Below are 72,089 nucleotides of genomic sequence, written 5' to 3' on the forward strand. Positions count from 1 at the left end.
GATTTTTTTCTCTTGAATTTGCATCACAATAATAAAGTCTTACTGAATAGAGTGAGGTTCAAACTTTCAGTATGAATACCAGATATTTGTTATTTGCCATTTTCAGAATTAAGTCAAATGATGGTTCGAAAAAAAAGTCAGAATTTGGAGGGTAACATTGCAAATGTTAAGAATAAATTGAAACTCTTTATTTTAGAGGAAAGTATAAGAAAAGAGATGTAAGAGTGTTCTGTATTTTTTGCATTTTTTTGGCAACTTTCTTCTTCATTCTCAATAAGGCATTTTAATTTTAAATTTCACTTTACTCTTAATAATCACTTACAAATGAAAAATGCAAGTTAAGAAAAAACAACTTTTCCCTCTGGTTTATGTTTTCTTCCCCCTTTAAGTCACCTGTATCGTACTTTTGTTCCTGACATTTTAGCTTTGTTCCTTTCAATGCAAAACTAAATAAATCTTCATCTTCTTATTTTTCCCTCGATCCCTCACCCTAATCTCCTGTAGTGGCCGGCCTGGTGATATAAAGTGTTTCCTCCTCTCCCACACAGACATGCCTGCTTTATTTCAGACATGTCCCTGTTTGAACTTTTCAGCTTCTCTGCAATTAGTTCATCTTTTTATTTTTTTTAATCAAAAACTACCTTTTCAAACTTTCCAGATGTTGACTTCTCTACCTCACCTAATATTTATTCTGTCTTCTCTCCACAGTGAATGTTCTCAGCTGTGTTTAAGGTGTTCATTGAGATTTCAGGTTTTGATCAAGGAAACTTTAAGATTTGAATATTCCTCCAGCTTCATATATTTCAAAGTCATCTTCCAGAAGTATTCAAGTTTATTTGATATTTCTAATCTCACATAAGTTGGAGTAAAACATAATGTTTGTTTGAAAGGTAGGCCTTTAATTGCTGGTGATAAGACATGAAACCACGGCCCACATTCTGCCTGTTTGTAGTGATTAATGTTTAACCCGCCTGCCCACTGAGGTGGGAGGAGGAAATCTTTGCTAGTCGAGCTGAGACTTACACTTTGCTCAGACTGAAGTGAAACCACATCTTGACTCAGACCTGTGAGGACTCCCTGGGATCTCAGATGATCGTCGAGAATGGATTAGACTCTGAATGAAAAACTGGACTTTCATACGCAAGAAACTGAAAACTTAGAAGAAGGGAAAAAGTTCTGAAGAGTTGCCATATTCTTGACCCTGGAGTGACATGAATTGATGCACCTCCTGTGATTTTGAGTTTCCTCTCCACTGGGACACTCTCACTGGAGAATTAGAAAACGTTCAGGACTAAGTAAGTCTTCATTGTGAGTCGTTATCTTGGGGGAAAAAAGCTCACCTCTGGCTCTCGGCTCTAATCAGGGACTCACCCTGCAGAACTGATAAGCTCAAAGAAAAAATCAATAGCAGAAAATCTGCACTCACCACTCTGTGACCATGAGTGAGGAAATGGAGATAGCAGAAGAGAAAGACTGGCACGAACTTGAACCCAACTACCCGGTCAAAATCTTCCTCACAGTCCTGTACAGCCTCATCCTGGTGACGGGGATTGTGGGTAATTCAGTCACCATCAGAGTGACACAAATACTGAATCGAAATGGTTACCTGCAGAAAAATGTGACCGACCACATGGTTAGCTTAGCATGCTCAGATATGTTGGTGCTCCTTATTGGCATGCCCGTTGAGCTCTACAGCGCCACCTGGTTCCCATTCACGTCGAATTCTGGCAACGCGTCCTGTAAAATCTACAACTTCCTGTTTGAAGCTTGCAGCTATGCCACCATCCTCAACGTAGCCACGCTAAGCTTTGAGCGATACACAGCGATCTGTCACCCGTTTCGATTTAAAGCTTTGGGTAGAAAACGGACCACCGGACTCATCACGTTCGCCTGGCTGGCGTCCGTGCTCGTCGCCCTGCCTTTGCTCATTGCCACAGGAACGCAGGGACACATCCCCTTCCTGGCGGACACACCTGTCCAGAATCTGACCTTCTGTACCAACCTGAGGGAGCACTGGGTGATGTACAGGGTGAGCGTCTTTCTGGCGTTCATCATCTACATGATCGTGTTGATCTGCGTGGCCTTCATGTGCCGGGCAATGATCCTCGTCCTCCGGAGACCTTTAGGATCCACGGATGGCGGCCTCGACGGAACTCAAAGAGCACCCAAACACGAAAGTCAAAAGATGAAGACGGCCCGTAAGCAGACCATCATTTTTCTTGGTAAGTTGTTTTCCTCTTACTTCATGCTCAAATGCCATTTCCTGTCTGCTCTGTTTCAGGCGCAGAGTCTTAGAAATTTAAGGAATCTGACAAATTGTGACATTTTTACCGACTTCTCCATTGGTGAGCAAGTACCAAGATAATCACATACAGCTAATATTAAGTAGACCAGCACTCCCTCGTGTGCCCTGTTGTTTAAAAACCAGAGGGAGGATGTAACCGTACAGCTTCTTTGTTCATGAAGTAAACTAGATTTTTAAGAAAAGGCATACGTCATCACTGGAGTATTGGTATTCCTGGAAACATTTGACTTTTGCCTCTTGTGAGCAAATCTTTTTGTACTTTCTACTCCTTACATTTCAAAAGTTGGTTTAGTTCTATTGCATGTGAGAGTAATTATTTATGTTTTGCATCACTGTGCACTGCCTTCCCAACATCAAGTGGTTAGCGCTGTTGCCTCACAGCGAGAAGGTTCCTGGTTTGGTTCCCTGAGGACAGGGACTTCCCTCAGGGTACGCCTTCCTCCCGCTGTTAAGTTAAATTGTGTCTCAAAAATCTTGCACGTAGGTGTGAATGTGAGTGTGGCTGGTTGTCTGTCTCTATATGTCAGCCCTGTAATTGACTGGAGAACATCAGGGTGTACCCCAATTCTCGCCCAATGACAGCCTGGTTCGGCTCCAGCCCCCCGCGACCCCAAACAGGACAAGTGGTCTAGATAATGTATGGATGGATACTGAACAGGAGTGACAGCATTCCAAATAAGATGTGAGGTCCAGTTTGCACAACAACAGTAAAAGAGGGCTACTTTAATACTGTGGGGACATTTTAGACTCTTCACATTTTCAATCATTGAGTCAAATAAAAAAAATCATTTAAAATCAAATATCTATACCTTTACTTGAGTAAGAGAGATGTTCTTCTGACACCCTCGTATACTGTGTTTTAATACCTCTTGCAATCTAAGTGTCCATTCAGAAGTGAAAATCTCTGTCAGACTGGCTCTTCCTCTGTTTACAACACTTGGAGTCTGAGTCCTGAGTGGAAGTTAAGAGAGACAAATCCAGGCTGAGTTTCCGATGTTGTGACTATTCAAATGATTGATTGTTACACCCTCAGATAAACACACACACTGCGGTTGTTTAGGGTGTGTTCCTGAACTGAGGGATAAATCCTCCTATGAGAGTAACTGTAGCTGTGTGCATAAAGACAATATCAGTCCTTCCACTGTCGAGCGTATATCCAGTTATAAACGTCCAAAATAAATAGAGCTGTATTTGGGATTTGGCTGTTCAGTATGAAGCTTGAATATTTGCTTCTTTTTTTCCGTCAGTTCAGCGTCACACCAAACTTCTATCAGCCTGTGTGAGTCTTGTGCTTTACCTGTAAGACTGACATTTATCTGAGTTTGCCACGAGTGCCTATATCAAAACCAGATCTAGGTAGCTAGAGATAAAATAAGCCCTAGCTCTGTTTGGCTAAAACAGCTTTCTTAAGGATTTTACCTGTTTTTAAATATCTGATATAGCAATTGAGTCCACTATAGTATACGTCACCTTAAAGAGAATATTTACCTTTATATCAATGCTATGTGTAGTTTTACAGAATCACAATATCAAAAGAGCGGAGAAGAGCATACTGTGGAGCCGAAAAAGGAATGCAGCAGATTAGTAACATACACAGAGATTGCACAGTACTGTGCATATCTACAGTCATATCTACAGCCCCCCCCCCCCCCCCCCCCCCCAGCGTCTCAATAAACAGGCTCTATTTGTTATGGAGAAGAAGAGACCTCTATGATTATCCAGTTTTCTGTAAAAAGAAAGCCTTACAAACGAAGAACGGAATTCTAACCCCCTCCAAAAGAAGCTAGCAGCAGCTCAGCTCACAGCCTCTGCTGATGTCCTCTCAGCTGAAGAGTGACTGAGAAACACTGACTTTGAAGGTGAAACTGCTTTATCAAAGGCTTTGCCAGTGTCATCATCCGATCCCTTTGTTTTGGACAGGAGGAGAAACCTGTAGATGATTAAGTTCCTGGTAAATAGAAACCATGTGAACAATTAATAAAAAACTACAAACAAGCTAGCAGCAGCTCGCGCCCTAGCTTTAGCCCTGTCAGCTGAAAAGTGTCAGTTTAATTTCTTCTCTGTTGAAAATTCAGCTCGCTGTAAAAAGAAACACCTGGTGAACAATAGAGAGTAAATGATCATGCTGACAGTCTTCAAACCAGTTATTTAAAAGTGGCTTAAAAAATATGACAGCATCCGTGATTATTGAGCACCCCTGAAACCACCTGAGAAAAAAAAGAGCCTTGTGTGATTCTGTACTCAGGGTTTTAAAATATGACCCAACAGTTATCTCACAGTTATTATTTTATTGTATTTTGAATAGTCTGTTGAAAAAGGAGGTAGTTATACGTACATCACGTAGGTGCAGGGCAGTGTGTTGTTTACAAATCTGTTCCCACATCTAATCAAACCTTGACCCATTGACTGAAAATCAGTGGGCCACAGGTTATCAATCTGTGGGCTTGGCTCTTTCTCTTGCCATGCAGCTGACACCAAGCGGGGCTTTTTGTAGGTGACATGTTTGTTGCCACTAAGAGGTCCATGTCAAAAGCACATGAAGCAGCAAAACTCAAGGAAAATGTGAAAAATGCTGCCATAAAGTTAACAAAAGAATAGAAATAAAAGAAGTGAAATTCAACAGAGACCTCATTGAGATGGAAGTTCTTTCCGATCAGTCAGGTGTGCAAACCGTGCCAAAGCTGCCAATAGTCTTCTACATGTAATGCATTTTAACAACAGAAGGTGCAGAGTGTGAGCACGGGGCTGAACATCCACAGGACATCCAAAGCATCCTGCTCCAGTGGACTTCATCCAGCTCTAGACACGAGGAGGGACTGGTTCAGAGATGTTATGGGATGCTGATTAGTCCCACAGCAGAGAGGCTGAAATGAAATGAGACAGGAGACACACAGAAACATGCGGCAGACAAACTCCCAGAATCCCCTCGGTCAGATAGCAGAGCGGTCACAGAGAACGAGCACATGAATAAACAGGACACTGACAACAAGCAGGACACACAGGAAATCAATAACACACGCTGGAGGAGGAAGCTTCACTCGCTGTTTTTCCCTGATATGTACTGGTTGAAACAGTTGCTTAGTAAAGGTTTGAAAAACAGCAGCAGGCAGAATGAGACGTTAAATGATGTTAGATGTTAAACCTCTGATGCAGACACTGATTAGATCCTGTGCAGCACTCTCAATCAATCACTTTTTAGGCTCGGCCATTTCCAAAAATGTAACTTAAACCTACTTTAAGTTTGTCAAATAGCAATAAATAACACTGCACCTGCTCTGAGTCGGTGTAATAAGAATAGGGGGACGAAGAAGAAAAGGTTAAATAAAATTGTTTGTGTAATTTCTAACTCCAAATAAAACGATAAAATGAAATGTCAATAAATATGCAATTGTGAATGTAGCGGCTACATCAAAATACATTTAAACTACTATTACTGGGGCGGCTGTGGCTCAGTTGGTAGAGTCGGTCGTCTCTCAACAGTAAGGTCGAGGGTTCGATCCCCGAGCTACATGTCTTATGTGTCCCTGGGCAAGACACTTAACCCCAAGTTGCCCCCGCTGCTTCTTCAGAGGCATATAAATGTGTGTGAATTGGATTAGATACTGGAAACCTGCAGCGTTGTGATAACCATCTTCTACATCCCAGCTGTTACCTGCAGCTGATGACCAGCCACCATGTTTTTTTTAAATAAGTGGGCACGTGGCAGTAAGCCTGGTGCACTGAGGTCTGCTGCATGGAGGGGGTCACAAGCAGATGTGATGTTTATATTCATATATTTAAAAAGCAAACGTAGTGATGGCAGCATACAAAAGTCAAATTTCTTCATTTTGTTGCTCAATTCACCTGTAAAGATACAGGTGAATTATTTTGATATTTGAAAAGATCTCAATGAGATTAATGAGATGCTTTCATTTACAATACTTTTCATTTTTGAATGAAGCATTAATGAATCTGTTGTAACTTTGCTACGTCGTAAACCTTCATCCCCTGAGCCATCATCAGCACACGTCCTCCCTCTCTGCAGTCAGCCATGATGTCATGTTGGATCAGTCTGAGTGTATAACAAACACAAACACACACGTCTGACTCACAACGATGGAATTCATTGTGCACTTACAGCTCAGTCTCACAGTTTCATGCTATTGATTTTGTTTCCTGAATGCATTTGTCATTAGATCTTTTGTTTTAGAGCTCAGAGCTTCTGTCTGTAGGTTTTCACAGCTGTGTGATCAGAAGAATACAAACTGTGCTCTTTTTTTATGTTGCAAGGAAAACGACTCAGAGTGATAACTTCCTATCAGAAGACACATTTCTAGATTTTCCCCCAAAAGATGCTTTCTTTTGATGCCCGTTAAGATGACCATGATTTAAATTGTAAACAGCTCCAGTTCTCAGCCTGTCATTAGGTCGACCTTATTGCGGCTGCTGCTGATGAGCCTCCGGAGCCCCCTGGCATAACAGATGGGTGATGTCACTCAGGCTTCATTTGTTAATATTTACTGTATAGAAATGAGCGCAGTCTCTCACCTCTTCACACTTTACTCATTCAACTTTACACTTGTCCGAGGGCCCAGAGAGTCAAAACTTTGAGAACTCTTGTCTTCAAGAAACCAAAAGTAATCTCTGGAAGTATAGGTTTAAATAGAACGAGTATCAGTAACTTATTTGATCGTTTAATCCTGTTAGCAGCTGGGAGAACTGGTTTGAAATGTGGCCTTAAACTAGAGCCCACAAGCGATTAAAAAAAGAAAAGATTTATGAATCGTTTTAGCTTCAACAAACCAATCTGAGCTTTTCCTTTAAATGTCAGATGGTTCAACTCTAAATAATGTATTTCACCATTAAAAATATAAAGTGTACCTCCTATACAGTGCTGCAGTTATTAACACTGTGACCATAGCTTAGTTTCAGTCTCAGGACCCACATGTATCAGCCTCTCTGAGACGTTTCATCAGCCTCACTGCTTCACTTAGGAGACACACTAACGATAGATAGGCTACACTCAGAGGCTCTGCAAACGTCTTTATCTTTCAATAAGATTTGGACATATTTACTTATCTACCATTACACAAAAGGTTATTTCTCTTTTTTTTTCTACTCAGTCCTTGCAGTGATTGTGATACCAGCCAGTCGTAAGTCCTCACCTACAATGATGAATTTAATATTTTCAACAGTGTGTAAATGTAGTTTCTGTGTTTTGAAGACCCCAGACAGATGTTGTATAATGAGTCAGATGTATTACAACCGTTCATAAAATACTTTTTTTTATCTATTAGGCACGATTTCTGCTGATAATTGTGATTTTGGATGTGATTGAAGCTGTTTGCACATCATTACATTGACAGTGGATACATGATGACGATGGTGATAACTGATAATCATGATGGAAATAAGGTCAAGTGAGGTTGTAGTAATGATGATGATGATTTAGGAACATGAGGATGGTGGCAGTGATGTGACGATGAGCAGGAAAAAAATATCCAAAAAAAGCTGACATTTGCTAAAACTATAGGCTTAGTCCACATGAAGGCGGGTATTTTTTAAAACAGAGGTTTTCCTCCCCCGTTTCAAGAAATGACCCCGTCCACACACGCTAAGTTCTCAAACACATCTTTGTCCACATGAAAATGAAAAACACACTGTTACAACTGTCATGAACATGCCAAGTCAAAACTATGTCCTTGACATGCTATAATGTTCTCGTCATTCCTCTGCAATGACCATTTCATTTTACAAAGTTGTCCATTCAGGCGTCTCTGCTCGCTAACATAGTGTGAGAGTTACTGTGTGTATGTGTGAGCATGTAAAAAGTCCAGTTAGCAACTTTAACGTTAACACCAGCACTAGTTTGGTTACGTCCGTTATCGTACTTATCTCATTTAAACAAAAGTGACAGCGTCGCACAGTGATGTCAAACCAGTGGCGGTTCTAGACCACTTTTACTGAGGGGGCCAAACTGGGACCAGTTGGTGTGTCAGAGGGGAACATTAAACCCAGGAGAAAAATAGACAAAGATGATCGCTTTAACAAATATATATTATGCCAAATAATAGCGCACATCATTAAATACCACAACATAAAATAAAATACCATGATTTATATTTGTTTCAGTAACAGTATTAAATACTAGATTGTGAGTCCGATTGGTTGAGACAAATACTGTATATATGTTGTTAGGGGGGCTCTTCCTTTTAGAGGGGTGGCCACAGGGGGGACCAAGCTCAGCCCCTGTTGGCCCCTGCCTAGAACCGCCCATGCGTCACACGGAGGAGAAACCGACTCACAGTGTGACGTAACATGCCCAAAACTAAACATCCACACATAAACACATGAAATGGAGTTTCCGAAAATCTTCACCCCGGATGGAGTTTTCCAAAATGTGTGTTTTCAGTGACTTAAAATGCAGTCTGTGTACGAAAGGTCAAATTGACAGAATAAACGTTTTTTAAAAATAACTGCCTACATGTGGACGAGGCCTGAGGGTTTGAAGTTCTTAGAGTAAATTACAGCACATAATGCTCAACACTTTCATAGTTGTTCACAGGCAGTTTCATAGAAAGCTGATGACTCTCTGCTGTCCCTCCTCAGTGTGTGATACTTGTTTAGAACTGTGTGGGACGTTCACAGCACACTCTCCACCTTCACACTTCTTTACACACTTTATTGCTCCTCTTCTCACAGACAGACTGGAATATTGATGTGTGTATAAATATTGATGAGCACATACAGTGTGGGTTGTGTGTTTCTTCTGGTTGATGTACAGCTCATGATATCATGATGTTGAAATCCTTATTTTCACAAGGTGGCGATAATAAAGTTGTTCTTATAAGACTAATAAAATAACTCAGCTCCTCAGAGCCATTTTAATATCACAGTTATCATATATATGTGATAATTAAGATAAGGACTTAAGATTCGAGCGCAACATTTTCTAAGTAGTTAAAAAATGTGTCAACCTTAGAAACCTTTAAGGCTGACTACATACTCGACGACGATTTAGGGCCCGATCAGCCAACAACCTTGGAGGCGTGGCCAGATTCGAGGCCTGTCGCAACTGATTATTTGTCCAAATATTCCTCAAGTGTGCGGTGTGAATACGATTATTTTACTGCTCCCGATCGAGTGGGAGCCTCCACATAAATATCAAACATGTTTTTGTTTTTTTTGAAGATTTATTTTTTGGCTTTTTGTGCCTTTATTGTAGAGATAGGACAGTGGATAGAGCGGGAAATCAGGGAGAGAGAGACTATGTAACGACATGCGGGAAAAGGGGGGTCACATGCTGGACTTGAACCCGTGACACCTGCTTGGAAGACCACCGCCTGCCCATGGGACGAGTGCACCGATCGGTGTAGTTGGAATGGCAATGGATTGTGGGATTTGTTGTTACTTCACTTCAGAAAAAAATTCTGTATACTTAGTTTTCCAATCGTTTTCGTTGGCACCAGATCAAATGTTTTTATAGTCTTGAATATTCGGGTAGCTGGTTGGTTTGGTTCCAGGATTTAAAAAAAGTCTTCTAAGGATTTTCTGAAATGTTTAAGGAGGATTTGAACGAGGAAATGTACTTCTGGAATCAGAGCCGTCAATAAAGGGCGGTCACTGCTGAGCTCAATGTTCATTCTTTCTTTTTTCATGCCTCAGTGCTTGTAATATTCTTATTGTCAGGCATGAGATGCATTTCTTCTATATATAAAAAAAGTTTTATTTTGACCTAAACTACTCCAAAATTCATACAAGCTAACATCTCATAAATAACTCAAGGAGTCGGACTTTAGTTTTTCATTTTGGAATATTACATTTGACTGAATATTACTGTGGGGGTCATGACACGTCTGGTGGCAGCAACAGTTCTCAGTCTCCTGCTCGCTGTCTGCCGTCTCACTCCGCTGCCAAATAATCACACTTTGAATTTAGATAGTTTTTGAGAGTTGGAGCGCTCAGGTTCCACTCTGATGCTCGGCTCCTGGTTGCCAGTTATCTTTCTCTCAGGTGGCGGCGTCTCTGTCACTGCTGCACTTTACCTTTATATAACTTTTAATCCTGGTCGGTCTCTGCGACATTGGAGAGTAATTAAAAGCACAGAGCATCCCTGTTAAGTTGCCCAAACATCACGTTCAGGACACAAGGTTAATTAGTTTAGATTTTTTCAAAGTAGCAGCGAGCTGGATGAATATTTATTTTCTGTCTTCAGCCTCTGGCCTGTTAGCTCCGACTTTCTGCACACCATATGTGATGGAGACAAAATAAAATAGGTCCATACACAAAAGGAGCGTAAGAATAATGAAATACAATCAAGGTCAGGAATGTTTGGCTCTTTATGTTTGGGCGGCTGTGGCTCAGTTGGTAGAGTCATTGTCTCTCGGAAGGTCGAGGGTTCAATCCCCAGCTCCTGCAGCCAAATGTCTGATGTGTTCTTGGGCAAGACACTTAATCCCGAATTGCTCCCACTGCTTCGTCGGCAGTGTATGAATGGGATTAGTTACTTCTGATGGTCTCTTTACACAGCAGCCTCTAGCATCAGGGTGTGAATGTGTAGGTGTGACCTGCTGTGTTAAAACACTTTGAGTGGTCAGAAGACTAGAAAAGAAATATACAAGCTCAAGTCCACTTACCATTTACCATTTACCATTCGTATGTTGTTGGGGTCCTGCAGTGTTGTTAGGTTTTTGATTATTTTGTTCTTTTGGGAGTTTTTGCTTTGCTGCATCAATTGCACTTTTGCAGACAATTTTCCAAAATCAAAATAAACCACAGAAGTGAACCTATGTTATATTTAGACCTGATTGCTCCCCTGAGGACAATTTTGGTTTGTAATGATTTTGTCCCGCAGGCAGACAAAAGTGGTACATCTTATCTCTTTGCTGATTTTTTCCTGAACCTCCTTCTAGTTGTTGTTTCTGACCAGAGATATCATCCTGCTTTCTTTCAAATAGCTAATGTGCAAAAACTGTTCTGAGCAGCATGCTGTGTATCGACTCATTTGGCCCAGAGGCAGCAGACTCAGGCATTAAAAACAACATATATATATATATAGAGAGAGAGAGTGTGTTCTTAAAGAGGCATCAGTTTCCATTTCAGTCTAAATATTAACCAGTGAAAAGCTTCAACAAGATAATTTAATGAAAATGTTCCAAATAAATGTAAACTTCAATGCATATCAGGAATCTAAATGTTTACTGGCCTCATGATTTGTAGATGATTTTGTGCTTTTTAAACCCATTTACTGTCTGATCCTTAATATAAACACAATATACACATTCATATACACAACATATATAAACACAACTGTGCCCATTTTGCAGCTAAAAAAACCAAGTCTTGATTATTTTTTGTAGATCCAAATCTCATACAATTTGAAACATGCTTTTATTTTGAAATTTATGAATGTTGGATATGTATTATTGCCAACTCTGAGTGCAGAGCCTTGCAGCTTTAACATGGACTCTACAGATGTTACAGATGTGACTAAATCTTCATATTTTGAATCTTAGGGCCACTGACGGAGCTGCTGACAAGATCTGAGATTTTATTTTTGCATTTAGTTGTTTTGTTTGGTCCATGAATTAAATAAAATTTAGAACATGTTTACAATGCATGTTTGATCTGAGCACAGACATGTAGGAAAACAAAAACATCCGTATAAGTTTAATGGTATACTATGGTCACAAATGTGTTCAAGAATATCTAAAGCAGTGGTTCTCAACTGGTGGGTCGGGACCCAGAGGTGTGTCGCAGAGCTATTTTCAGTTGGTCGCGAAGGTGTGCCTTCAGTTTCTTGCGTCTGTCACATGTTTTGTACCGACTGAGGTCCAAGCTGCACCATTTCTCAGTAAAAAATATCAGAAATTTGGGTCGCGATTTTTCACTAAGGAGTTGGTGGTTGGTCCAGAGGCGAGACGAGTTGATCACCACTGGTCTAAAAGATCTCAAGGTGGACTCTTTCTTTAAGAACATTCATAACTTTCTCTGCTTCTTTGTCTCCCCTTCTCCAATCATCCACCCTCCTCTGGCCTCACAGGACGGAGCCATAGCTCATGAACTGCAGCGGAAGCCCAATTGCCTCCCATGATCCTCTTCTCATTCTGATCGATGAGGTTTATTTATTGTGTTGAATTCAGATCCAGACTCCCCTTAGGCCTGTTTCTGCAGCCCGGGTGGCCTCCTTGGAGCCCTCTCACTATCAGATGGAAAATAAACCAGTGGGAGGATTTGTTGAGCCTCTCTGGGTAGGTCGATGAGTGTTTCTCACCGTTTCTCCTCCGCTCTGACTGACAGCTGCAGAGTTTGGTAATAAGCTCCTGAGCCCTGTGGCCCCTCGGCGGCTAACATCGCTAAAGGCAAGAGTTCCTGCGAGTGACAGGCGGCCCTCAGCGAGACGCCTGGGAGACGTTCCTGCAGATGGCTGAGGGGGCGACTGTGTGGCTCCTCGGTGTGTCAGCACTCAGAGGGGAAATCACAGATTATATACAGCGTAGGTGTGTGTTTGCTTATCTGTTTTACAACACCACACTCTGCTGCGCGCCACAACTCGACACACACTCCTGGGATTGAGTGGTGTTTGGATGATGGGAGGTGAGCGGCTCCAAATCTTATTCTGATACTTTTTTCCAACTTGTCACTTAGTTTCCAACTTTTTGGAGAAACATGAAATACATATGACGTTTTAAAAAAGGTAAGAAATGCTCCGACAAACTACAGGATTGACACAAATTGTAATTTTTCTAACAAAGGTGCCAGAATCATCTTTGTTTTGATAAAACAATTACTCACTAAGAAACTAGATCCTTAAAAATGACTAATTACTTGTTGACTGATGCGGGTCAGTTAAAAAAAAACTGTTTACATAGCATTCATTATTTAAGTCGTTCTGAGGAACCCTGAAGAAGCCTGAACCTGTTTTAGTCCTTGTTGGCGATTTAGCTTTTTGGTTGCGGCTCAGTGCTAAACTTTTTAGGTTTCTATTTTGGTCTGTTTGCAGTTTCGTGCTGAGCAGAACAGAAACAGTAAACCAGTGAGTGAGTCTATGAGAGATTTTTCCCTGCATGTCCTTGCTGGTAACTTTGTCTGTGATGTTGATGAGGCATGTTAATGTTTGCAGGATGTTAAATCAGGGATAATTCTCACTAGCACTTTTATTTTTTGCTTTAATGAATTAAGGTTCTTACACTTTTGTTATTTAACATTGAATCCACAACCTTGTATTATTGTTGACCTGGTGTGTGATTCCACATTGCAAACCGTTGTGATGGCATCTCAGAAGTAAGTAAATAGGTTAGTAAGTGAAGTTTATTTATATAGCACTTTTCAGACAAAGGTCACAAAGTTCTTTACATCAACAAAAAACAACAACAGCATACATACAATGAAAACAAGAACAAATGAGTACGTCATGGACGACATTATAGAATCTTGCTCTAACGGGGAACAATAATTGGCACAGTAAAACACAGATGAGTAGGTACATTGGGTGGACCTTTGTTACCCACAGGCCTGTTTAAACATCAATGTTTTTTAGCTGCTTTTCAAAAGACTCAACAGAGTCAGAAAGATGTAGCGAGATGGGCAGGGAATTCCAGAGGATTGGTGCAATGGCCTCAAAGAAGTGTAGAAGTATGACAGGCCTGAGAATAAGAATAAGCAGAACACCAGTCAAATTCATTAATCGGACCCTGCATGGCTTCTGTGATGTTATCAAACTAGTTCAGCAACTCACAGGGTAGCAAAGGATAAATGCCATTCAGAGAGTTCAACAAGAGCAGCAGAAGCATTTATAACAAACCAACTGGTTATTGCAGAAAAAAAAATGAATGCAACATAAAATAAACATAATTTAGTAAGAAATAAAAATCCTGGTTTGGAGTCATTTGAGCACTGCACAGCTCCGTCTCCCCAGGAAACTCTCACAGCCATGTTGAAGTTGTAAAAGTAGTAAAATTGCTTCCTCCTCTAATGAGAGACCTTTTGTTGTGTTGGATGTTGCTGAGGGTGAAGCTGCAGGCAGCAGCACACAGAGAGAGAGCAGGTGGAGATGGAGGAGGAGGAGGAGGAGGAGGAGTTTTTTTTAAATGTCCTGTGGGATGAAGCGCTTCAAGGAGCTCCAACTCAATCACAACAAAGCGGCCTGTTTTATCACATTCAGTCTGAAAAGTCATTAAAACACAGGCAATGAAAAGAGAGAATGTGCCCCGTAGTACTGCTGATAAATCACAGTCACATTTCACTCCGACTAAAAGACATTTGTTATGTTTGTTGTGTCGACATAATGAATAAAGCTGCTGCATACAGATATGTCCACAGTTTTGTTAAAGGAAGAATGTGCAACATTTTACATGTAAATGAAGCAGAAATCCAGTATATCCTCTGTAAATGTCTCTCTGAATCATGACTGTCTACAATGAGTGAGAAGTGTGAGTCCCACCAGCTGTACTGTTGTCTGAGCCGTGTTTACATGGACGGGACGGCCTTGTGTATGAATCTGTTTTAGTACAGGACCAGAGTAAAGAAGAAGAACATAGCCTACTCACTGCTTGTAAGTGTGCCTTTAGATCTTGATCGAACATTAACCTGCTAACACAACAATGCAGGACACAGGCAATTGCAGGTCAAGCAAAGAACAATTTTGTCCTCCTCTTGTGCTTAATGGTGCTTAATTATGGTGCGTTCTAACTGCTAACTCCTTTGTGTGAACGCGAGTGGAGAGGGATTGGAGGTGTGTCTCTGGAGGAGAGCGGAGGCTTCAGAATAGAGGAGGTGTGGCCAGACTGCAGTTTGTTTTGGTTTCATGCTGGTGCTCAAGGGCGACATCTACTGGATCAAAAAGTCGCACATTCTTCCTTTAATGACTTTAATTCCTGAGTCATAAGTTTTAGTGTGTAAACACAACCGGTTCCTCTGCTTCATATTTTACAATCGACAGAAACTTCACAAAGTAATTTCATTTTGGACATTTGTCTATTTTATGGTGACGAGGTCATGACCTTTACATTCACCTATGAAAGTGACTAAAAGCATGATTAGACATTTGGACATGAGATAGTTGATTTGGTTTTTGACTTTTCTATTAAAAAATGAAAATCAAGTAACCGCTCTTTTTTTAAATTTTGAATTTCTGTTTCAGATCCGCAAATCCAATGTCCTAAAGACCCTCAGACCCTCCTCCTCTTGACAAGATAAATTATCTGTCATACAGTGTTTCATAAAACAAACAAGAAGCACTTCTGCTGATATGATACATTTATGATTAAGAACTTAGGATCAGTATTAGAAAATCTTGGCACACAAGATTCGGCAATGACCATTATACATGTTCAACAGATGTCGTTACACAAGTACAAAGTACAAGTTTGATACCATTAACTTAAAATTTACAACATCGTTGATAAGAAGTCTGCCGTCCAACACCAACACCCTAACACAATATTGGTTTTATGATCACAACCAGGAAGGTAGAGCGCTCACAGTACAGTTTATCCACCATGTTATTATCATTGTATTACTTTAACATTCAATCTAATACCCGAGTTGGCACCATATTGAAGGTTTATGCACAGCAGATGTTGTGTAGCAGAAAATCATCACATCATTTGCAAACATGAAAAAATGAATTATTATGAGATTATAAAAGTAACACCAACAGATGTTAACGAGCTTTTAACTGCCTCAATAACTACAACATGATCAGAAATAATAACAAGCCACTGTTTTATAACCTCGTAACGTTGTCTGAACTGCCTGCACTGAAAGTCAAACCAAAGCGAAACTAATTTGCTTATCTCCATTGTAAAGAATTAAAGCTCTAAACAGGCCATATGTTGGAATTGTTGTCTCATTTTGTGAAATTCTGCATATATCTAAAGATTTTTTGGGGACAGGCTTTTTGCCTTTATTTGATAGGACTGTGGATAGAGTAGGAAATTGAGAGAGAGAAGGGAATGACATGTGGGAAAGGAGCCACAGGTTGGACTTGAACCCGGGCCGCCCGCTTTTAGGACCACAGCCTCCGTACATGGGGTGCGACCTAACCGCTAGGCCTGTACATTAAATTCTGCACACATCTTAAATAAGCTTAATTTTCGAGGCAAAATATCTGTCAAGTTTTTATTTTTTAATTGCTTTTATTGATTTAAATCTTAACAATCCAGGGAATGAGTCAATTACAGAGTACATACAACCACATAAATGCCCACAGCAGTCTCTACCATCAGCGTGTGAATGTGTAGGTGTGACCTGTGGTGTAAAAGAGCTTTGAGTAATCAGAAGACTAGAAAAGGGTTATACAAGCTCAAGCCCATTTAACATTTAATTAAAACGTTATTCCTAATAAAGCCATGAACATCAGGTCAGAGGTGTTTTCATGTCGAATTCAAAAGTGACATTACAACTTCTGATGTTTTGAATAATTACATTTAGATTTCTTTATGTTTATCATAATGACATGTTTGCTTAGTTTTAACCGTATGAAGTTATACAAACTGCACAATCAACCCCTTAAGCACGTTTTGTCAGTTTGTAGAGAAAGTGATCTGCATCCAAATAAAACCAAAGCTTTGCTTAAGAACATCTGCACTAATTCAACATCATCCTTTTAAAAAATAAGTTTCTGCAGAGAAAATGAAATCAGTGGAGCAGGATTATCTATCACCAGGCGTCGTGTCTCCATGAGAAAATCTCCTCTAAGATTATTAGATTACTGCCGTTATGAAAGATATTTCTCTGCTGTTTACTCTGGATATTTAAATGCTTTAATGACTGAGGATCTTCTGTTAGCCTTCACATTAATTCACTAACACTTCCTGGATTACAGCCCAACATTACTAACTCTTTATAATTGCAGAGAGGGGAGGGGGAAACCTCTCTATTTGTGCCCGGCAGACTCATGAATGACTTCAGATTTTCACAGTCTGAAAGGCTTTAGTGGATAAGATGTAAAACATTAAGACAATGTTTGCCACTTATAATTTAAGGATGTTTTTTGCTGTTTGAATTGTCCTGCCAGTTAAACTCACCCATCTGGCACCCTAAAAACTTGTTATTAGGTCATCAATATGCCAAAACTCAAGTCTACAATTCATAAAGCAGGCGGTATTATCCTAAGTGATGTACATCAGAGAGTAAGAACAACACAAGCAGGAGGAAACAACGTGAATGAACAGCTTTAAGCCTTCAGACACACAGGTGCTGACAGGCAGAGCACTTTTTTTTTCAACTTAACATATCGTCATCAACAACAACTTTGACAGCTGTCCTTAAGAGTTCTACTTAGCATCGAAACCACCCTAAATATCGTCATCTTCTTCATCAAGTCTCTGTAAGAACTTCCCTCAATCGATAAATCCTTATGCTTTTAAAGATATATAGTTCATCCATCCTCGAGGGGAAATTCTGGTTTACACACCAAAATTGAAACATGCACAAACAGCAGCGATGGACATTTGCGCAAGGGCGCCGCTGCAGTACTCGTGGAGTGACCTGGCACTTATCCAGCCACAAGGCCATCTTCCATACTTTGGTCCTTACCAGGAACTGAACAGGCAACCCTCTGGTTCCAGAGTCCCTATACAGACTGAGCTACTGCCGCCTTCTTTGGTCTGTGTGGGGTCGAGGTGTATTACTTTAACAGGACTGTAGGATGTTTGCCTTGATCACAGGTTGTTTATTACCAAAAGGAAAGAGTTAAAGTACAACTTTATTTTAAATGGCTGATAGATGACTTAACTCAGTGTGCTGCGTGGCTGACCTTCTCTCGGTTTCATTTCCTTCACCAGAACAGAGGCAGTGTGTTTGTATTGATGTTCTTCCACTTTATTCACTCATATCAATGTTGACAGATTAAACACACAGAAACACAGGAACATGGCAGCTGTTCGCTTGACCACACCTCATTTTAAAACAAACACATCCCTGCGTGCTAACAGGAGCGCAAGTTGATTTGATATTTAAACAACATAAGTGCTGGGCGTTAAAATGGCAACTGCATCAGGAGGAAAAATAAGAAAGGACACCTGCGCTGCACGCCGAGACACGTATGATAAGGCTCTGCCTCTGAAGAGAGATCTAAGTGTTGGATTTAACTTTTTTTTGGGTGTGTCAGTGATGAGCCTCTGCGGTGTGGATTTTTTGTTTACATCAGTGAAATACTCGTGCTTTTGGAAGGGCAGGAGTAAAAATAAAAAGGGCCCCAGCTGTATGCCATGGGGTACTAGCTGACAGAAAGTTGTGATGTGTATCAGGACATGTTGAAACCAAACCCTGAATTTAAAGGTTGCACAAGGGTATCGTTCACTTTATCTTTTCTGGGGCAGAGAAAGTTCTCGTAGTACCCAGCTTTCAGCAGTAACCAGATTTTGAATGACCGTTGCTTATGTAATGCTGACCGTCTTGAACAATGTAAATAAAATTTACTGCACATGATGCTTCACTCACCCCCGGTCTGTGTGAAGAACTGAAAGCCTATAAATCACACTCTCCAGTTACTGCAAAGACAGGCGATTAATTGTTAAAAAATCTGGGTTAATTACCCTCTAATTAGCAGAGTTATATGTTGCCTCATGGCAGAGAGACACTAGGTATGTATGTGTGTGTTAGTGTTTGTTCTTGGGGACATCACTGATGAGACAGTCAGCATGGATTGCAGTTTTAAGGCAGGCGCATTCAGCATGACGAGAGTTGAATTTCAATGATAATAATATAATGAATCAACCAAATGTGAGCGTCTCACACAAATCCCCGAGCGGAGTGAACCCAACACAACACACACACGTTCTCGACTTCAGCCGCATACACTCCTCTTCCTGATCTGTGCTGACTCAGTGGCAATTTTCCAGATGAGCGACTGGACTGTGATCAACGAGCTGACATTATGTGATAGGTAGAAAAAAAAATAAAAAAAATCTATCGAAAAGACAGATAGAGCCATTTCATGTAAGATCTGCTTACCAGCAATAATATAGGCCGCCCTGTTGGCCAATCAGCAACAAGCTGCATCATCCCTCTGAGAGACCGTCATGTTGATGATACAGTCCCTGAAAGAAGTAGCTATGTTGTGATTTCATTAAGTCCTGCAAATTCAACCAATCCACATCATCTCAGCCTAGCAATATTGTCAAATCTGATGCCTTTTGTTGTCAGAGAATTGAAATTAAAGAATATTTTTATTCATAAATTGACTTAAATCCCTTGAAAAAAATAGAAATCCTATCATGAAAGCTGTTTAGTAATACTTTTATCATATCATGAGTCAGTGTATCATCAATCCCAAAAGCTGACCAATCACCTTACTTCCACCTGCTGTGTTGTCATGTTCATCAGCAAACACATTTCAGTGAATCAGTGGTATGAGTCCGTAGATTATTCTTTGCACATTTGGATAAAATTCAAAATGGCATGCACAGTGCAAAATTACTGTTTCATGGCAGTTAATTTTTATTCAGTGTCACAACCTCTATGACAACTTGACAAGAAAGTCGATCAGAAGTGATGTCAGAAAAAGCCAATGGATGACTCTTAATAGAGAATTTGTACCAAACGCTAAAAGATACAATAAACGCAGAAAAATCCTGCAAAAAATGCCTAGAGGGGCAGATAATATATTAATTTGAGAATATTTTCATCTTTAAGGATTGCAGACAAAATGGCAGGGTTACAAAAACTTCCATAAAGTGTGAAAAAATAATGTAAAAACTTCTCTAAATGGGGGTCAGGCATGTGCACACTGGAGAGAACATTAACAACCATATTGGAAATCCTTCATATTACAGCAGAAATAATTAGCTGTTTAACAAGCTGTCGCAGTAGGAAATTAATTAGCAAAATGATTCAAATCAATTTCCAAGAAAATAATCTGAACACAACATTTTCCTCTTCAATTTTTTTTCACGAGAAGGGGATTTTCTGTGTTAATCTTTATGTCGTTGTCCATTAAATATCTTTGTGTTATTGACTGTTAAAGGTCAGCAACCTGTTGGAAGAAGTCATGTTGGCATCTGGATCCTGAAAGTTGTTAGTTTCTGGAGCCTGCTTCTTGAAGAGCTTATTGTCCCCAAACATAAAACATGGACATCAGTTGCCAAACTAATAATCATTAGGTTTCTCTTTTTTTGTGTCTGATCCTTGAGAGAAGCCGTCTGCAGATGATGGGCTCCGAGGGTCCTTTTTTAAAATTTATTGTGAAGTCCAAACTCAAGAGATGTGGTACATGATTCATCGTTCATAAGAGCTACCTCCAAAGAATAAAAGCTGTTCATACTGTATGTTATTATGTGTTAGCCCTGGATTGCTCTGGAAGGATTTAACCCTTGAATATAATAATAATAGTTATGTCAAATGTGCTCTGAAAAGTTTGGGCATGACAGTCCTTAAAAAATGCAGCGCAGTCAATCTCGCAGCAGGCGGTAATTTTTTCAATTGGCTGTTTGCATCGCTGATTGAGAATTACAGTCCCCAGTAAAAATTTGCTTGATGGAAATTCATGTGGCAAAAAGTTAAATAAGGCAGCATGTCACTTTTCTTCAGCATGTAGAGGTTTAACTGACGGAATGAGACAGGATAAATTCGACTTGATGTCTTTCACATTTTGGACTTTGTGTAAATTGCTTCATAACAGCCGCTTTACATTGATTCTTCATAAGTACAGACTTCTTCCTCCGACACACATGCTTTTGTAGTTAAAAGATGCATGTAATTGAACACTGAGAGTCAATTATACACTCAGCAGAACACGAATAGGTGATCAATCCATAATCACAGCAGTTGTTGAAATGCCATCACATTATAATATGTAATGCATAATCATGAATTATCCTCCTTTATTTGCAGGACTCCCAAATTAGTTTTTTCAAATTTGAAGTTTATATCTTTGATGCAACAAGAGAGCGTTGTCATGGTAGACTCAAATGTTGCCTTCAGAGCTCTCTGGCCACAAGACGTCGGTACATGTCACCTGTACAATCAGAAGTCTTCATTGGTGGATTTCTTTTTTTTTTGGGCCCAAGTCATTAACTTTTCCCCAACTTTCACAAAAACAAATTGATGCCTAAACCTAACAATAAAAAGTTACCATAGTGGTTATGTTTAAGATACTTTGTAAGATCTTCAAAAGAAATGTGGTTTTGGTTAAAAATTGGTAAAACAAGGCAACTATCCAGAGTGATGGGAAGTCTGACGACACTGATTAGTGTTGACTGGGAGGGCTGTGGTCGTCTACTCTATGCTGCATGTCATCCTCTTTAATGACTTTTTTCTGTCTCTCTTTGGCATTTTTTGATCAATTAAGGACAAACTGCACATGAGATAATATTTGATTAGAAAAGTTACATATGTGTCATAGAAGCAAATCTTGTCTTATATTTTCATGTTTAAAAAATGATATGAGATCTGTCTGAAAAGGCTGTTTTCATCATTACGTCAGACCTTTTTTTGTAGTCTGAGTGCAAAAAATAACCTCTAAATATTCCCTCTTGGTCAACCTGTTCTTTAAGATGATGGCTGTCATCTGTCGGCTGACGTCACAAAATCTCTAAAAAGTCGTATTTGAAACAGGAACGTGATGGTTGATTGGTTTTTGAAAAGGTCAAATTGAGAACACATTTACACATTTAAACAGAAAGTCATTTATTTACCATTTACCATTTAATTATCTATCAACCCTCCAGGAAACATTAAATGATTAAAGTCCTTCTACTCTTCAAACAGACAGCTTTTGTCCCCACAAATGTCTCTGTGCTTTCATTTTTCTTCGGCCTCTCCTCCCGTCTTCTGGAGTTCATTTATATTACCGACTTGTTCTCTTTTCTATTTTATTCTCTCCTCCTGCTCACGTCTTGTTTCCATTCTTTGTATTTCCATCTGTATCTCCATCTCCCTTTTTATTGTCCTTGTAAACTTTGATCTGACTCTGTTACAATAATGAATTTCTTCCGTTTTGAAACTGCAGTGACAATTTATCTCATCAATTTCAAGTTGTTAGGAACAATACAAGCGTTGCAAATATTTCCCATGCTGCACTTTTCTTATTGCTCTGTGATAGCTGCTTTTGCTCCTTTTTGTAAGCTCATTCACTTCAGTCTCTATTATATTAAGGCTTGTTTCAGGAACACTGTGGTGCATTGTCACTGTGTTACCAATGTGGTTTAATGGTAAGTATGAATGTTTGAAGACTGTCTGTATGGAATCAAATGACTGTATACATTTATATCATGTCATGTCTGATGAAGGGCGAGGGCCCAATATGTTAAATGTGTTTTTTCCATTAAATCCAATTTAATTGGAGCAGCTTCTGGTGTGCAGACTCAGTCCTTTTTTTTTATCTTTGGATGTTTTTTTGTAACAGATGGCTGATGTCACTTAATATTTAGTCTATGGTATAACCATTCCAGGGCCTGCAACAAACCAATTTCTGTCAGCTCCTAAAGCTGAGCAAATCCAGGTCGAGGATGCAAATGTTAGCCAGGAGGCTACAGCGCTAACCTAATGAATCACCCAAATTAAATGACATCTGGGGAGGGCTCATTAACCGGGTCTTTCAGGGGCCCAGCCATCTTTGTGGGCGAGCCTGAGAATTAAACAAGATAATTATCTTGGTATAACGAGTAATGTTTTTTTATAAAGAAATATGATTCTGCCTTGTTTTTCTGAATAAACAAGATACTAGTACCTCAAAATCCCAGAAACCCGGAAATCTCCACAAGAGAGAAATGTCCTTGGTGTTGTCATTTTTTACTCTGGCCCTGAATCCTGTTTGAGAAAAACAAACTCAGACGTGTCCTACATCGACGAGAGCCTGCTGACACTTGAGATTAGCACAAAGTGAGAATCACTGCTTCCAACAGAATAGAAACACCTGAACAGAAATCTTTAAATGTGCCTGGTGTGCTCAGGTAATAAACAAGACGAGGTGAAGCTTGTCAAAATGAAAACCTAAAAAGGGGATTTTAACACCTCATTTATAAGAGAACACTTTACTTTTATTTTTCCTCTCAGATGAATTATGTCCAGAGCAGTCTTGGACGGCGAGCTATAAACAATTGTGATGATATCTGTTTTCCGCAGCAGGACAGGATGTCTTTAGCCAGATCATTCTGTGAATGCTCAAAGGCTGTTTGGTCACAGTGTATTTTCATTAAAAACACAGCAGGAGAAACAGATAAACACCAGATTAGAGGATGAGGTTGTGTTCATCCAAAGAGTGAGCACATGACTCAGACCTGACAGATGAGATAAATCAGCAGGGAGGTTCAGCAGTCAGAGGCAGCATCCTGTGCCACGGAGGCCAACGTCCTGTGTTTCACCTACGTGTGGTAAACAATGACTCGTTTACTCACAGGCGGAAAAAAAACACAGAAATCTGGCACTAGCAATGGTGATACATGTATTTAATATAAGACGAGGATGAAGTTTAACAGATTTTATGTTAGATACTATATTTTGTTATCACAGGACAGGGCCTTGTTTGCTGTTTCACCATGCTTCCTGTCTCTATGCTAAGCTAAGATAATCATCTTTCGCTCTCGCTGCATATTTAGACTAGGGACTTTAATGCCAAGGTCAGATTACACGATTATAAGCACGATTATAACCCGATAAAAAAATCGGAAAATCGATCGTTACATCAGGTGTAGTGTGTCATAGTAGACGACAATCAAAGCCACATATGGGACGCCTCACCACCTCCAGACAGAAAGTTGAGCACGTTTCATTTTTTTTTCTGCCTTGTACGATCGTTGACAGAGACCGATGAGAACACAGAGTGGTCTGCACATGCAAAAGTCACCAGCATAGACAAACAAAAATGCAAAACAAGAATGGGCAAGTTGGTGCTGGGAGATGAATCTATGAGACGGAGGAAACGTTTTTTTGTTTACAGTCTACTTCCTGGGTGTCGTCTAGCACAGCCCCTCTTTATTCCAATGCCATCATGCTGGCTGTTTGATTGGTCGGCTACCGACTGACTGTCATGTCCGTCGGTCAAGTCACAGCACAAATGTATTGCTTGGTTATGACCTAATCTGACACAGCAACCAAAAAGATCGCATAGTCTGACCTCGCTATAAGTGGTAATTCTCAGAACAGGGACAAACAAGATTCTTTTTTAAAATATGAAACTACTAAAAATTGTATAAATATTCATGAGATTCTTGTTCTCTCTCGGCTTACATTTTCTCGTTCTTTTGTTTGTGTTTCTAACTTTCTCTCTGCCTCCCCCTCAGGTCTCATTGTGGGATCTTTGATGGTCTGCTGGTTTCCAAACCAGATTCGTCGTCTCATGATGGCGGCCGTTCCAAAGTCCCGCTGGACCACTTCTTACTTCCGGAGCTACGTCACTCTCCACCCTGTGGCCGACACGTTCTTCTACCTCAGCTCGGTCCTCAACCCGTTCCTCTACAACCTCTCCTCCAGACAGTTCAGGGAGGTGTTCATGCAGGTGCTGCGGTGCCGCCTCACCATCGAACACATCAACAAGCGCACACTGCGCTCCAACGCCGCCTCCGGACGATCCCTGCGGCCACTTCTTCTAAAGTCATTACGTCGCAGCAAGGTTAATGCCCGCACCGTCACACTGGAGAAAACTCCTCCCACTTTTACGACCTTCCAGCAGCAAAGTGATTCAGGAGTGGCTTCAAACGCTGAAACCTCTCTGGACCTGACTGAAGAGTCTGATTCCACTCCCAATACAAAGACACACATACCATCAGAGAGTGACGTATAATGTTCTGTACATTTTAATGCAACAGTAAAAACAAACCAATGATGCCTGCGCTCGTATCAGACACAATTAAAGAAATATTTCTTATACACAGTAAACCCTGTACCAAGTGTAAAGGCAAAAATGTAATTAACAGATTACACTCAGCTGACATTTTGACACAATCGTGAACTGGATGGGACTCCTCAAAGAGACGGACGTTTATCATAAGACATTTTAATTCAGCCAGAACAGTGTTAAAAAAAGTTTAAAAAAAAATTTTTTTAGGCATGAAGACCCACAGCTTGACTTCATTGGCTGTATGAAAGAATTAGATGTAGAAGTGAAGTCATTGGGGCCCCTTTCAAACTCTTAAAGGAAGAATGTGCAACTTTTTGATCCAGTAGATGTCGCCCTTGAGCACCAGCAGGAAACCATAACAAACTGCTGTTTGGCGACACCGCCGTCTTACATAAGCCTCCAGCGACAACTCCAACCCTTCTCCATTTGCATTCACACGAAGGAGTTAAGCTCAAGAGGCGGACAAGAGTGTCCTTGGCTCATGCTTCAATCACCTGTGTCCTGCATTGTTGTGTTAGCGTGCTAATGTTAGCGCTCTTTAGCTCGTAGCTTCACATTACATGTTAATTGAATCTGATTGATGGTGATCTCAAAATGCTTAACAAAAAAGCAGTGAGTTTCTCTCTTCTTCTTCTTCTTCTCTCTAGTCCTTGACTAAAACAGCTTTTTTACACAAGGGGAGGAGCATAAGCATAAATTAATGTTATCTCTTGTTTTAGTTTTTTTTCCCTGTGTTAACATTATTACGATCAGCTGATGAAAAAACATATATAAACAGAATACAGATATAAAAGTTGTATTATTTTGAACACATCTTATTGATCTTTTTTATAACGTCAAAATCATTTTTTTAAAACTCTTAAATAATAAAGTGAAAGATTCACACCCCTGTGTTTCATACATGTTATTTTCCATGAACCCCTCCCGCTCTAACTGTTAGCCCTGCCACCATGTGCGGGGAAGAACGACCCCCCAGCCCATTCAGGGAAGTTGTGTGTAGAGGTTTTATAAAGGAGAACCAACAGACCTTCAAAACAGAAGAAAATACTTTGTACGGCCACAAAAGACAAAATGTAGAAAGTGATCTGTGTTCAGATGTTTATTAGCTCTCGTCTGCTGCTCTCTCTGCCTTACAGAAATAATGACACCTGACAGACGGGTGAGGAGAGTGTGGAGACAGGAGGTGGAGGGGGGCATTTGTTTTGGTCTGAAAATCTGCTCCGAGTGTCGTGTAGTAAACCTTTAAAGGACTACCTCAGAAACTTCCTTCTCTTCCCAAACTGACCTTTGGGTGAAACAACCAAAAGATGCACATACACCGACACACCGACATGTAGGTGCTGTAGATACTTCCTGTTCATATGTGATGCTTTATACTGATCCACCTTCAGTCATTTTAGATGCAGTAGCATGTGGTCCAAAGTTTGTATCATGTTTGTAGAAATCTGCATGCTCATAGCTTTATGTACAATATTTGTAGGCAACTGAAAAACAGAACTTTACGACTTTCCAGAAGCTTCCAGTGTGTGGACCAATAAAAATCAAGAAGATAAATCAGCTTTGTCAAAAACAATGGTGTAGGAGACACTAATCTGACTCGTCTGTTTGAGGGTACAGTTTCATGGTATAGAGCTCCTGTTCATGCCAGGATACGATACGTTAACATTGTTGTCATGTTTTCTTGATGGTCCTTGAATAAAAGTAAAAAATTAAGCACACAGAGCTTTCTAAAACCAACCTAACGCTAAATACAGAGGGAAGTGTGGGTCAACTTTCGTAACCATAAACGGTGGTGAGAAGCGCTCTGAAACAGAGATCATGAGTGCTACCAGCGAGAAAAAGAAAAGGCGTTAGCGGACACTAAAGGCCTAAAAGGAAGTTTTTCCTTTCCAGTGGTACCCCTGTTCTTCAACCTCTGTTTGTCTTCCTGCCACAGAAAGCAGACTTCCTCTACATATTACATTACCCGACTTTAAGAGCATCAAACAGATAAAAGACTACGAGAGGGTCCAGAGAGAGAAAGGCTGCATGGGAACCTTCAACGTCATATTTTCAAGCACAAAACAGGCTTGAGTTCTTCTTCAGACACCTTTTCGTCCCCCCTACGGCACGATACCCTCCACAATCGTTAAACAGCATCATTATCAAACACATCATACATTCTCTTTTTACATAATAATTACGGCAAATGTGATGACTGTTCCAGTTTAGAGCCATTTATTTTGAAGAACAATTTGTTTTGTTCTTGTAGTGTGAGTAAACAAACACATGAGATCGAGCCACCTGCTGCCCAGCAAAACAGCCAGAAGCTGTTTCATCCATCGCACTGTCCTCCACATCACCTTACTCAGCCACCTTTGTAGCTCTGAGAAGATCATATTTGTGAAGGAGACATGCTGATAAGAGTTTCCACGTATGTGCTGACAATATTTATTTTTACCTCATGAGCTTTGGAAGCGAGCTGTGACATAAATCCAGGGAGTCAAACGAACAAATACGGTACAGAGTTTCCACACGCCGTGAAGAGTATGCATGTCAAAGTCTTCATTGTCCCAGCTGATAAAGTTCCATGTTGTTATTCACATTTTATGTCAGTGCATGAAGGCCTGTCAGCACAGGACGGACGACAGGAGGAGGAGAAGCACGTGCAGCCGCGATGTGCTCAGGGTCATGGCTGCAGACGGCTGTGGTCGTTTCTTCTGGCGTGGTCCGTTGCACAGCGGCGTGTTGCAGCAGGTGATGCACACTGAGTTGAGTTTACCGGTGCAGAACTGCTGGTACCCAGAGGAGGCGATGAGACAGGCTCCTGAAGAGGCGCAGGATTTACGGTAGTGTATCCCTAAAACAAGGACACAGGACGGCATTAGGAGCGTAATGAGAGGATTAGATGATGTGTGTGCGTGTGTGTGTGTGTGTGTGTGTGTGTGTGTGTGTGTTTGTGTGTGTGTGTGTGTGTGAGAGAGAGAGAGAGAGAGAGAGGGAGAGGGATTAAAGACAAAGAAAGTGGGAGAAGGGGGCATGTAATTGAGTCTAGTAACATCTTAAACTTCATCAAATGGGACAACTTCAAGAGAATGCATAATTCTAACTGTGTGCTTAAAGATCTGTAAAAACATGCTGTCGATTATGTCTTGTGTCTTTGAATGAAAGAAAGTCCATCTTTCTTTTTTGCTCTTTATGAACAAAGATCCCCAATAAAAATGGCACAAAGAAGGCTTCTGGTTTTGCAAGCTTTGTTATTTTTTTTTCAAACAAAGGCAGCTCCAGTGAGTCAACTTAGAAAGAACGGCATCCGTTAAGGAAGCTTATCAAACTGATCATTTTTATTATGATGCACAGCATACACGCTGGTTATGACTTCTTCTACAGTCCCTATTATAATGCAGGATCACACACCTTACAGGTGCTACAATGTCACACTCCTGACCAGCCCTGTGCTACTGTATGTACCTCACCATAGAATCCTCCCTGTTACAACATTGTCCCCCTGTTGTGTATACATGGCTTTTAATTAAATTAAGAACAGATGTGTGAAAAGTGCATTGATGTGTGCAGCAGCGATTTGTCTTCTTCAAGGACTAACATACAGCACTGACCCATGTTTGAACATTTATACTGAGACTGCACAGAAAGAGAAACGCTGGCAGGAAAGAGCAGCAGACCTCCAGCTGACAGGGAATATTTGGTGTGATTTGGCTTGTTAGTTAGCTCTTGTTTGTTGGTGATGTTGTGTGTGTGTGTGTGTTAAGAGAGTGGGATCACTTCTGACGGTCTGTGTATTTGAGCCGTGCATATGAGAAAACTGAAATACAGGCCTGACTTCAACTACGTCCTTATTTAACTCAACTTTAGCCTGACTATTATATTGTGTATGCATATATAGTGAGCTTCGGGCGGGGGTTGTAAACGATTCAGTCGTACAGTGTGAGCTGACATTTCACCACGACTTTCATCCAACCGTATAGTAGTTTACGCTAGGCTTTAGGGAGCAATTAAGACTTTGACTTGTATAATGTCACGTTGCATTATATGAAGGTGTGAAACTGGAGGCTGTGTGGTTAGTTTGCATGCTCCATGTACAGAGGCTATAGTCCTGGAAGCAGATTGCCCGGGGAGTCTGACCTGTGGCTCCTACCCTACATGTCATTCCACACTATCTCTCTCTCTCTGGCCCCAATTTCCAACTCTATCCCCGATCATGTCTCTCCAATAAAGGCCCAAAAATAAAACCTAAAGAAGTAATTAAAAATAATAAAAACATGTCAAATTGTCCTACAACTGTAGTTATTATCAACATCAGCTTCACATGTGAATACAGTAAGGAGAGTAGTAACTTCCTGATCAACTACACAATTTCATAAACTCTAGATTTCACAGAAGCATCTTTGCATGAACAATGGTAACTCACAGCATACACCTTTCTTTATATTGCACAGTTGAATTTTCTTGTTGGTACATTCAATGACTTATAGTCTGAACTCAAATGGGTCGTCTTGCTGGATTTTAAATTCCTTAAAGACTCTTTTTCTTCCTTTATCCGAACCTCAAAGCTCAAGTATTGTGAAGAAAAAGTTTATAATTGAAAGTTTCCTGTCTTTAACCCAGACCAGCTCGGTCCTATTTATGGTCACTTGTGTGATAATAGATGTGACACTTCTGTGCAGTTTGGTGAAAAGAAAGAAATCCCCAAATACTGAAAAAGAATAATGAGAGTGACAGTCCAAGCTGCTCTGAAAGGAAACCATCTCACAAAGGTTGATCTCCACAGGGCAGAAATAATTCACATTCACAATGATTTTATTTGATTGAATGCGGAGAATTTAAGAGGAGACCCTCAGCAGCGAACGATTAACCCTTTAGTGCCCAGAAGATTTTAGATGTTGCAGCAGTTCACTGAGAATATTTCGCTTTAAATGTAATCAAAACAAAAAGCTCTATAACGACAAGATGATTTCATAAAATGTATATTAAATGGATATAAAATCTTTCTGTTGTATAAAAACAATACCACACTCAAGGTGGAGATGATGTACTGCACGGCTGTGATTATCTGCCGTCCTGTAAGACCAAATCTCAGCAGGGCTGCTTTTCAGTAAAACATTCCCTCACGTGTGAGTTTTCTAAATCAGACGGGTGCCCTGGGGTGCACCGGGATAAAGTACATTTATGGATATAAGTAAATATAAACAGTTGATTTTTGTGACAGCAGACTCTTAAATACTTCAATAACTTCATATTTTGTGTTTAAGTATCGTAAAGTTTTCAACCTTAAAGAAATGATTCACTTGAAATTAAGGATATGAGTCAAAAGGATTGACCTAATGATAATGCCACGTTTAAAGAGGGTTAGGGACATTATACTGGGGCGGCTGTGGCTCAGTGGTTGTGTCTGTTGTTTTTTTATTACTCCTAAGCCTCACTGGGTCTCCTGCACACAGAGCTCGTTGGAACATGTCAGAGTTGTTTGCAGGATTAGTGGAGGGAGGCCTTAACATTTGGCTGACATTTTACTTCATTTTAATTCAAGAAAGTTAGACAAGAGTTCATGAACATTCAATAACCCTTGTAATGTGTGTGTGTGTGTGTGTGTGTGTGTGTGTGTGTGTGTGTGTGTGTGTCCTCTCTGCACCAATACCAGCACAGTAACACCCACAGAACTGCATGTTCATTTAGATTGTGCATCCTCCCATGTCCTCATACTGCAAATACCAGAGAAGGTCCCAGAAGGTGCTGAGTAATCCAGAGGAAATGTGGTGTGAAATGTTGCAGAGATCTGGAGGGAAATGTCCCGTTTTTCTTACAAAAGCGTGGAGATCAAAACCTGAGTCACGCTGCGTTTAAACCTCTATTTTTAGCTGCGTGACTCTTGGGTGGCGGACACTTCCCAGGGTGTCATTTTTACCCAAAACTAAGATTAGCTGAAGAGGGTTCAAAAAGAAACCTTTGGGTCAAAGATGTGAAACAAAGTAAAACAATGCAGAGGTAAGAGCTTGCAGTATTTGGAACAAGACGACAGCTCAGGCAGTCAGTGGAAAATGAGCTACAGTAAAGAGGAAGTGTCACTGACAGAGAATACAGATTTGATGGCTTTCCTCACCTCGAACAATCACTCAGCGATCACATGGATCATTAATCAGCATGCAAGTCCTCGTTCATGCTCTCCTCTTCAGCTTCTTCATACTTTTACCTTGAAACTTTCTTTAAACTTAAAACCTGACAGAAGGTTTTAATGTTTCATCATATTAGTTCAGCTCTTTTATAGCCTTAGTATGTTTTAAGCAATTTGACTTTTTGTTACATCGGTGTGTATCTTGAAAAATATTGAATTAAGATAGATACTTTATTGATCCGAGGGAAATTTAAATCATCAAATAGCAGCTTACAAAATGCACATGACATGAAACATTGTTACAATTAACTGCCCCCTGTATGTATATGAAACCACACAAAATGTAGAAAGCCCAACATAGATGAATATTTAACCCGTACAATTAAAAATGTGACATAATGACCAGGAAAATTTAAATCAACCCGTGCAGGAATAAGAATAAAAACCTATAAACAATATAAATCATACACCTGTACTAATTAGAGATATGTAGCTGCACAGCATGATTTCTATGGTAAGGTACATCAGTGTCTATTTGGAGGTAATGCAATTTTAAAAAGTCTGTCCATATATTTTAAGGTGCATTTTTCAGTGAGATTAACATAAACATAAACATAAAGTGAGAACAAGAGTGGGTGTTGTCAAAAAATATTTATTTTGCTAACTGATACTTTAACTACAAAACTCCTAGTGTTTAAAATGGGTACTGCAGTCAACATTTCCAGCTGTCTCCCCCCACCCCCTTCTCTCTAGAGTCGAAAACTGCCTACCTTCTCTGGTCCAAGCAAATCCAGAGCATTCAGGACCAGAATCTAAAGTTAGAAGGAGGACATAGTGGCTGCTGCATTGTTGTCAGAGAAGCCAGCACTTCAACATAACATGTTTCCTTAATGTCTGATCATATAGTAAGATCACTTTATCATTTCAGTCAGTAGATATCTTACTTATTTTGTGAGAATGTTAATCTCTTCTTTAACAGTGCAGCTTTCTCTAGCACTTCATCTGCTTTCATAGACTTATTTAAAATAGTTAGATTACACGCTTTCTTGTCTTTTGCTTCACTCACACCAAACAACGTTGAAAGTATGAAAATTGGTCAAAATGATTGTGCATTGTGTGGGATTTCAGGCTTTAACCTCTCTCCGATCTGACACAATAATAATCAGAGCAACTTAAACGACATAAACACCCAGAACAGCTTTAAACCAGTAAAAAGAAAGAAGCACAACTGTCCAACTGAGAGTTACTTTTCTCTCTGCTGTCTTTGAGAACTCAGCACATCTAAGAGCGGGGATTTAGCAAACAAACATTGGAAATAAATAAGTAGAGCGGAGACTTTTCTTCAGATTGATGTCAATTCCTTTCAGTTTGAACCATCTGTAAGGAAACTTAAAGGATGATGAAATAATTAAAAGGATTAAGTGAATCTTTGGATCAACACGTCTTTACTGTAATTCCTCTCAGTCTGTTCACATTCATCATTCTGGCAATTTAAAAAAGTATTATGTTGTTTATTCGTAATGCTGTTGAGATCTCTTTATAGAGTCTGAGTGAAAGCTTTTCATACCCACAAAGTACTTTGACATCTGGCTGAGTAAACTTTCTCTCAGGACGAGGGTTGGAGGAGCTTTGATGGGATTTTGGGACTTCACAAAAGTTTAGACTCCCAGTTTCACCACATTACATATTTTAAAATGTCTTTACGGAAAAAGCTATGGTCTTGCTTCCAAATGTAAACGTGGCTGTGCTGTTTCTGCTTCTTTTTTTCCTACAGTTTAAATATTTATTTATTTTCAGCATGCCAAAGCAAGAATATACTGGTGGTCCCCAGTCTCTGGCACCCTTATTTTGGGGATTGAGAGCCAAAAAGGTTATGAACCCCTGACCTAATACACAGTGAATATCCTGTATTGACCAATTGGTGAATATATATAAATTGTTGAGCAAATATCACAAAAGTGAATCTCAAATAGCACAACAGGGAAACAAACATTTAATAATGTTTGAAGTGCTTTCGGGGGATTTCATTGCATTTAAAGAGACACACACCAAAACAGAGTGTTCTGAGAGAGCTGGTTTATACAGGGTCACAAACCTCCTCTGGTGCTTGATTCATGTTATATTTTGACCAAAGCACAGCACAGACGTTTCACTTAGACCACAGAGGACTGTTTGTTTGAAAAGGTGGAAAAGGGGTAGAATATGTCCTCTTTAAAACCAGGTTGAAGACAACTGGGGTAACAAAACTTCCTTTGTTCTTTTGTATCTCACTTCAAAACAAGATACTGTTGGTAAAAGTCACCTGACTGTCCTTGTTAAATATATAAAAAACAGTTTCCTTTACAGAGTGGTATATCATCAGTATGTATGAGCCTGGTCTTTGAGGTTTATTATCCAGTTAAATCAAACCTGACTACGAGGTGACATTAGATGGCGGAGGTTATATGAGCCAACATAAAGATGTCGATCTGATGAATGGTAGGCAGGGATAATAACATTTTTCACAGTTTTTTTGTTATAAAAAACATGAATTTCATCAAGAAATAACATTGATCAAGCTCAAAGCAATTGTGAATGTACATGTTTTGTATACATACAAACCTATATGTTTAAAAGGCATCGTTATCACCTTAAAAAGCATTAGCACACCCTGGACTGTTCTCCAGTCAATCACAGGGCTGACATATAGAGACAGACAACCAGCCACACTCACATTCACACCTACGGATAATTTAGAGTCACCAATGAACCTAACGAGCATGTCTCTGGACTGTGGGAGGACGCCGGAGTACCCGGAGAGAACAAACACATGCACGGGGAGAACATGCGAACTCCACACAGAGAGGTTCCTGTCAGATGGGGATTTGAACCCTCCTCACTGTGAGACAACAGCACTAACCACTGCACCACCGTGCAGCCCTAGCTAAAAATGTATTTGTGAAAATAAGCTAGAACAAATGAATTGCGAAAAAATCAATTAGGAAATCTTTTCCATGTGGAAACAAGTTTAAAAAAATGAATTCACGTGTTTTCCTTCAAATTGTGAAACACTTTCTGCTAACATTGCTCAGAGGAACTTGTATCACTTTCCAATAGTTTTTTTAGTTGCTGTTCAATTGGAAAGTGGGAAAATGATGCCCCCCCCCCCCCAATTTTGAGGGCAGAGGACAATGAAATATAATATGGCGCACTGGAGTGTAGCGATCACCCTCCTTCAAAGAAAGTGGAACAGTCCTCAGCGAGGTAAAAGTGCACTTCTGATCATTTCTCATGGTTCAATCAGAGGGAGGACGATAATGATAGTTACAGAGGATGGGATGGAAAAGGAAGCCAGTCTTGTCTAACGCTGCCTGAAAGAAAAATTGCCTTCATCCGAATAGAGTCCTGGTACTTTGAAAGGGGATTTTTTTTACTCCTGAATGATACCTTGAAGTTCTGCTGGCCTCTTTCTGAGCTGAGGTCATTGTTGTAGCCGTGATGAAGATGGATAGTAATGCCATCCATGTACAGAAGGAGTTATCCTTTAAGGCAAGCGATGGAAAATAGCCCAATCGAAGACGTATGTTGGCGCTTCTTCGTCCTTTATCTACATAGCAGATAGATTATGGCATGCAAAGTCAAAGTCCTTTAGAGGCAATCACAAAGCACAGATATTTAGGGAGACTCAAACAGCCTGACTGATTTTTATTCTTGTCACTTTAGCACACTCACTGAGGTGGCAGTGCAGTTTTTAATATATCTATTGCATTTCAAATAGCGATAAGGTGCGGTCAGTTGAGTTTCTAAGCCCTCCTTTTCTTGCAGAGCAGCAATAATGATAACACTCAGAGATAAAGGCTGGGATGTACATGAGCATTCATGCGGAAATTTTCTTATTAAAGAGCTGTCGACTCCATAGTGCCGTGTGCCTGCCCTTTAGATTGGGAACTGCATTTTCCAAAGACAGCAACTTATTGCCTTTTCTCATCAGCAGTAAAGACAGGGGAAAAAAATGACCCTTAATTTTTGCTGGGTGTGAAAACAAAGTAGACCTGCGGCGTTAGAGTGACCTTTATTGTCTGAGTTCTAACAACCAGCAGCAAATAGGCCTGTAAACACAGCAGAGACACATTTTTCATTACTAAAGAGGCAGCACTACAATGGAAAAGTCATGAAAGGCTGCAAACTCAAAGGGTGAATAGCCCAAACTTAGAAGTGTGTTCACACATTCAAAGCAGAGTTTCAAGTGGGCACAGATTTTTTTCTAAAGACATTCCATCCTGCATGACGGGAGGACATAAATCTTTACTAAATAAGATAAACGTGGGCAATAAAAAAAAAAAAAACAACATCGAAATGATTGTCAAAGATACAGAAGCAGCTCCAAACATATGAATTAACCCTTTATAATAGCACACTAGTTAGCAATAGCCAAGCATTAGTTAATAGGTTACTCTAACACATTTTGTGCCGCCTCCACGTTGTAACAAATAATTATCATTCTACATTTTTCTGCATCACAACGAGGAAATAGAAACCTTTTTTTTTTCCCAACTTCTATTTCAAACACTGACTTGGACCAGTGGTCACAATGTTTTTCCTTGGAGCACCCCTACTTTTATCTAAGTTAAAGGCCTTTCAGATAGGATGCTGTGGAGTTGCTGAGGCCTTGCTTGCTGTTCTTGTTTGCTGCGCTGAAGTAAAAAATATTCAACTTGGTCAGCACTCTGTGACATCACCTCTGCGCGTCCAATAGTAGGGAAGATCAGATCACAACAAACGGTGTCTCACTTTCCTGAGCTCTAGTTTACAGACCTACCAGGACATCAGAGAGAAATCTCTAGTTTGTAAAGACATGTCCAACAGTTCGGGCGTGCCAGGTGTTTTTAAAACAGCAGCAGAAATGTGTGTGGTTCTTGTGAAGAGGTTGTTATACTGTAAAGCTGCAGCTCCTGGACGAGCCTAAACTCCCCCAAAATCCTGCCGTGCCCTTGGCGTTCATGAACGCACACCTTCTTCTTTACTGCTCGTCTCCTCCTCCTCAGCAGAAGATCTGAGCTTTCTACTGAATAGTGGACGGATACAAACATACTGTGTATCCAAAAAGTAGCTATTTTCCCAACTACTGTATTGTTTCGGTCACTCTACTCTGCGGCGAGCGCAGCACACACCGCATCCTATCTGAAAGGCCCTCAAAGCTGAACGGATGTTAATGGATATCTAAATAAAAACAACACTCAAACACCAGTTTAAAGTGTATTTTAGTTAATCTGTGCAAATATAATTTTGACAACCTCTGAGCAGAGAGAGCCTGGCATCCCCCTGAGATCTTTGGCACCCCCACTCGGATGGGAACCAATGACCTATAGACTCTCATCCTCCACTGACAGAGAACTGAAAGGCATTGAGCTGCTGACCTTAGATCCGATCACAGAGATTCTGGCCTCTGGCTGAATCTACTTGAGAGTCTTTGTTTTCTACTTCAATCAGAAACAAAAATGATTTCCCTGGTCTCACATCTTCAATAGATGTTTTTGGAGAAGATATTTTGATTAATTTAGAAAAGATAACTGTCTCAGCAACATAATGCACTCTGCACTCTGCACCCTGATGCTGCAACTGCACATGACAAACATAGAAACAGTTTTGTCTTTTAAATCCCTTCTTAAAACATATCGACAGATTTTAATGTTTCATATTTGAGTATTTACTTCAAATATTTAACTTGTGTTATATTAACACTTTATTAAATTCATTTAAAAAATTGAAACTTTAAATTATAAAATCTCTGCAGATGTCCTAGGAAATCTCTTGACCATATCATTGACTAATTGAGGCCAATCCGTCCAGATTTTTCTGGTGTCTGTTCTGCTCTGAGATATTTTGACGGATAATGAAGCAGAAAGTGAGAATGATGCGAGTCCGGAGACGTGACTTACCGTCATCTTTCACCAGAACCTCCTTCTGGCACATGTCCTGCACGTTCACGGTGCAGTTGACGATGAACTCTGGTGTGGAGCAGTCGTGTGTCATCTCCTCACACTGGTAACACTGAATCTGCAGAGCCAGCCCTGCAACACACAGGCGCGCGCACACACACACACACACACACACACACACACACACACACACACACACACACACACACACACTCACACACACACACACACACACACACACACACACACACACACACACACACAGGCTCGGTTTGGAAAATACTCCTACTTTTTGGTTTCTTGATGTGACAGACATGTTTTAATTATTCAGCAACATTCGAGTTGCCAGTTTATTTCAGCAGCATGTTGTTGCAACATTTCATCATGTTTCGCTTTGATAGTTGAAATTTTACTTTTTGGACCGTAATACATGTTTGTTTGTAGCAGACTTGCTTCACCGAGTGTCCTTAAGAAGTCAAATTTATTCAGAATAATTTACAGTTTTCCATTTATCCTTAGAAAACCCTCAGGTTAAAGAGTTTACGACAATCATTTTCTTCTGACTACAGCACCATTTTAACATTTTGGCTTTTCATGGAGCCTCTGTTTAATTTTGCAATGTTTGTCATTAGTGTTCTGAGTAACCAGGCTCTGGCGTCTGTCAGTCATATCAAATCTGATAAATCATAAAAGTCCCCCTCAGAGAAGAAATACTTGTAGTCAACTGGAGCGTGGGACAAGATACTGCACCCAAAAGTTCTCGAAAAAGCACAGCCATGTTTGCAAATGAGCAACATTGCATCCCAATTCAAGGTTAGCAACCCTGTGTGTAAATGTGTGTGTTAAAGGGTGAGCATGACAAACGTGTAAAATCCCCTTTAAGTGGTCAGAAGACTAGAAAGGTGCAGTGTAAATGCAGTCCAGATACCATTTACAACTTGACCATTTCAGTGATCGTACACCAGAGATGGCAAGAAATGTGAGATTATTTATATTTTACAATCAAAGTGCAAATCATATGCTCAAGTACTGCTGCAATATTGACTCATTATCACATGAATTCATGCAGGATGTACTGTTGCACAGACAGATCATAAGAAACCTTGACATTATATGATGTAATGTTCGAACGGCAGCTTTTAGACTGGAACAGTTAAGGCATATGACTTTATATCAATATGGGCATTGATTCTCCGTCTCTTTCTGTTGTACAAAAGTGAAGCCAAAATACCCCGTGACGTGCACTGACACTTTGCACCAGAGACGTAATTTGGAGCCAAAAAATGCGCATAAGGGAGCCGGCTTGAAGCCATGCTTCTTCCTAAACTGAAGCAAACATTTAACATGCTGATAAAACATCAACGATCCCTCCGAACGCTACAGTCCACAGCAAAATGGATTCTTGTGTCGGTTTGGAGCAGAGACGCATGCTAAGAGAAAGTTTAATGACTGTATTGTTAGTTTTCATTCTTGCCGTTTCTCCTCTATTTTGCTGATCCAGTTGAGAATGCTTCAAGGAGCCACATTGGGCAACAGAGCTGTCAATCATGGTGTTAAACCTACTTTTCTTTTCTATCAAATTTAAACAAAAGCATAATAATAGCTGACTATGACAGCAGAAACTTGGTTTGACAAAACTGTATCAGACATGTATTTCACTTCTATAGTTTGAACCATGTTCCATCTGTTATCATGGAGGAGGTGGAGCCAATGACCTTCACTGCCACCAGTCTGCCGGGGGTGCTCTAAATATTCTGGCTTCACTCCTAGTCAGCTGTTGCTCTGTTCCTCTTAATATAAAGTCTATGATTAAAACTAGGTCAGACGACTCATTTCAAACTTGTTTATTGGTATATTTGCTGAAAAAAGTATGTCATTTGCTGCAATTATTATTTTTGCACAGCAAAGGCAAAGAAGAACATGATACCATGTCTTTGGCTGATGCAGGCTTTATTAGGTCCAGTACCTTTGCCAGTATGTCATCCTCTCATCCTGCTCATACCTGCGTGCACTCTGCTGCATTCTCATCACACATGCGGAGTCTTCCACAAGCCACCGCTACATACTGTCACACCCAGTGGCTAATAAAACTAGTCTGATATGGTTAGCGATGATAAGAATGGAAACTGTGCAACTCTCTCCAAAAACGTCTTCATGGACTCCAAATGATGCAGAGCATGTTCATGTGTTTGGAGGAGTGGCTTTAGGATTCTTCCAGGTTGAATACAGTCATGTATTCACCGTGATGTGTTTTCAAAGTTGCCTAGACCAGCTCTAAGAAATTTTAATTCTACCTTAATATACAATAAAACTCAAGTTGTCATTTTTTTTTTTAAATGTTTATGTTCTTTGATTCATACTTCAATTCATATCAAATCATATAAATAAACCTAGAAAGTAACACATTTTTTTTTATCTATCAACCCTGAAAAAATGATGAGCTACAGTAATTTATGATAGATCCTTAAAAATGTGATTATTATAAGTGATGCATGCAAGTTAAACACTGCTTTCCATAGATTTATTTTTTCCTTATTACTAAGTGTTGCATGCAAGCATTTGTTGGAGCATCAAACATGCTGCTGGCATTGAAAAGGACACGATAGACAAAAGGACCTCATAATTCACAGTTAATCAACATTAGTTAGACTTAAGCTTCCAATGAATAGTTATGAATCAAACATTGCAGCCAATTAACATTTAGTATTGGTTTACCGTTTAAGCAGAGGGACTTGTGGGACAGATTTTCAGTTGTCGAAGTTGCCAATAAAGCGCCATGCATGGCAATGCCTTACCCACACCTGGTTTTACATAAAAACTTAAGGACATTTTAATAAGAGAATATCACATCTCGACTCCCCCCTTTTTTTTAATGCCGCTTTTCAGGATTTCGAATTGCCACTTTCAGTAGGCTCATCTGTCACCGCTGCCCAGCACTTGACACAGGAATTACAATGCCTCACCTACACTGTGCTGCTGCGATCTCTGCATAATATTGCGTGCGATAAATAAGCATTTAGTTTCAAGTGGACATGTCACAGTTTAGAAACAGACTGGTCTCTGCGATGTGGATCAACAGTCTCCGCAAAAAACCTGGATCGTATCAGACGCACGGGAGCGCACAGCCAAAACCATAAACAAGGGTGCCAATAGAGAGCAACTGACAGTGTAATCTAAGAAAATCCAGATTTGACCTCTCCATAACCATTTTAATCACATGCCAAAACCCAAAATGAGGTAAGAAGGAAGACATCGTTTGTGTCATGCGGACACTCCAAGCTTTGCGCGTAAAACCTCACCCCCCGCACAGCCACTGCGCTCCTTATCCAAAAACACGCTGGTTTGGAAGTTTTGGATTCAATCGTCTTACAAATTCACGTTTTAATCCCGTGTAGTGTTGGCAGATGAAGGCTGTGTGTCCGTACCTGAGCTGGAGAAGAAGAGGAGCAGAGTGGAGACGCTGAACAGCCGCATGGTCCGCTTACTGTGACTCTGAGCAGACACATGAGCGGCGGAGCTTCTCCGGGTCTGAGGCGCAGAGGAGCAGCTGGCAGCCCTGCATGGTGAGCCTGACACCTCCTGCGATGCTTCACCTCTCTTATCCGACGCTGACGCACGCACACGCGCACGTGCACGACTTTTCTGTGCAACGTGTAATCAGGAACAACTGAGAAACCTTATTGAATTTACTGTTGGGGTGTTTTAATATAAGTAGTTTGCACACGTATTCTACTCCCTTTGCGGCTGCTGCTGAAACTAAATTATTTCTTCATTTGGATAAAACTTTAACAAAGTCAAACAGACAGAGAAAAATGTCTCCTTCAGTTTACTCCATCTTAAATCTGTCTTATACACATAATAACCTCCAGACTCTCTCTTTATTTGCGTTATTTATAGCCCCTTGTTTTATTGAAATTAGATTATAAACTGACATCAAAAGATTCAATGCTTCGACCTCCAAGGTCCCCAATCAGAGTTTTACCAATCTCAGAGCTGAAAAGAGCTTTATTATCCCGAGCCCCCCCCCCCCCCCCCCCACACACACACACACAGAATCATCTAAGAGATAATAACATCTACTCCTTTTATCATTTTATGAGTGTGATTTATTGAAAGTTTTAAGAGATATGTGCAAACAAAATTAAAGATGCTTCCAAAACAAAACAAAGGTCAGGAAGTGACACAGGTTGTAAAGCTGGCTTCAATTTTAAACAACAGAACTCTTCTTTGACAAAATCAGAGTAATGAATAGTGTCTCTTGACTTAAGATTTGTCGTACTGCATGTTTATTTGAAGCTAGAAATTACTACACAATTCCTGCACTGCATCTATTTTATTTCATTTTTTATTTGAACTGTATTTTACACAGCTCATTGTTATCATTTTGTTTTTTAATGAAACTTGTTGTTTTTAAATGCCATTGTAAAGCTTGTTGTACTCAGGGCTGGCTCCAGCCATTTTGGTGCCCTAGGGGAGGTTTCGGCGCCTCTCCAGCATGCTGCACACTAGGCGATCGCCTATATGGCCTATGCAAAGAGCCGGCCCTGGTCGTACTGCTTCTGTGTTTGAAATGTGCATTAAATCCAGCTGTCTTGTGTGTTTATGCTATGCACTGATGATGCATCTATAAAGACAAACTCAATGACCTATAGGGCAACATTTCATTGAGAGCAACACAATGTGTATTTCAGAGTAAAAACAGAAGTGACAGTGGCAGTACCAGCAGGCCTGCTGGTCTACGCATCCTGTCATCTTAATTAACTGCTGAGTAATATGTCAACTGCACATGCAGCCAGGTCCCGTCCTATGGTCCCACCCCCTAATCCTTGGTGCCAATGGTTGTCTGGCCTACTGACACTAATGTCTAAACCCCTATAGGTCTGGAGCACTCATGTTGTGATGGCTGGATATGCAGTGTTTTTTTTTCACATATTTCATGGATTCATGTATTTGCAGCACATTTTCTGATAACACAGTTGATATGTATTTTTCAGCACATACTTGTTTTGGATTTTTGCATTTGCTTTTAAATTTGCGTCTATTTGTCATTTGCAGCCTGTTTGTCACGATGGAAATCGTTTGGGGCATTGCAGCTCGAGTGCCCTTGCTGGCCACTGTAGTCTTATGAGTGTTTGATATCCTTTCAAATAGATGTTCTGAGTTTTTTTGGAAAGGAGCCCTATACTCTACAAGACTGTCAGTAATTTAGAATCAGTCTATTGGTGTTATTATGCAGATGTTTTGGTTATGTTATTTATGTATGAATCTGCAAAATGCTCACATATTGCATCATGCATAATATATAATGTTTACTCTATGATCACACATAACTACACTAGACTATTTGCACATTGTGTCTGGCATTTTGCCTTTGTATGCTGCTGTTGGTATAACATCGCAGTTTCAGTGGTAAAAAAAATGCATACTTTAATCAGATTTAATTTAAATGATAACAGTGAATGTGTTAATTAATCATCATTCAGATGATCAAGTGGCCTCTTCTATTGACTGATAAATGTGCTAGTCAAACTTTTATTTCACCTTAAACCTTAATAAAACACTTTGTCTGTTTTCCAGTTAAAGGTCACATATTCTCCTCATTTTCAACCAGTTCATTAAATCTTAGAGCTCCACAAAACATGTGTGTGAAGTTTCTTGTTCTAAATCCACTCTGATCCTGTATTTGATCATGTCTATAAACCCCTCTATTTCAGCCCTGCTCAGAACAGGCTGTTTCTGTGTCTGTACCTTTAAATGTAAATGAGCTGTGTCTGACCACGCCCCTCTCTGGAAGGGCTTGGGTGGCTCTAGCTTTCTCGCTCCATGCCCTATTGTTTACGGTGAGAAGGCAGACTCAGAGGGCATATAGTGCCCTATGCGGGTTAAAACAAGAGTGTTGCGTGTTGCTATGTAATTGTATTGTATGGTATTGCGATATACCCAGTGTGCAGATATTGTAGATATAAGCTAAACTATATATTTTTTAGCAGAAATTCAAAGTAAGGATTTCCAACTAAAGGATTTTTTAAAGGTGGCAACCTCCACACCAGGCCACTGCATGTCTCTGTCTCTCGGTCCTGTAGGCTTTGCTTTTGTGTTGCAGGGTAGAGGTGACCTGGTTGGAGGTCCATTTGTGGCATCAGCTGCACTCTGACACGGTGGGCTCTGCTGCCTTCAATGACCTGACAGACTGAACACTCTCTCTCTGGCTCTTGTGGTGTCTCCATCTCCCACGGCAGGCACGATGACAGCTGGGTTCTGGCGTCGCTTTTGCATAAATATAAATACACATCCACACAGGATCTCAACAACCGATGACACCTTATGTCGAGTTCACTTCGTTTGCAGAGTGATTAAAAAATCATAGCTCAAGGGGAAAAGTAAGACACAGTTCTTTTCATGACATCTGAATTTCTTCATGCGATTTGACCTCTGATTGGACAAAAGTGAACTCTTTTAAACTGCTCTTTTTGTTAATATGTTATGGTGCCATGTGCTTAATGATCATGAAACCCCCCAAGGATTGTTTAACCAAAGTTTTATGTGGTACCTTTAATGGCTGCTTTTTATGAACCAGCCATAAACCTGAGATTTAAAAACAACATGTGCCTGAGGAGAATATAATAGGCAGTGAAATGCATCATAAGTTAGAGGTAAACACAAAGGCACATAGCTGTAAGGTTCAGCATGTGGCACAACGACATGAAAATGTGCAACAAAAGGCTCTGTGATAAAACTCTGTGAAGCGAGGAACATTTTCAAAGCTTCTCAAAAACTAATAACATCGTCTGAGACACTTGTTGAATAGAAAAAGGGGTTCAGGTAGTCTTTGAAAACAGAAACATATGGATTAGTTTCTACTGTGAGGTACAAGTTGTGCTAATATTTCATAAAGGGCTGCTCCAGTGTCCCCACTCCATGTCTATGAGGGCATTTTCCCATTTTTATTCAAGATGTTTCACTTTGAATGCCTGACTTATTGAGATACGTTCTTAAAGTGGATAAACAGTAAAAGACTGACTCCTCATATGAGACGCCTAATGAAGTAGACCTAAGTCACCAACAATGGGGCAGGTATAAGTTGACCCTATACAGTAGCTGGTTCTCTATTGGCTGGGGAATTTTCACATAGTTGGTGAGCCTCTGTACGCCTTCAAAAGTAAGAGGAGGTTTGAGTGAGGGGAGAAGGGTTAAAGGTTGGAGTCCAGGAAATCTGGACGCGCCACAACAAATACAGCTCCTGCAAGAATTGAGACCCCTGCAATAATGTGTTTTTCTCTGGTTCTTCCATTTAACAGTTTGAGATTTCTTCAATCAGCTTATCCACGTGCATGGACACCCTTCTATTCCAGTGTTGAATTTTATCACAGGTACACTTCATTCTACCCATTGAGGTACTGCTCAGGTGATCAATCAATCAATCAATCAATCAATCAATCAATCAATCAATTTTTATTTGTATTGCGTCAACTCATAACAAGAGACTTGTGTAAATCAGTGTAGTGATGAAAGATACAACAGAAAACTTAAAGTACTTGGTCTTTTTTTCGATTCTCTGATTTTTCTTGCATCAACCTGGCAAACCTTTAAAAAAAAGGCAAAAGGCTTGAATTTTAGTGCCAAGAGTGGAATAACCAAGCGGCAACTTCCTGTGCTGAAAAAAGAAGCCAATGAGGAAGTGCAAGAAACTGCAGTTCCTTGTGTGTCCACTTGAGGCAGGCTGCAAAAACCCAAAATAAAAGAAACATGCTTTATAAGAATGATAGGAAAATATCCCCCATACATAGTAATTGAGGATTTGGCTGAGCAGTAGAGTCGGGGTTCAGACCCCACCTCCTGCATCCACATGACGATGTGTCCTCGGGCAAGATACTTAACCCCCAGTTGCGCTGCTTCGGCGGCAGCGTGTGAATGTGTATGAATGGGATTAGGTAATGCTGCTGGACTCTTTACATCGCAGCCTCTGCGATCAAGGTGTGAATGTGTGACCTGCGGTGTAAAAGTGCTTCGTAATGAACTTCACCTACAGTACTAACACACTGAGGACTCAAAGCAGAACTTTCACGAGGACAAACTGCTGATCTGCTGCAAAGCAGGGTCACATTCTGCTTTGTCATTGGTCTCAAGAGGAGCAGATTTCAGTCCGCTTAAATCCTACGCTAAACGGAAAAGTCTCATTCAAAGTCTTCATAATCAGTGAGTGAAACACGGCGCTGCATCGAGAGGCTGCGGGGAAGTTGTTTGTGATTTACGGCTCTAATCAGCTTAATTGGAACTTGTATAATTACACATTAAGACACACTTAAATGTTATGATTCTACTTTGGAGGAACTTTAAATGAGCTAGCGGTCATTTACATTAAAGCAATGAGAAGATTTACAACATCGAGCGAGACGCTTTTACTTCGGAATGAGACGTTCAGGAGGATAATTAAAGGGAAACCTTGCTGGTGTGAAAGTAAAAGACATAACAGGCAGCCGTTGAAGCTGTCACAAGATTAAAAGATGGCTGAGGGTTTTAGGAGACAAATGTTCCAACTGAGTGGGTAAAAATTCTAATTTGAGGGTTTTACTTTAGTTTTCATTCATTAGAGTGAAATACAGTCGTAGTCAGGCATCAGCGCTAAAAGCAACGCAATTTAGCTGAATATGCAGCAGAGGAAGAGTGTCATAATGTGAGTGATGGCACACTGGGAGGCATTATGCATGAAGCTTTTTAAAACAGAAGCACTAATGAAGGATGACTGACCATCAGACCTACACTGCATACACAATGGGACCATCTTTAAAGTAAAGCTTTCTGAACACAATGTCCAGAATGAAGCCAATTTAAAAGTGAAATATGACATTTTTCTGTCTTTGGGGGACGCTCATAATGCATGTCCCATTATTAAATGAATGTCTATAAATCAAACAGGAGTCATTATGTCAAAGATGGTAAAACTCCAGGACTAAAAGAATTTACTCTGACAGCTCAAACTAGACAAGGTTAAAAGGACCTTGATACGTCCAGAGAGGCTGTTTGCTTTTAAACTTGCAGTTAAAGCTCCACTGAGAAGATTTTAGTTGGTTATGAAACAGGCTGAAATGATCATGCTGCCTCTTTACGAGCGCCAAAAGCTATCAATACCATCAGCATGAAGATTCAATATTTCTGTATAGTTATTTTTTAATAGCATACAACTGTTACTGGGGGTAGGTTCAACAAATTGCTTTATGGCACGCTGCCACAACTGTCTCTCTCTGATCCTATAAATGGACAAAATAGCAATGGTTTAATCATACTTGTAACTCTGTCATACATATACTGCTGTACATGGACAGCTGTTTTGTCTCATTCATGGGGATAGTTCAGGAGAAAATTGAGGCTGTGTGGACCAAACTGTGCGCTGGAAAAAGTACTTGATTGTGATTATTTTATTTTAGCAGAAAAAAGTTTATGTCTCAACTTACTGCTGACTTTTTATGTGTTTTACGTGTTTTATTTCCATTCCACTCTTTCCAAGAGTGAATTATTTTGTGGATTTACTTCTCATGGACATAATACGTATAATTGAAAACCAATTAAATATGTTGTAAGAGAACATTTTACTTCTAAGTTCATTATCGACTTAACTGCAGCTACTTTAAATTAAAAAAAAAAAAAAAAAACCTGTATGTTAGTGGGAAACGTAATTCAGTCTGTAATTTCTTTCTTGCTAAATGAGTTGTACGATATGGAATATTTGTAGGAGTGAGGGCTGGATAGAGAGAGCCATGCTAACATCTGTCTTAATTTTCATGCTTTTTGTTCAGCTTTAACTGACAGATGCAATGTTTTTTTTTTTTTTGTTGGTTTGTTTGTTTGTTTGTGTTACTTTTAATCTGACTGCACTGTTTGGCAGTCCTGCACGAGTTTGCTTCCAGTTTGAGAAACTCTGGTCCAGCGCCTGTCACATGTTGGTGCAGGCTAATCAGCAAATTGTGTACTTTGCATTTGTCGGGAAAAAAAACACACACCACATGTTCTCACAAATTGGTAAAAGTAAACAGGACTCACTGTTCTGTTGTGCATCCACCTTTTATACTGGCCAGCTCAGAGGATAGAGTGGAAACATGCAACTGTCGGGTCCGTTCTTTTTGCATGAAATCACTCCTGATTTGAAGTGTGGAGCTTTTTATGGCTACATTCATTCAGTCAAATACAAAAAAATAATACGTCACACAAAACAACAATAAGTATTGAAATAGTTTATTTTTCCTTCTTCTTTTACATAAAACAAAGAATATCAGTAATATACAATTCTCAGTTTGAACTGCTAAGGTGACTGTCACACAAAAAACATCACTGTTATTATTGGGTTCTGAAAAAAAAACACATTTAGAAGGAGCATAACTGTAATAGTGAGTAAGAATATGTGCAATAAATGTTAAATTACACTCATCAGTGCAGAGTACAAATACAGGGCGTTTCGAGTAAACTTTAGAAAAATACAATACTCTTGTGAGAGTGACGCTCTTTCAATACGTGAGCTGTTTTCTCTTTTAAAACACAGACGCCATGCTCCATCTACCCGTATCGATACAGCCAATCTGTTCCCTGATCACCTCGCCTCACCTGTGAACGCTACATATCTCACCTGTGTGTTTAACAGGAGCTTTAGTTTTACAAACATTACCTTCAACATATACATGTAGCAAGTGATTCAAAGAGGAGGTAAATACAGTAAGATGACATGAGTTGTGATATTGTGCAACTGTACAGTGCACTACATCAACTGCCTCTAATGCTCCAAAGTGATATGGCTATAGTCAGACATGTAGATTTAGTTGCATTCATTTCCTGTGTGCGCGATTAGCTCCAAGCAGTGTTTGTTTGGCAATATGCGTTTTGGCAAATATCTACACATGAAAGGCAGGAAGCTGACAAAGGTGTGAGGGGGGTAAAAAACATTGCAAAAGCAGCTAAAACTGCCAAATATGTCGGGATGCATTCAAAACACCGAAAACAGTACTAGAAAGGACACAGCACACGTAATTTAGAGAGTAACTGAGCAACCGCGGTGAGATATTCTACAGGTTAATGTACAGACAGAAACAGACGGGAGGAAAATATTCAGGTAAATATCCTTAAACAGCGTCAGTGAGAACTGGTGCAGTGAAGATGAGGTTGACTTATTGAATCCACAGCATCTATCAGAGACAATAAATGGCATTTTCCCTGAGCTAGCACGACAATGTTTCTACAATGTGCCTACTGGGTGTTTTATTACTGACGATACATGCAAAACTCACTGCTTTGTCCTGATGTCATCACTGTGGGATCATGTAGAAAAATGCAAACTTCAGAACATTTATGGAGAGTTTCATTAGTGAGAATGAAATGGGAGCGTGTTTATGTTACCCCAGCCCGATATTCCTTAACTTAAGCAATTGATGTGATTTTCGCTTTTAATGTGAATGTAGCATAAAGGTCTTTACACACCAGTGATTCATCCTTGAGGGAACATTAGTATGACGGAACATAGGGCCTAGTTTTGATAGGGGAAAAAGTTATAGAAATTGGGCTGAGGAAACAAGGGGCTGAGGGACCATAGGGCTGAGGGAACATAGGGATGAGGGAACATAGGGCTGAGGAACATAGGGCTGAGGAACATAGGGCCTAATTTTGAAAATGTCATAGAAATTAGGAAACATAGGGCTGAGGAAACATAGGACTGAGGGAACATAGGGATACCCCCCAAAAATGCTGCATGAAAGTGAATGAGTGATATTATTTTTGCTCTAGAAATCAGATCGTTATTTTTCCCTCCTGTAATGAAACTCTTCATATCTGAATAACAGATTCACATGATGCATTTCTGTGTTTAGAATAAGCCGTAGGGTGGTTTCATGCAAGTTTATATAATCAACATTGTGACGATAAATAAAATAAAAAAGGTTCCAACAAGATAGTGCACACTTTAAAAGATCACATTACTCAGTCAGGTATCGAGCTCATGAGGGTCAATCAGTAGTTAGTGCTGTACATAAAAGGTCCTCAGGAAGAAAGTGTGCAGTCTTTGAGTTTACGAGGTTCAGTGTGATGTTTTTGATACGTATTGTAGTTGAGATAGTTGTTAGATCAAAAGCAGAAGATGTTCACACAAAGTTCAAACATGGCGGGCTAATGATCTTTGCTCTGCAGGATTTTAGAGGAGGTCTTTGTGATATATTTCTCCAAAAGTGACCGCTGCAACGGTTTCCTCTTGTGCAAAGTTACTTAAATGTTCAACCTGGAACAATAAACATTTTGATATAATACGGTGCATATTCTGGCATGGTTGGTTGGACTCAAACTGCCCCACAACATAGAATAAAATTAGCGGCTGGATCATGTAGCTGACCAGCTTGCAAGGTTTTTTCTGAAGAGCTCGTTGAGACTAAAAGATTCAATCACAGAGTTAGCCTCCCTCCAAGGTTAACCTCGGTAAAAAGTCGATATTTGTATACGTCTTCATTACAGATAAAACAAGGTATCTAATCACACGAGTTAAACTTCTTATTGGTGTCACGTTAGGTATGTATGTTTCGGATGTGACATTAAGCGTCGTATTAAAAATATGTCATTTTTATTTGGTTTCTACGATACTTAAACTCTGGTCTCATGGCTGAAAGTCCTGTATCTGTTGAACTCATAAATCATAACCACTTGAAAATGGACTTACATTTCTAGTCTCACAAATCCTGACTTTTATCTTGTCACAAATGAGTTGGAGTATGGTCTGAGTATGAGTATGAATATGGTCTCATTTTTGGTGCAGAAAGTCTGGAATGAGATAACATTGTAGTTTGAATATTGGATGTTAATTAAAACACATGTGGACACTCTGGCTCCTTAACTCTAACACACTGGCTCACACATTACCGATTACACTCACTGGAACATTTTCTTTTAATGCAGAAATCAGAGTAAAGCTGGCCACACACTAGACGATTCTCAAACCTTACCCCATTTAAAAAATGTTGGAGACCACAGACAAAAGGATGGTTTCAACCGGTTTTAAATATTATAATACTCTGAACACACACACTGAACATCTCGGCCAGGCCGGGAGACCACACACCTGCCATCTGTGGTAAGATTTCACAGACAGGAGATCAAACGGGACTTCAGAAGAAGAAAAAAATATAGAAGAAGATCGACTTTGGCTCTCCTGCTGTGTGTTTTGTTTTGCAGGCAGATTATGTGTGGCTTTATACAATTTGCAACGGGAGCTGAGGGTGAGTTGTCATAGTACCAAACATCCGGTTTGGTGATGCTTTCAAGTCTGCTCGCTGTCATTGGCTGATGCAGGTAATCTGTTGGAGGCAGTCTGACCTGGAATTGATTCAAGATCGGGGAGGCTCCGACAAAATCTGGAAGCAGTAAAATAATCGTAGTGACACCCCACACTTGAGGAATCTTTTGACAGAAAAATCAGATACGACCAGCCTCAAATCGGGCCACGCCCCCCCGATTGTTTTCAGGGTCAAATCAGGCCCAAAATCGTCTAGTGTGTCGCCGACTTAACATGGAGTATGATCATACAGACAAAGCCTGTTCTGATTGGTCTGGATTGCAGAACAAAGTTTTATCGTTGCGACCAGCTGTTGAGTCCAGTTTCATGCTTTCTGAAGTGCATGTAAGTGTTTAAATGTTAAATGTAGACCTACTCTGTTTTCCAGTATTTATCCAGGACCAAGATGTTCCCCTGTGCTTGGATTCATGTTCCCGACACAAAACCAAAACCACCCTCATCATTGTTTCATTTCAAGAGGAGGCAGAGGAAGTAAAACACTTTCATAAGTTTCAGTAGTTTGATGTTTGTTTGATAAATATGTGTATTTGAGGCGTCCTTTCATTGTCTGCTTTATGTATAACCCAAAGCAAAATGTAAAAAAATGTGATTGAATGTTGTTTAATGTGACTCTTATCTTATGATGGTGTTTGAGTTAAAATGTTTGGGATGTCTTTTGAAAGATGACAGTTGTGTGCCTTTCATTCTTCTTGGTACTTATCATATATTGTTAGCTTAGGAGCAGTTAGCTTAGCTTTAAAATTACAATGATTCTTTCCTTAGCGATGTGAAAATGAAGCTAATGTCCACGAGCATCTGCTTACACTGGGCCCTCAGTACAAGAATCAGCTTGTGTTAAATGGTAAAGACATGCCATGACAACGCTACAGAAGCGGACCTGTTATCACCAAAACAAAAGTATCTGCCATGTTTATGTCAAATTGCTCTGCAAAGGGGGGAAATGACAGAGAGAAATCCACGTGTGTGTAACTCCAGCCCAGAGACGGCAGAGCTGCTACATTTTAAATTCCATCTTCTGCACACAGACGATGCCAACGAGCTCCAAAATGACGACCAGAAGCTTCAATGCTGCATCCTGAAAGGCTGCTCAGTATCTCAGCTCCACACTGAGCACAGGTGGAAGCCAGACTCACTCATTGTCCAGCTGTGAGCATTTCATCCTGATGCAGAGTGTCCAAACTGTGGGATGTGGGGATCCTCCGTGTGTGTGTGTGTGTGTGTGTGTGTGTGTGTGTGTGTGTGTGTGAGAGAGAGATAAATCCAGCCGGCTGCCTGATTCCTGACTTCAGCTGGACTCATTTAGCTTCATGGACTCTGAAACAACAGATACAGACTACAGTTAGATCCTGCAGCTTGGTGCTATGAAAATCCAGTCTAAGATTAAATATTTGCTTTTTCAAAAGAGAGTTTCACATTCTGGCCGCAAAGAGTTAATATAGAAATAAAAAGTCGTAAAGTAAATGAGTATTAATTCTGAGTTGGGGGAAAATTGTGAAAATACTCAAAATCTCACCGACCATACGCAACTTTAGATTAAACAAAGATGGTGACCATGGGCTGAACTTTTCAGAATGTGAGCTGGAGGTCAGCAAAAATGGATTAGCTGCGGTTGTTGTTCTTCTTTAGCCGGCTCGCATCCCAATTGGTTATCGCTATGTTATTGTTAAAATCCACAGAGTGCATACTTAGGTGTCCTAGCACGCGACAAGATATTTAGATCATGAATATTAAACATTAACACTCACACCTACGGGCAATTTTGCATGTGAAAACCCATAAATGCACGAGGACAACACACAGACAGACCCTGTTTGACAGGGATTTGAACCAGAAACAATGCAACCGCAACAGTGCAACACCACCCGCCACTGTGCAACACCAGCCGCCACCGTGCAGCCCATCTTAAAATATTGTTGGAGATAAATTCCACATCTCTCTGATACAGTCATTATACGAATTTGTGGTTTGATTTCAATAGACAACTTGTGAAAAAATTGCAAAGGTCAAACCTGTTATATGAGGTAATGTATGGCTCTGTTTTGATGCTTAAATGTAACTTATTTCAGGTCACATTAATTGTACCAGTAAAAAGAACATGTACATATGAGGAGTAGCTTATACAACCTGATGAAAGGTAAGAGGGAATGGTTTTGTGCTTTTATTTGGTGTTTGTGTCCTTTGGTAGCTCATGTGAAGCCGCACACCTGTTTTTAACCCCACAGGCACATTTAAGATCTATTAAACACACACACACACACACACACACACACACACATCCAGTCACACACTCTGTAAATGTCAGCGTTAATGCACTGTATCAAGATGCAAAGTGATGTTTGTGAAACATGTTGGTCCTTTGTTTAGCTGCCATGAAGAAATTGGTTTAAATGTATCGTTATAACTGAGACACTTATATAAATATGAAGGATTATTTTAGGGCTTTTCATACCTTTATTTTAGAGACAGGACAGTAGAGTCCATCGGGGCGAGAGAAGGAGTGGGGAACGACATGCGGGGAAGGAGCCAAAGGTCGGATTTGAACTCAAAACCTCCCACTTCGAGGACTATAGCATCTGTACACGGGGGGCCGCAATGTAACCACTAGGCTACCGTCTCCACACAAAGTTTACTGACAAACTGCACTGTTTTAGCAATATGATTTTTTCCTTATGTTTTCCTTTTTAACACTTCCAGCTACAGTGACAGTTTTGAAAAGTTAAGTTTGAATCCATCAGTCTATCAGAGACAGATCTCAACAATCAGTGAATAAAGTTCAATTGCAGAAGAACTTCTTCAGCTTTGATAAAGAGTCAATAATAAATTTAGTGTAGAGAAAACACACACTCATTTCCAAAACATGGAACAAACTGTGACCATGATGTTAGTCACAAGAAGCATCTGGAGAGCTTCTCAGTGGTTTTTGTTGTTTTTTAAATACAGTATTGTTTTATATTTTCAAGGCTGACACTCTAAGTCGATTAAATTCCAAAACTTTTTGAACAAAACACTTCTGAGTATTAGAAAAAGACATGTCTGTTATTTATAAGGTGAGTTAGGAATGTAAACTCAGATGTTGATGAAAGTTTGAAGAGTGAGAAGTGATCGCAGAAAAAAAAACATGCTATTAACAGTGTGTCTGTTTGTGTTCATTAAATAAACCTGCTCCTGTGAGGTCTTACAGTTGGCGAGCTGAAGTCGTGTTTGTTCTTTCTGTTGGCTTGGCGGGGCTCGTGTTTTGGATTTGATGTAGGTCATTTTCTTTGGTTCCATTGCACCTGAAATAAGCACAGAGGAAAACTTATTTCAGGGTTTTATTTCTCTCTCTCTCTCTGCAGTCACACTTAATTTTCTCACCTGTCAAGGAGAGCAGTGAAATGTGGAGTCAGGTGAACAGAGTGACACTGACAGACTGACATCTGACATGTTCACAGAGAGAATGATTATCATCGTGAATTCAAAGTGTCAGGAGATCTGTGCGACAGTCAGGGAGAGCAGAGGTTTGACGTATTGAACTATAACTAACTTTAGAGCAACAACCACCTGAGCTCGACTCAAGGGAAACGTTATTTAAATGAGGTTAGGGTTCAGTTTGCAAGAGCCAAACTTTAAGTTAAAGCTTTCAGTTGATGATATGAAAAGTAGTGTTTGTCCTGCTCCTCCCATAGTTTACATTAAGATGTATTTCTTTGCTTTTAATCACTAAAGTTTAGCGTTACATATTTGAAACCTCAACCTTATCAATAAACAATCGTAGAAAGAGACGTAAATGACTTGTTCGCAGTTCTAGCTGTCCTATCAACAGTTTTACAGATGTCTCTTTCTGGCATTCTTGAGTTTAATGCTTTATGGTATGTTTATTGAAATATTAAAAGTGGCCACTGTGCAGAGTTTACAAGAGGCCAAGTCTGGACACAGGATCCAGCTCTTAAAAAATACATCCATGATTTGTCTGCAGTATATTTTCAAACTTTGGCATGTCTTCCTTACCAACTTCATACCTACAGCAGAAAATGTGCATCAAAGAGCATTTCGTTGGCTAACTAGGTACGTTGTTTAGTTTGGAAAAAAGTTAAAGGAGCAACATGTAACTCTGACACCTAGTGTTTAAAATGGGTACTGCCGACCAAATTCAAAACATTGTAGAGAGCTGTACCCCCCCCCCCCCCTCCTCTCTAGAGTCGATGCTCACGCAGGTTGCCATGTGGTGGACACTGAAGCTTCAGTGTTTAGCCAGCTCTGTATAGGTCTGTAAACCTTTCTGTGTTCTAACCTCTCTCCATTTTTCAAAAGCATCTCCAATATTGATCCTAGTTTGAGCACGTTTCTGCTCGTGGAGCTTATTAGAAACATGCAGAGGCTTTTTAGGTCGGGTACAATCACTTCTATCTGAACCACTTCTCTTGCCCGCTTCCATCGCTGCAACACCTGTTGGTTTGACCTGATAACTGGTCTCATATCTGGCAAACTGAGGAGCATCCAAAACGGCTGTGTGGGGGAGCCTTAAAACCGCCTACCTTCTCTGGTCCAAACAAATCCAGAGCATTCAGGACCAGAATCTAAAGTTAGAAGGAGGACATACTGGCTGCTGCATAGTTGTCAGAGAAGCCAGCACTTCAACATAGCATGTTTCCTTAATGTCTGATCATATAGTAAGCTCACTTTATCATTTCAGTCAGTAGATATCTTACAGATTGCTCCTTTAAATGACTGAATGTATCTTTAATACTACAGCTAACTGGCATTGTAGTACAATATAAACATCTTTTTCTGTATTTCTTCTTTCCTCTCGTGGATGAAGATGCCGACTATATGCACATGACATGAGGCTTTAGCTTTTCAGGTACCTGTTTTTTATTTTAGAAGACTTCAAAGAGGTTCTTATTTCTGAACAACTGAGCAGGAGCTATTAATAAGTGCAGCAAGAAATTGTTTTTAGATTAAGCCATTTTGTGAGCATTTTGCTGGCTAAAGCTACAATCTACCAGTAACTGTCGTCACTTCAGCTGGCTACCTGCCACACTGTGTGTGCAGCGCAAGAATGGAAAGCTTGACACTTTTAAAACAAAAATAAAACATGACTCTCAAAGAACAACAGTGTGACTGTGTAGTCGATGTGATATGATGCTTATAGTGTGTTTCAACCTATTTAGAAAGCGTCATCTCCTCGTCAGAGTTCCCTTTAAAACTGTACAGATTCAAATAGAAGACGTGCGTCATGAAGATGAGCCTCGAGGCTTCACAGTGTAAACATTACTCACTAAAATCATTATCACACAGCGTACATAGTTCCCCTTCACAGTGAGTGTTTTTTTTCTTTGGAACATAATGTGTGTGTGTGATTAGTGAGACTGAGCGTAGCCGTGTCTACACTGCGCTCCTGCAGGAGGGTTAATGGTGTGGTGATAAACGCGGAGGTTATTGCAATGACAGGCTGTGATCGCTGCTGCTTTCACTCGTCTTTTATGCACCGTTATATATAGAAATATGTTCCTTCTATTCCACTTGCACACATAGTGAAAGTAAAGCAGAGGACCTGACAGCAGTGACTCACTGTGAAATGCATTCTGTCGTTTAAATGTAGCTCCGACACCTCCTTGATAAAGGAATGATGAATTACTGAAGCAGATCATTCATTGGCTTTCTTTCTTTAGAGATGTGTGACAGCTGCCAGAAAGATTCTCCGCCTCCTCTAAAGCCTTTTTTTGATGCATCAAAAAGTCAACTCATATTTAAAGACGATATTTTCTATCCTGTTTTAGAAGCAGCACAGATACACGTGGCGAAACCTCAGTGTATAGATGGATATCGTTCAGTTTTCAGCTCATGACTTTATACAGCTCATCCAAATTGAATCATTGATTTTTCCTGAACATGTGCAGGTTGTGTTTTATTTTTTAACAAAAAATCGAATTTGGCTGACTTTTAACAGTCAATGTTTCACTCGTCGAGTGCTCTTAATCTGTTTTGTCCTTCAAACATGAAAAACAACAACATGTAAAGTCCATCTTTGTAAAGTCATCTGTATGCTGTTGACTCTAAGAATGGTAAAAGTAACAAACATTAAATAATAAAAGCAGAGGTGATGAAAATGCATGTAGGCCTACGTTAAAAAACGGAGTTATACATTGAATGTGAATTGAAAGATGAAGTGAGCTGCTGTGTGTCACGGCGGGGAAGGAGGCGGGACTGACCGGCGTGATCGGCCAGCTGTCCCTGGTCGAGCTTCTGGAGCTCCTCAACTCTGAAAACAGCGGAACACAATTTTGATTCAACTTTAACTTCCTTAAAAACTGGAAATATTAATAACTTCCTACATCAATTTCTCGCCTCAAATTTGTGAATTTATGAAGGAACAGAAACAGAACATCTTGAAAAACATCGAGGTCGTTGACCTCCTCGTCTACGGGCAGCAAAGACAGTAAAGGTCAAGGGTCGAGCGGATCCATGAGTGGGCCAGTTCTTTCTTTTAAGGCGGAAGTAACAAAAACTTGGTGCTGCAAACAATAAAAGTCTGTTAGATGTAATTAATGGTGAGTATCACTTTTATTTTTAATAAATAAACATCTTTATTTCCTAATTTTTCAATTCACATGCATTTTAAACCCAAATATTTCCTATGACATGCGTTTTCACCACCTCCATTTTTTCTTATCACTTTTTTTTACTTCCACTTCCATCGTTGTGGTCCGCTTCCTGAAATGATAAAAGTTTTTGTGATAATGATAAATGACAGAGCTGTCATCGTTAACGCGTCAATCATGATGTGATTAAGGTTAGAAATGAATGCATTCATTATTTTTAATTGCTTTAATCACGTTCTACTCGTAGTTAATTCACTGTGTAGTGTTTTAAAGCAGCAGAGATTGGAAATAAACGACACCTCTGCGCCTTTAAGTAACTCATTTCAGTTTAAAACTTATAGACGGATCAGTTAAAAGTTACATGCAGCTTGTGACTCCAAACATTTTACTTTTCAGTCTGTACAAGTTTCTTTTTCCATGAGTTAATGTCAAAACTTTCCATCTACTGGAAGTTCCTGATTTTCTTTCAAAATAAAAGCACGATTTTATCCAAACAACAAATAAAGCAAACTTAGTTAAATACAGTACAAAGTAAAAGCAAAACAAAAACTGTTTTGAAATGCAAAATAGTGGAATTTCAAACATGGGTTTGAAAATTAGATGAATTGAGATGAACATTTAAAATTGAGAAATTTAGTCGTGGTTTAAAAAAATGAATCATTTGACAGCCCTTATAAATGATGAATGAAAGTTAATTTATAATTAATAATTCAATTTGCAAATCAAAACCATTTTAATCAAAACTGACCTCAAATCAATCATATCACTCAAATACTTTCTCACTTCATCTTTTAATTCACATGCAGTTTATCGTTACATTTTTTAGATTCACACGCGTTTTCATCACCTCCGCTTTTATCATTTCATTTTTGTTACCTCCACCCTTCATACTGGTCTTGTTTGTTTGTGTGGGTCATAAAAAAACTTCAATATTAACGTCATTCTGTTTTAAAAACCAGCTTAAAAAAACTCCTTACAGATTCTTTAATCCAGGACCATATCGCTCGCTGCAGAGGGTTACGCCTGATTTGTGATTATATAGCATTTTCTATAAAAATATTTTAGTGGGATGCATTTCAAAAGGTATGAAAATGATCCAGAGAATGACTAAGCTGCTCTCTAAGAGGAACAAGAAAGTGTTTTTACTTTCCCCCTCAGGTTTGCTTCCTCGAGGTCTTCATAAATATGAGAAAATGTTTTTTCCTCATGTTCTCTCACATTCAAATCCAGTGGATAATGGACCACTTCTTCAATTTTTCTTGTGGCAAATTTAATGTCAAACCATTTCTTTGGTTTACCAACTCATCACTCAAGCTGTGACAGGTAGCGTGTAACGGGTTTGTGAGGTTGAGAGAGTTTGCTGAATTCAAACCTTACAGGAAGAAGTAAAGGACTAAAACAGCAAAATATTCTTACATGAGATGAATCTGAGTTACTAAAAGGATGAAAATCATCATGAGCATCATCTTTACTCTTGCAGTCCATACAGTATGTTCTGCTCCTTTTTGAATTGTTACTTTACTGTACCTGGTGGCGGTCTGGGCAGCCTGTTCTGGGTCTCACACACACGGGCAGACGTCATGACGGGTGCAGGCGGGGGTTGGATGGGCTGGAGGAAGGCCACAGTGGGGAAAGGCACTGACTGGATATGGGTCATGGAGGAGTCGGAGAGGGAGTTCGGCACCCCCGTAAGGCTGCCGTCCTTAAAACCGGAAGGGATTCTCCATCGGGGTAGCGGGGAAGGAGACACGTCCTCGCTGGAGGAACTTGGGACACTGGGAGGACTGAGGGACGGCTCAGGGATGGAGGAGGATTTGGGGAGGAGGTGCAGGATGGAGGAGAAGAAGGAACAGGATTCGGGAAGGGGGATGGTCCCAATTCCACTGTCCAACGTTCGCATCTTGCAGCCGGGGCCTGCGGCACAAGGAGAACAGTTGAAGTGGCTCAGGGGAGGAGGAGGAGAAGAGGGAACACAACGGGGAAGAAACGACGGGGTAACCATGGTTGAAGTGGAGCTACAGAAACCTTTCAAATATATGTGTTCCAATTAAAGATGGCTGTAGGTTACTTCATGGGACTATAAGGAAAGTCTAGTAAAAATAATATTCCTCCTGGAGAATAAACTGTTTCTGAATCTGATGGGTAAAGTGTTAGAAACGATAACTGAGCATATGAAGCAGTGAAACAGCGTTCACTTTCAAACAAAGGCAGCTTCACTGATCAATAATAATGGATTCTCTCTGCAGCATCATTTGATTGTTTCCCTCATGCCTCCTTGTTATTCCTGCCACATTATCCTCACTGTGTGCCATTATAAGCAGATGATCCTGGTCTATTTCAGTCCTTTGAAAACAACATAATGTTCATTTGTTTTTCATCCTCTTTAAACAAAAAAAACAATATCTAATTTGCAGATTGTTTCCTACGTTTCCTATTCAAGTAAAATACAAACAACAATGGTTGTTTAATTATATAGTAATTGTAATTACAGATAAGTGAGAGGCATGTTTTTACTCTCATACAAACTTCTCATGTAGCCCTGTGCAGTTAAAGCCCACTTGAACCACTGCTTTTTACAGATGTGGTTAAACGGATGTGTTGACACCCAACATGCATTAATCACACTGTGAATATGAAATGTAAAGTATGGCACATGAAATGATCCTAAAATACACTTTGAAAGTGTATTTTTTATTAGCACTACATCAAACAATCAAACATCAATCAGGCCAAACAATCAGGTCTTGCAGCAGTTTGTGATTTATTAAGATGGTTTTGTGTAAGTCGACATGAATTCAAAACTTTTGCAATTCCAAAAATCAATTTGTGTAAAAAGCCTTTTGGAAAGCTCGTAGATAAATTCATGTAGACAAAGTTAGATCACCCATTAGTTCAGAAATTTCAGTTTTGAGTGTCACGTTTGTAATTAGTGCTGCAGTTTCTTGTTTTTTGAAAGACAAGACCAAACTCATGAGACCAAACTGGGACATCATGGTGGATACACCATGAGTTGTAGTGAACAGGTTGCTTTGGTAATTTTGTAAATCACAGGAATTTAAAAATCAGCTGAGTAAAAGGTTCACTTTTTCATATTCTTTAATACATCCTGACTTCTCCGTGCAAACATAGATTGTATACAACATGGACGTAATCTCATTGATGTCACCAATTAGTTTCTGAAGAGGCGTTCTGAAGCCAAAAGTTGGTGGTCGCCATATTGGAAATGCTGACTAAAATTTCAGTCGACCTAGAAACAGACAGAGGTGGAGCTGAAGAGGTTCTTAAGCATCCCGGAAAGAAGCTACAATGTGCCCACCTGTCACCTTCCACGCCCCTAATCGTGCATATTTCTGCACCAGTCTTAGCGTAATAAAATCTAAATGGGTGAGCTTTAAAAAAAATGTACCCCCTGTATAGTGTGAACCAATAAATAAATGAGCTTTACCCAAAACAGTTTTTTGACCCAGGCTGTCAAAATGTTTATTCGACCTCCAGCAAGGAAGTGTGGACAACAGGAATGTGAGGAATACAAAGGAGAAATCCTTCCTGCATATTGTCCCATATGCTCTTTTTGTCCCATATATTTCTTAGTTAAGTCTCTCGAGATAACACTTTTTATGAATTGGCGCTATACAAATAATGATTGATTTATTCTCCATTTTCATTGACTTGGAAATATGTGCCTGAAAAAAGTCTATGAAGCGCTTTTTAAACATATTTCTTTTGTTCCGTCTGAAGTCCAATCTGCACAATTTGTCATGAAATAAATCTCCTTAGTTAAAAAATATCAAAAATGTAGGTTGTGATTTGTCATGAAGGACTCTGTAGTGGGTCCTGAGGCTAGACCAGTTTACACCGCTGCATTAGATCACAGGTATTAAATAGATAAACCTTTGTTAAATGTATGTGTTTGAAATCATAGTCATCCATCTTTCAAAGCAAATCTTCCACTTATCCATCCACTGAGCACCAAACCAAAATAACAGAGGCTTCCTCGAGCTGCTGCCGTTCAGGCTCATGTTTTTTTTTATATATGAACCCTGCAGCAGGAACCTGAAGGCAATCAAAGTCTGCAGCACAGGCAGCAGCTGCTCCCCCTTTATTAATTAAGATATGCACACAGGAGACCTCAGAGCCCTGTTCTGGGTTTACAGCTTGTTTTTCTTCACTTTTTGTTTTTCTTTTTGTCACCCTCAATGCTCAATATATATAAGAAATGGGAAAAAAATAATATTCATTACTTTTGTCTTGTAAACTATCAAACCAAAGCTTTATAAGTAAGTTGTAAATATCAGCATTGAGGCATTAAAACATCTCACAATCTTATAATACTTTATTGATTGGATGAGTTAGGGTCACTCACTGAAATAAACTGCAGTTTATGACTACTGCAGCTTCCATGTATTAAAGATGATGTTGAGTATCTTTATGTGTCAGTGAGGCTCCACTTGAGGAGAAAATGGTTATTTTTATCTCGTAAACAAGCACAAATGATCGAATAGAGAGGACATAGAACACACTGCTATCGATTGGTTTGTTCTTTAATCGAAGTTAACAAGAAGCGCTGTGAGCCGCTCTTCTCTGGAACGACAGAAACAGAGCGTCTGAGAATTGATCAGTTTCAACAAGCCTTTAACATGAACGCTGATGTTTCTGTCCTCCTCACATCTCCTCACCTCTGCAGCACGCTCGATCAATATGTGCTAGATGTCACAAGACAGCTCTGCGCTAATGATCTTCTCATTCCACTGTATGAAAACATACCCTATCATATATTTAACTAAAGTATATGATAATAAAAGTAAAGTCTGATGCTTTTTAAGGTGCTTTTTAAGCCTTTATTTAGAAATAGGAGCGTGGATTGAGTCGGAAATTGGGAGAGAGAGGGTCGGGAATGAGATTTGGGAAAGGAGTCACAGGTTGGATTCTAACTCAGGCCGCCCGCTGGAGGACTTAAGCCTAAGTACATGGGGCACACACACTAACCACTAGGCGCCCAAGTCTGATGCTTATTGTAGGAAAATATAAATGTTATTTGATTTGCAAAATTAATAAAAACTTCTCTGTACATATTTCCACCAGTTCACCAACAGACAGGGAGTGCAATATTGGGGCCAAAGAAAAATATATTATACACATTTTCTTCTATTTCCTGTCTTTGTAAAGGACACTGAACTTACACAGGAGACCTGTACACTGAGAGCAAAAACATTTGAGTAATTTGAGCTCAGATGTTTAGATGAGAAATAACAAAGACGGTCACTATGATAAAATGTTGATAACTCCGAACTCAAAGCCAAATTTTTTTTGAAATGTAGTTTTTCAGTATCGTGTGAAACTACAGATACATTTTAAAGCTACTGTGAGAAACTTTGTTTGTGTGGATTTTAGAGTCCTGTGGACAAAGCTGTACTTCTCATGTCCTGTCTTCACTGAGCTTGTCCAGTACATAGGTTAGAAGTGTTTTCTGATGAAAAGTCCCTGCTGTCTCTAACAATCAAACATATCACTCACTGTGGATCTTTGAGGTTTGAGATATCTAGAAAAGGCTGTTTCGGCAGGTTTCTGTTAATATACAAATTCAACACTGTAGCTTCAATGTTGGTTGAATTGTACGTATTTCTGTCATTCAGATCATCAAGTTTAAAAAGCGCTTTGTCAACTTTATAACAGAGGGTGTAATGCAGCTCCCAGCTGAAGGCAAAGTTAATTGACTCAGTTGTGGCTTGGACGACCGTGCTGAGCTGCTGCAGTGTTGAAATTTTAATGAGGTGATTAACCCCTGAGGGCAGGCGTCCATCCGTATCAAACATGCTTGATATTTGCAGCGACTTGCCGATGGTGTCACTCTGGTCAATGAAATTTCAGCGAGGTGTGTCACCAGTCCTCTACCTGAGCGACGTGGAGACTTTTATCTGCTGCTTTTCTTAATTCAAGGAGTGACCGCCAAGAAGTTGGGACCAAATAAAGTTTACTTCCTGCCAAGTTTCCCACCCACTCTCTGTCCCTTTTGCCACCTTTAGTTTCAACAAGGTACCGAGTGGAAAACGCTTATGTGTGTGGGTTGAAGCGAGCAAGACAGATCACATCTGAACCGAAGTGCCATTGATTGGGCAAGTCGATCCAAGCCACAGAGAGCTCCAGAGTTTTGACATATTCAGGATACGTTCACATCCAAAGGTTTGGCTCTAATAAAAAAAACAAAAAACAGATGGTTTGAATCCCATCATTTCATTTTAAAATAGCTGATACAAACACCTCAGGTTAATTAATCTGAGAGTGACCTCAGGACTGTCAATCACATTCTGATTAACTCTGACAATTAGATCCAAAATGTGGTTGAACCAAACTGACCCACACAGCGAGAAAACACCTGCAGCAGCAAGATGCCCTACCTGCTAATGAGGGGCAAAAGGTAAAAATATATATATAAACTTAACCTAAACCAGTCTGCCTCAATATCATCCTTGTTATCCTTGTTGGGTCAGTTAACATAATTGTACAGTGTGGGGTAATAAAGACCTCTCTCTACCATCAGCTGCAGGCACACTGGGGACTGGTCTGGCCAAGAGATTGCACGCTGGGTTGAAAAGGCTCTGGGTTGTTTGTATTTCTTTTAATGTAAATTGGTCTTGGTGGCCCTGAGCTCAGCCATTGCTCTCCTGAAAGGAGAGTGTCAGGAGAGTGGTTTGAGTGGGAATGCAAGCAGCAGGTTATAATAAAATGTCTTAATGTCTGCAAAAGAAAATCCCTTTCGGCCAATTCAGGTACATTTACATCTGTCTGAATGTCAATTAATGTACACTGTCCCTTTCCAAATCAAATAATAAATAAATAAAAATGTAGGATATGAGAAGAAAAGTCGCCTAAATGTTCGTCTAAGCCTTTGATGAAAATGTTCAGCATGCAAGTTGTTGCAGCTGTCTGGATCACAATAAAGCCCCTTTCACATATGCACTGCACTTTTGAAATGTTCTAACGTTGACAAGGAGGGCCGCAAGTGTGAACAAAGCTGCCAAATCTTTTCCCCCTGACTCTATGCAGACATTTTCTTGCCAACCCTTTGAAACAAGTCAGTATCTGCATCTGAGTGTGTGAAGCTTTGATGTCATTAATGATGAATTGTGGTGCTTTAAACTTCTCACCTCAGTTGTCTGTATTTTATTTTCTATCATTTATGTTGATGTTAAAGTTATATTAACCCAGAAACATTCATCATCACTGAAGGCCCCTCTCTGCATCCTCCTGCACGCTCTACCAAGCCGCTCCCTCACCCAAACCAAAAACCAACTGAAAAGCGTTTGTTAAAAATATGTGGACCTGAAAGCCTTATATTATCTAGAAAATGTCAGGAGTTTCAAAGGGGGCTTCGATGAGTTAAAATCAGAGGCTTCACTTTTTTCTATTAAGCCTGACCAGGAGTGCGCTCAGTCCACTGCATGGATGAATAGGTCCATCCTGATGGGATGAGTTTGTGCATGCAAACTTCCAGTGCATGGTTCTGTGAGGATGAGTTTGTTGTTTATGATATCACCATCAAAGGGCAAACATTGTGTGAAGCACAGCCGTGGTGAAATGATCCTGATTTAAATCACCACCGAAAACAACAAATAAATGCAGAGGGAGAACGAATAACATGAACAGAAACATGGAGAGAAAAGCACACACTGACAAAATTCAGCATTTTGCCTCTTTGTTTGACTGCATTCAGCATATTCATCATGTTCATGACTTACACACATCTGTCATATTTGGTCTTCATTTCTGTCTGCAAACTGTAAAATGGTAAGCACAGAAAAACCTTCAGGCCCGGCATGCTGATATTGACACAGCAGACAATGCTGTAAAGTAGCCTTGGTTTAATTTCCAGGAACACAGATTCAAGAGGGATCAGTCGCTTTATGCAGTTTTATATAAAGTCTGAGATAAAAAGGGAATTAAAAGATCTCACCTATCACAGCATCCTGTTTGGGGGTCTTCACAGTGGATCCATTTTCTCCTTCAGCTCTCAGGTTCATCATCTGCATCTTTGTTTTAGTAGAAGAAGAAGTTACCCACATGTGGTTTCACTCTTATTCATGTAACATGTAGTTTTTTTGTGTTTTCTGCTTCCTCTACATTTTATGTATGATTCTTTTATCTGTATCTATTTGCTTAATCCATTGTGAATTATGTTAATTTTAAATAGTTTTTCTGGTATTTTGTTTTTTAGAAAACGACTTTAGGGGAAAACCTTAGATCCAAGCAGCAGTGTTGTTTGTAGTCAACAATTAGCAGGTAAATGATTTTGTGCAGTTTGCGGCCCACTGCTGCAGCTTTAGTACGGACAATTGCTGCGGCACTCTCCTGTTCTGTGCGCTCTTTACTCGTAGTCGTTTCAAGTCCAGGGTTCGTTACCATTATGACAGCTGATGAGTCTTCTTTCACCCCAACTCTCACAGACTCTGGAGGTATTTTCTTTTGTTGTCTTAATGTAGCTACTGCATGTGTTTCCAACACAGCAAAAGCTGGGGAACTACAGACATGGGAAGCTAGCCTATACCTGTCCCATCGGGGTCTGTTCCCTCCTGTCAGCCGTCTCTCCATGCTGCCTCAAAGTCTTTCCCCTGTCGTCAGCTGATCTCTCTCAGCAGTCACTGGACGCAACCAGCCATTCAGATTTCAGAAACTCAGTATGAAACGAAACGTTGAGGACGCAGGGTGCCCACTTCAAACCCCTCTGTGTCTACATCCCCCCAGTCTACATTTTAAATCTTGTCCTGTGTTTCTAAAATCCTAATATATTTTGTATTTTTATGTGTTGGTTGGCGGATGTTTTAACGTTGTGTTTTTTAACCTTCTAAAGCTCTTTGAGTCGCTCTGTGCGGCTCATGCTGACAATGAACACCTAACCTTGACAGTGTCCGAGTCATAATGTGACTCATTCATTAATCTGCACCTTATTCTGCTTGTGTGCCTTTATACCCTTACCCGTGTTATTAAAAATTCATTCATTCTTTTGACTTACGCATGACACTGGAAGGTAGTAGGAGAGACATCAGGTGTTATATGAAAAGTCCTCCCTGCAGGTGTTACCCATGTTTCACAGCTTTTGAACTTTACATAAAAAAACAAACATCTAAGCTTCAACAAAGTGTACCTGACTGAGAATTCTGAACATTTGATGCAATCACTTGTTGAATTTTTGATCTATGCGTTCAAAAATAAATTGGCTCCAAGGGTAAAGTTGTGAACACAGGGATAAATTTAAAGGTTTGATAATGAAGGTCAGAGTGATGAAACCTCGTGTAACATGGTTAGAGGGACAGTTTGTAAAATTAGCTTGAAGCACCGCTCACTTGTTAAAACTGTTGTGTGATTGTGTTTTTCTGTTCTTTATTTGATCCAACAAAGGACAGGGATTTGTTCGTTTTTATTGATATCGATATCATTATTGAGCTTCCTTAACGATCCAAGTCTTTATCAGTACCACTCTCTATACTTTATATTATTTGGTGGAAAGGCGAGACTTCACTACCTACTAATAGATAAATAAATAGTTGTCTTGGCTGCAGTAGAATTTATTTAGTATTATAAGCTGAATAAAGCTCATGTTGGAAAGTTAATTCCACTTGTAAAATCTAGTTTACATGCTGGGAAAACAAACAAATGTACTCCAAAATACTGTATTTATGCATGTTTCCCACCAAAACCTTAATTCTCTTTTTGACGTATCATTTGAACACATCATCATGACCTTTTATTCAACTTTGCCTGATAGTAATGTTACTGACCGCACCCTAAACACATCATCATTTAATGATTAATAATGTAAGCTAACTACATTTTATCCTGCCAATTTTGACACAGATTTCAACATTGAATTACTGTTTCTAACTAACAGGACTCTGGAGTCCGGATACTCTTATCAAGGCTGATTTGATTGGAGGCAGAGGACGACTGTCCTGCAGCAGCAGCCATGATTGACTTTGTTTTTTAAAACCCTAACAAAGTCGAAGGTGCTGCATTTTGTTTTAAATTGATGCACAATGCTGATGTATTTGGCCATGGAGGTTGTGTTCCCCGTCTTGCAAGAAGTACTTTTAAATTGCATTTAACTTCATCCTCATTGTTCGGTAAATATAGACAAACTCTAAATTTCTTTGCATGTTCAGTCATACTTGCAAGAACCTGACCACCAGAGTTCTTCTTTGTCTAGTTTCATACTTGCTGGCTGGCTATTCAATTTTCTTCAAAAACTTTTAAAGAATGGATGAATGTTTGTGCATCATGGATTTGATTTATCTATGTGATTTGACTCCAGATATAACTTTATGTTATGGGACCCACATGACTTGTTAGCAGTACCAATAAGCTCACATACGGTTGGTTTTCTGATTCTGAAAAAAAAACTGAACCAGGTCCTTTTTCGGACTGTGATAGATCCAATTACATTCAATGTATGTTCAAACCATTGCCATCATTTCAGTCAGGCGGATTTTGTTTTTTGTTTTTAGTGTGTCTTTCTGGTGCAAACTCAGAACTCTCATATTCCTGAAATAAACAAACTGCAAATTAAAAGTGGATTGGACTAAACCACGTTGTATAAAATACATGGTTGTATCTAGAACAAAAAGCAGTTGCATACCAATGAAATAACTGCCTGTTTTGATTAGAGCTATAATTTAATTTACCTTGGGGTCCCCGATAATTTCAACGTGTCCTTGCATCTCATTCAGGGACATTCCTGGGCAGGGCATTGAGATGCATGCCCGCACTGCATCATGAGACTCTCTCCTCCCCACAGAGCTGAAAGAAAACAGTTTGTCAACAAACCACAACATACTGAGATTGAGTGATATTGACTCCACATGCCATGGGTGATTTGACTAAAAAACTGTCCTATATCTCTTTAAACCTGGCAGCTAACCTCTTGTTAGACACTGACAGATTTGTCTTATACCACTCAATGAAAATAAACAAAGTCATCTGAGGCAGCAAAATATAAAATTGGCAGCAAGCTATGATGAAATCTGTTGGAAGATGCACTGGAGGTTTAATGTTGATGAAATTTCAATGAAGGTGGCCTTCTTAAAAGCACAGGACTTTTGATAAGTGTACCAAAGAAAAAACCCTTTCTTACCTGTCTTTTCCATCACTTTTTCTTCTGTCTTTCTTTTTGTCCAACTTTGTCTGCTTTCCTCCAAGAAGTGATGTAATCTTCTGCTCCCTCTTCTCCTCCTTCACTTTCGGTGGATCAGTCTTTTTGCTGCTTGGAGCTGGAAGCTTACTCTTCCGAAAACCAAACCAATTTGCTAAAGTTGACCCAGATTTTTGCTTCACTTCAATGGTCCTCTCCTGTTCCTGAGTCTTGTGCAAGTTCTCCTCTATGCCCAGCATCACTTTCTCTTCGATCGTGGTTATGGTACTTTGTCTCTCTGGTTCTTCAGAGACAGGCTCACCGAAGGCGCTTGAAAACTGTTGCTCGATCTGAAGACGCCTAGCTTGTTCTCGTTGGAGTTTAAGACTTTGAAGTCTTTCACTAGAGGACCCCAAATGTGGGGGAACCGCAAGACCCTCTTCAATCAAGAAGTTGTTTAGAAGGGATCGATTCATTGGGCAATGGTAGCTACTGGAGCAGCTCATACTTCCTGGTAGGACATCGCTAAGAGAGTTCAAGGAGCTCCCTGAGTGTGTTTTGATCTGGGTACGGACCTTTCCAGATCTGTTGAAGCTTGGTCTGTCCATGTAGCGAGCACCAAAGCTCTGACTACGAGCCTTAGCTCCATTCATGCCCATCACTGGCTTAAGTGGAGGCCTAGTTGACACAGACACAGATCGTTTAAACAGCCATCCCTCTTCATCAAATCCCCAATCCAGCATCACACCACTGTCTGATGGGAAGGGTTGAACTGGGGGCTCAGAATCCAGCGAGTTACAACGGGTCTCAATCTTTCTGTGGGCTTTGTCATGGGCTCCACACTCATGCATCATCTGGGGATCACACGTAAACGTCTGAAAGTTCTGGACATTTTTTGGAGTGGGGTTTGTATTATCCTTGTTCTGCCTTCCAAAAAGTAAGAACGTGTTGGTGTCTTGCCCAGAGATAGCTTCATGAGATTTTGCATTTACTGGATGAGCCATTTTTACAGCTCTTGAGGTGGAACTTTGAGGATTATTTGCGATCCCATGGTAGTAAACATTAGAATACGCCTGAGGCAAGACTTCTGAAAGTTTTGGCTCACTGATGCTCTGTTGGGATCTTTGTAAAATGTTCTGACTTGGCAACATAACAGGAGGGCCATTTTCATAGTGACAAGTCACACATCTTTCCATAGATGACTGGATTGACTCTGGAGCTTGTGACTCTTGAACTGGGACGGTTGGTATCTTGGATGAGTTGGTATGGTACTGCTTGGTGGGGATTTCTTTTATACCTTCTGCGCTCATTCCTGGGGCTGAATGTAGATTGTCTTTTGTTGTGTTAAAATGTTGAGGTTGTGAAGCAGCAGAAAGCTGATTCGATTGTGGCTTGGTGGTGCTCGATGATGTCTTCCCAGTAGTAGAACTCCGAGCCTGACCTGCAGATATCTGTGCTTTGGGTGAGCTGTCACAACCAGGTCTAAGAACCAGAGAAGAAGTCCGACCTGGGGGTGGTGGTGGAGATGGGGACCTAAGTTCTGGATGGGAAGCATCACAGTGCTGGTCTTGGCGGCGTTGTTTTCGTGGAGAGCAGGGCAGGTTATCATAAATGCCTTCTTCCACAGAGTCATTGATCGATTGAGGTCTTGTCATTTGCAAAGGTAGTTTTGTTGGGCTCTTTGAGCATTCATTGATCCCTTGAGGTTTAAATGTCTTTGAATTTTTCACAGGGGAAGCAAGAGGAGAACACTGTTGCACACTCTTGAGAGACTTGGAACTTGTTGATACAGCAGAGTCCTCATCTTTCTCCACTTGAGGTAAAGCTCCCTTGCTTGTTCCATGGGTTTTAGTAAGAGTGGTCCTTTTGTTGGAGACACTATGCACAGGAGGGGTTGACTGTCCTTTGGGCCTGTGGCCCTTGATAAGCTTTTGGTGGAGAGGAGAATGTGTATGCTTAGGTTGTTCTTGTCCTGCATCCGCACTCTTGCTCCGCAGAATGAAAGCTTTCCTCGCTGAGTCACAAAGCTGAGGTTTGGCTTTTCTTTGAGGAGATTCTGAGATAGTGTGGTTGTGGCTTCCACCTCCAGCTTGAATGGCCTGATCCCTGCAGTGAGGAACCTCCATGGAGGAGCTGCGCTGTCTGGCTGCACTCACACAAATCAGAGCTCTTGTTGCAGAGTTCTGAATAGAAGCACTCACATCACTCGTTCCTGCTTCGTCCTGCTTGGCTGCAAATTTGCCCTCTTGTCTTTTGACATGATCAAGTCTGGATTTACGGTCAGTAGACCTTTCCTGGTTATTGTTTTTGTCACTTAGCTTCATCCCCGAAGGCTTGTTTTTTTCAAGTGAATCCTTTCTTTGCTCCAAATTTGTAAGGCTCTCTGTTGGGCTAACACCAGGTTGAACTGTGGGGCCTTCCAGAAATAAGATGTTGTCAGCGACAGGTGAGGGGAAAAGACCAGAATCCCTTGCAAGTTTCACAGGATCTTCTTGATAATTGTTGTCGTCATCTCTTGGGATATCAAACTTCTCAAACTTCTTCTCCGAACCAAGAGGTTCATTTGTTGGTTGGTCACTGGATTCAGTTCTTTGTAATTTAGGTGAATCTTCCTCTGTGTAATCAGAGTCAAGGGCAGCAATACCGGACTTGACAGGCGTACTTGTTGAGGCTACCTGTTTGGCTGTGCTTCCTTGTTGGCCACACTTCACACCAAGTGAGTATATGCCCTCATTAAAGGTCATACAGTCTTTGCAGTGTGGTACAGGTGCAATGGAGGATGCCTCTTTTGAGCTTGTCTGGAGACGCTTCAGACCTTTCAGAATGTGTCCTTCCTTCCACCCCAGCTCTGTCTGTTCGATGGATGCAGAATTATTGCTAGATACAGAACCTGTACTCATCCGTTTATCCCGGCTTATGCCACACTGCATGAAAGAGATATATATTGTCATTAAAATAGTATTAAATCACTGATCACATTTTTAACCCTCCATTCCCAAACATAGCTTCAAGATATTTTTAATTATTTGATGAAAATGAATGAAACCAACCTGCTTGGAGAATCCACGCCCCTCTGCCCATGTGTGGGAGCCGCTGGAGTACTCACTACAAGCACTGGATAGTGACAGTTCACTACCACTGCCGCTACCACTACTGCGTGGGCATGTTAGACTCAGCAGGCTGGGCCACCTTCCTGCAGGAACACCCGCCTTTCCATTTCTTTGGACCTCCTGCAAAAGAATAAGATGATAAATAGAGATGATCTGATCCCCAAGTCTTTCCTTCCTAATACTGGGTACTGAGTATCCTTTTGTGACAGAAAAATAGCTTCACCTGTGTATGACTGGACCACACTTACAGATTTTCAATCAGATTTTGAAAATGTGAGAGACCCTAAACATGATGAGAAATAATCATAGATTGAACAGTTTCTTTGGGTAAATGGAGATGTCACCAAAACATCACACCACACCAACAGACTCTTTTTACCAACAACCAGAGTCCTGACTCTCAGAACTGAATATCGCACAGACTTTCTCAAGCTCAAACACAACTTTAGAGTAGTTTCCACAAAAACTTTGAAAATCAAAATGTCATCTTTGATTGTGATTGTGATTATAATACAAGGTTTGGACTTAAGGACATGTCTAAGGTGAAATTTCCTCTTTAATCAACTATCGTTCAATGCTTTTAAGTCTGTTATTTGCAGAAATTGGGTCCTGTTCAGAAAATCTTCTTGGTGAAACTGCTGCCACTGTAAACTGGCATGCATTGGATGTTTTTTTGACTCTGTGCCATTTCCAAACATACACGCCCCAAAGGTGTCAAGTGTTGTGACCCAATTTTAAAAAGCATCGATCGTCTGCAGGGCTGCCACGGCCAGCTTCCTCTCAAAGTCATTAATGTCATCTGTTAGCAATAATGAATGTGAATAGGAAATAATTGCATAAGGGAGCTTGGGACTGAAGTGATTTGGT

The 72,089-nt window shown here is 40.1% G+C and overlaps 3 protein-coding genes across 4 annotated transcripts in view; 1 reads left to right on the plus strand and 2 right to left on the minus strand.

Moving 5' to 3' along the window:
• The first annotated feature begins 1,013 nt into the window (after positions 1–1,013).
• On the plus strand, positions 1,014–26,780 carry gpr39 (G protein-coupled receptor 39). The gene is made up of 2 exons (XM_061053929.1): positions 1,014–2,222; positions 24,511–26,780. The coding sequence occupies exons 1-2, from the start codon at positions 1,439–1,441 to the stop codon at positions 25,008–25,010; spliced, it is 1,284 nt and encodes a 427-aa protein (XP_060909912.1). The 5' UTR covers positions 1,014–1,438; the 3' UTR covers positions 25,011–26,780.
• On the minus strand, positions 26,152–40,905 carry LOC132987106 (ly6/PLAUR domain-containing protein 1-like). The gene is made up of 3 exons (XM_061053930.1): positions 40,520–40,905; positions 37,095–37,226; positions 26,152–27,906 (listed from the first exon to the last, which is right to left on the minus strand). Exons 1-3 carry the CDS (start codon positions 40,566–40,568, stop codon positions 27,677–27,679), a joined length of 411 nt encoding a protein of 136 aa, XP_060909913.1. The 5' UTR covers positions 40,569–40,905; the 3' UTR covers positions 26,152–27,676.
• Positions 40,906–47,308: 6,403 nt separating this feature from the next.
• LOC132987107 (nck-associated protein 5-like) overlaps positions 47,309–72,089 on the minus strand; it is an 80,888-nt gene continuing 56,107 nt past the window's right edge. The window contains exons 8-15 of one of the 2 annotated variants that reach the window (XM_061053932.1): positions 71,163–71,342; positions 68,116–71,036; positions 67,667–67,781; positions 64,945–65,020; positions 58,521–58,907; positions 56,604–56,653; positions 53,592–53,687; positions 47,309–51,726 (exon numbers count right to left, since the gene is read on the minus strand). In XM_061053932.1, the coding sequence (XP_060909915.1) occupies positions 53,664–53,687; positions 56,604–56,653; positions 58,521–58,907; positions 64,945–65,020; positions 67,667–67,781; positions 68,116–71,036; positions 71,163–71,342 (3,753 nt within the window). In that variant the 3' untranslated portion in view covers positions 47,309–51,726; positions 53,592–53,663. The remainder of the gene's footprint in view (positions 51,727–53,591; positions 53,688–56,603; positions 56,654–58,520; positions 58,908–64,944; positions 65,021–67,666; positions 67,782–68,115; positions 71,037–71,162; positions 71,343–72,089) is intronic. The other variant, XM_061053931.1, reaches the window with a different exon arrangement.

Source organism: Labrus mixtus, chromosome 13, assembly GCF_963584025.1.
Source record: "Labrus mixtus chromosome 13, fLabMix1.1, whole genome shotgun sequence".
Classification (NCBI taxonomy): Eukaryota; Metazoa; Chordata; class Actinopteri; order Labriformes; family Labridae; genus Labrus; species Labrus mixtus.

Excerpts from the sequence above, each read along its gene's own strand:
- gpr39 (XM_061053929.1), top strand. The coding sequence starts at position 1,439 with ATGAGTGAGGAAATGGAGATAGCAGAAGAGAAAGACTGGCACGAACTT. Across the intron at positions 2,223-24,510 it reads GCAGACCATCATTTTTCTTG|GTCTCATTGTGGGATCTTTG; the intron begins GTAAGTTGTTTT and ends CCTCCCCCTCAG.
- LOC132987106 (XM_061053930.1), bottom strand. The coding sequence starts at position 40,568 with ATGCGGCTGTTCAGCGTCTCCACTCTGCTCCTCTTCTTCTCCAGCTCA. Across the intron at positions 37,227-40,519 it reads CCTCTTCTTCTCCAGCTCAG|GGCTGGCTCTGCAGATTCAG; the intron begins GTACGGACACAC and ends TGTGTGTTGCAG. Across the intron at positions 27,907-37,094 it reads GGTTCTGGTGAAAGATGACG|GGATACACTACCGTAAATCC; the intron begins GTAAGTCACGTC and ends TCCTTGTTTTAG.